Source organism: Caloenas nicobarica, chromosome 31, assembly GCF_036013445.1.
Source record: "Caloenas nicobarica isolate bCalNic1 chromosome 31, bCalNic1.hap1, whole genome shotgun sequence".
NCBI classification, from domain to species: Eukaryota; Metazoa; Chordata; class Aves; order Columbiformes; family Columbidae; genus Caloenas; species Caloenas nicobarica.
Window position 1 is genome coordinate 241,389 of NC_088275.1, and position 67,596 is coordinate 308,984.

Below are 67,596 nucleotides of genomic sequence, written 5' to 3' on the forward strand. Positions count from 1 at the left end.
GGCAAAAGGCAAGGCAAAAGGCAAGGCAAAACGCAAAAGGCAAAAGGCAAGGCAAAAGGTAAAAGGCAAAAGGCAAGGCAAAAGGCAAGGCAAAAGGCAAAAGGCAAGGCAAAAGGCAAAATTCAAAAGACAAGGCAAAAGGCAAGGCAAGGCAATGCAAGGCAAAAGGCAAGGCAAGGCAAGGCAAGGCAAAAGGCAAGGCAAGGCAAGGCAAGGCAAAAGGCAAGGCAAAAGGCAAGGCAAAAGGCAAGGCAAGGCAGAAGGAAAGGAAAGTCAAGGCAGGGCAAAAGGCAAGGCAAGGCAAATGGCAAGGTAAAAGGCAAAAGGCACGGCAAAAGGCAAGGCAAAAGGCAAGGCAAAAGGCAAGGCAAAAGGCAAGGCAAAAGGCAAAAGGCAAAAGGCAAAAGGCAAGGCAAAAGGCAAAAGGCAAAAGGCAAGGCAAAATGCAAAAGGCAAGGCAAAAGGCAAGGCAAAAGGCAAGGCAAGGCAAAAGGCAAGGAAAGGCAAAAGGCAAGGCAAGGAGGCAAGTCAAGGCAAGGCAAAAGGCAAGGCAAGGCAAGGCAAAAGGCAAGGGAAAAGGCAAGGCAAAAGGCAAGGCAAGGCAAGGCAAAAGGAATGGCAAGGTAATGCAAGGCAAGGCAAGGCAAGGCAAGGCAATGCAAGGCAAGGCAAAAGGCAAGGCAAAGCGAGGCAAGGCAAAAGGAAAGGCAAGGCAATGCAAGGCAAAAGGCAAGGGAAAAGGCAAGGAAAAAGGCAAGGCAAGGCAAAAGGCAATGCAAGGCAAGGCAAAAGGCAAGGCAAGGCAAGACAAGGCAAAACGCAAGGCAAGGCAAAACGCAAGGCAAGGCAAGGCAAAAAGCAAGGCAAGGCACGGCAAGGCAAAAGGCAAGGCAAGGCAACACAAAAGGCGAGGCAAGCAAGGCAAGAAAAAAAGCAAGGCAAGGCAAAAGGCAAGGCAAGGCAAGGCAAGGCAAGGCAAAAGGCAAGGCAAGGCAAGGCAAGGCAAAAGGCAAGGCAAGGGAAAATGCAAGGAAAGGCAAAAAGCAAGGTAAGGCAAAGCAAGGCAAGGCAAAAGGCAAGGCACGGCAAGGCAAGCCAAAAGGCAAGGCAAGGCAAGGCAAAGCAAAAACCAAGGCAAGGCAAGGCAAAAGGCAAGGCAAAAGGCAAGGCAAAAGGCAGGGCAATGCAAAAGGCAAGGCAAGGCAAGGCAAGGCAAAAGGCAAGGCAAAAGCCAAGGCAAAAGGCAAAAGGCAAAAGGCAAGGCAAAATGCAAAAGGCAAAAGGCAAAAGGCAAGGCAAAAAGCAAAGGGCAAAAGGCAAGGCAAATGCAAAAGGCAAGGCAAAAGGCAAAATGCAAGGCAAAAGGCAAGGCAAGGCAGGGCAAGGCAAAAGGCAAGGCAAGGCAAGGCAAGGCAAAAGGCAAGGCAAGGCAAGGCAAAAGGCAAGGCAAGGCAAAAGGCAAGGCAAGGCAAGGCAAAAAGCAAGGCAAGGCACGGCAAGGCAAAAGGCAAGGCAAGGCAAGTCAAGGCAAAAGGCAAGGCTAGGCAAGGCAAGGAAAAAGGTAAGGCAAGGCAAGGCAAAATGCAAGGCAAGGCGAGGCAAGGGAAAAGGAAAGGCAAGACAATCCAATGCAAAAGGCAAGGGAAAAGGCAAGGCAAGAGGCAAGGCAAAACTCAAAAGTCAAAAGGCAAGGCAAAAGGGAAAAGGAAAGGCAAAAGGCAAAAGGCAAAAGACAAGGCAAAAGGCAAGGCAAGGGAACGGAAGGCAAAAGGCAAGGCAAGGCAAAGCAAGGCAAAAGGCAAGGCAAGGCAAGGCAAAGCAAAAGGCAAGGCAAAAGGCAAGGCAAAAGGCAAGGCAAGGCAGAAGGCAAGGAAAGGCAAGGCAGGGCAAAAGGCAAGACAAGGCAAATGGCAAGGCAAAAGGAAATGCGAGGCAAAAGGCAGGGCAAAAGGCAAGGCAAAAGGCAAGGCAAAAGGCAAAAGGCAAAAGGCAAGGCAAAAGGCAAAAGGCAAAAGGCAAGGCAAAAGGCAAAAGGCAAGGCAAAAGACAAGGCAAAAGGCAAGGCAAGGCAAGGCAAAAGGCAAGGCAAGGCAGGCAAGGCAAAAGGCAAGCAAAAAGGAAAGGCAAGGCAAAAGGCAAAAGACAAGGCAAAGGCAAGGCAAAAGGCAAGGCAAGGCAAAAGGAAAGGCAATGCAAGGCAAAAGGCAAGGCAAGGCAAGGCAAGGCAAAAGGCAAGGGAAAAGGCAAGGAAAAAGGCAAGGCAAGGCAAGGCAAAAGAAAAGGCAAGGCAAGGCAAGGCAAGGCAAGGCAAGCCAAGGCAAGGCAAGGCAAAAGGCAAGGCAAAGCGAGGCAAGGCAAAAGGAAAGGCAAGGCAATGCAAGGCAAAAGGCAAGGGAAAAGGCAAGGAAAAAGGCAAGGCAAGGCTAAAGGCAATGCAAGGCAAGGCAAAAGGCAAGGCAAGACAAGACAAGGCAGAACGCAAGGCAAGGCAAGGCAAAAAGAAAGGCAAGGCACGGCAAGGCAAAAGGCAAGGCAAGGCAAGGCAAAAGGCAAGGCAAAAGGCAAGGCAAGACAAGGCAAAGGGCAAGGCAAGGCAAGACAAAAGGCAAGGCAAGGCAAGACAAAAGGCAAGGCAAGGCAAGGCAAGAAAAAAAGCAAGGCGAGGCAAGAGAAAAGGCAAGGCCAGGCAAGGCACGGGAAAAGGCAAGGCAAGGCAAGGCAAGGCAAAAGGCAAGGCAAGGCAAGGCAAGGCAAAAGGCAAGGCAAGGGAAAATGCAAGGCAAGGCAAAAAGCAAGGCAAGGCAAAGCAAGGCAAGGCAAAAGGCAAGGCACGGCAAGGCAAGCCAAAAGGCAAGGCAAAGCAAGGCAAAGCAAATAGCAAGGCAAGGCAAGGCAAAAGGCAAGGCAAAAGGCAAGGCAAAAGGCAAGGCAAAAGGCAAGGCAAAAGGCAAGGCAAGGCAAAAGGCAAGGCAAGGCAAGGTAAGGTAAAAGGCAAGGCAAGGCAAATGTCAAGGCAACGCAAATGGCAAAGTAAAAGGCACGGCAAGGCCAAAGGCAAGGCAAAAGCCAAGGCAAAAGGCAAAAGGCAAAAGGCAAGGCAAAAGGCAAAAGATAAAAGGCAAAAGGCAAGGCAAAAAGCAAAAGGCAAAAGGCAAGGCAAACGCAAAAGGCAAGGCAAAAGGAAAAATGCAAGGCAAAAGGCAAGGCAAGACAGGGCAAGGCAAAAGGCAAGGCAAGGCAAAAGGCAAGGCAAAAGGCAAGGAAAAAGGCAAGGAAAAAGGCAAGGAAAAAGGCAAGGCAAAAGGCAAGGCAAAAGTCAAAAGGCAAAAGGCAAGGCAAAAGGCAAAAGGCAAAAGGCAAGGCAAAAGGCAAAAGGCAAGGCAAAAGGCAAAAGGCAAGGCAAAAGGCAAAAGGCAAGGCAAGGCGAGGCAAAAGGTAAGGCAAGGCAAGGCAACGCAAAAGGCAAGGCAAGGAATAAGGCAAGGCAAGACAAGGCAAGGCAAGAAGCAAGGAAAGGCAAGGCAAGGCAAAAGGCAAGGCAAGGCGAGGCAAGGCAAAAGCCAAGGCAAAAGGCAAAAGGCAAAAGCCAAGGCAAAAGGCAAAAGGCAAAAGGCAAGGCAAAAAGCAAAAGGCAAAAGGCAAGGCAAACGCAAAAGGCAAGGCAAAAGGCAAAATGCAAGGCAAAAGGCAAGGCAAGGCAGGGCAAGGCAAAAGGCAAGGCAAGGCAAAAGGCAAGGCAAAAGGCAAGGAAAAAGACAAGGAAAAAGGCAAGGCAAAAGGCAAGGCAAAAGTCAAAAGGCAAAAGGCAAGGCAAAAGCAAAAGGCAAAAGGCAAGGCAAAAGGCAAAAGGCAAGGCAAAAGGCAAAAGGCAAGGCGAAAGGCAAAAGGCAAGGCAAAAGGCAAAAGGCAAGGCAAGGCGAGGCAAAAGGTAAGGCAAGGCAAGGCAACGCAAAAGGCAAGGCAAGGAATAAGGCAAGGCAAGGCAAGGCAAGGCAAGAAGCAAGGAAAGGAAAGGCAAGGCACAAGGCAAGGCAAGGCGAGGCAAGGCAAAAGCCAAGGCAAAAGGCAAAAGGCAAAAGGCAAGGCAAAAGGCAAAAGGCAAAAGGCAAAAGGCAAGGCAAAAAGCAAAAGGCAAAAGGCAAGGCAAATGCAAAAGGCAAGGCAAAAGGCAAAAGGCAAAATGCAAGGCAAAAGGCAAGGCAAGGCAGGGCAAGGCAAAAGGCAAGGCAAGGCAACGCAAGGCAAAAGGCAAGGCAAGGCAAGGCAAAAGGCAAGGCAAGGCAAAAGGCAAGGCAAGGCAAGGCAAAAAGCAAGGCAAGGCACGGCAAGGCAAAGGGCAAGGCAAGGCAAGGCAAGGCAAAAGGCAAGGCTAGGCAAGGCAAGGAAAAAGGCAAGGCAAGGCAAGGCAAAATGCAAGGCAAGGCGAGGCAAAGGAAAAGGAAAGGCAAGACAATGCAATGCAAAAGGCAAGGGAAAAGGCAAGGCAAAAGGCAAGGCAAAACTCAAAAGTCAAAAGGCAAGGCAAAAGGGAAAAGGAAAGGCAAAAGGCAAAAGGCAAAAGACAAGGCAAAAGGCAAGGCAAGGGAACGCAAGGCAAAAGGCAAGGCAAGGCAAAGCAAGGCAAAAGGCAAGGCAAGGCAAGGCAAGGCAAAAGGCAAGGCAAAAGGCAAGGCAAAAGGCAAGGCAAGGCAGAAGGCAAGGAAAGGCAAGGCAGGGCAAAAGGCAAGACAAGGCAAATGGCAAGGCAAAAGGCAATGCAAGGCAAAAGGCAGGGCAAAAGGCAAGGCAAAAGGCAAGGCAAAAGGCAAGGCAAAAGGCAAAAGGCAAGGCAAAAGGCAAAAGGCAAAAGGCAAGGCAAAAGGCAAAAGGCAAGGCAAAAGGCAAGGCAAAAGGCAAGGCAAGGCAAGGCAAAGCAAAAGGCAAGGCAAGGCAAGGCAAAAGGCAAGGCAAGGCAGGCAAGGCAAAAGGCAAGCAAAAAGGAAAGGCAAGGCAAAAGGCAAAAGACAAGGCAAAGGCAAGGCAAAAGGCAAGGCAAGGCAAAAGGCAAGGCAAGGCAAGGCAAAAGGCAAGGCAAGACAAGGCAAGGCAAAAGGCAAGGGAAAAGGCAAGGAAAAAGGCAAGGCAAGGCAAGGCAAAAGGAAAGGCAAGGCAATGCAAGGCAAAAGGCAAGGGAAAAGGCAAGGAAAAAGGCAAGGCAAGGCTAAAGGCAATGCAAGGCAAGGCAAAAGGCAAGGCAAGGCAAGACAAGGCAAAACGCAAGGCAAGGCAAGGCAAAAAGAAAGGCAAGGCACGGCAAGGCAAAAGGCAAGGCAAGGCAAGGCAAAAGGCAAGGCAAAAGGCAAGGCAAGACAAGGCAAAGGGCAAGGCAAGGCAAGACAAAAGGCAAGGCAAGGCAAGACAAAAGGCAAGGCAAGGCAAGGCAAGAAAAAAAGCAAGGCGAGGCAAGAGAAAAGGCAAGGCAAGGCAAGGCACGGGAAAAGGCAAGGCAAGGCAAGGCAAGGCAAAAGGCAAGGCAAGGCAAGGCAAGGCAAAAGGCAAGGCAAGGGAAAATGCAAGGCAAGGCAAAAAGCAAGGCAAGGCAAAGCAAGGCAAGGCAAAAGGCAAGGCACGGCAAGGCAAGCCGAAAGGCAAGGCAAGGCAAGGCAAAGCAAATAGCAAGGCAAGGCAAGGCAAAAGGCAAGGCAAAAGGCAAGGCAAAAGGCAAGGCAAAAGGCAAGGCAAAAGGCAAGGCAAAAGGCAAGGCAAGGCAAAAGGCAAGGCAAGGCAAGGTAAGGTAAAAGGCAAGGCAAGGCAAATGGCAAGGCAACGCAAATGGCAAAGTAAAAGGCACGGCAAGGCCAAAGGCAAGGCAAAAGCCAAGGCAAAAGGCAAAAGGCAAAAGGCAAGGCAAAAGGCAAAAGGCAAGGCAAAAAGCAAAAGGCAAAAGGCAAGGCAAACGCAAAAGGCAAGGCAAAAGGCAAAATGCAAGGCAAAAGGCAAGGCAAGGCAGGGCAAGGCAAAAGGCAAGGCAAGGCAAAAGGCAAGGCAAAAGGCAAGGAAAAAGGCAAGGCAAAAGGCAAGGAAAAAGGCAAGGAAAAAGGCAAGGCAAAAGGCAAGGCAAAAGTCAAAAGGCAAAAGGCAAGGCAAAAGGCAAAAGGCAAAAGGCAAGGCAAAAGGCAAAAGGCAAGGCAAAAGGCAAGGCAAAAGGCAAAAGGCAAGGCAAAAGGCAAAAGGCAAGGCAAAAGGCAAAAGGCAAGGCAAGGCGAGGCAAAAGGTAAGGCAAGGCAAGGCAACGCAAAAGGCAAGGCAAGGAATAAGGCAAGGCAAGACAAGGCAAGGCAAGAAGCAAGGAAAGGCAAGGCAAGGCAAAAGGCAAGGCAAGGCGAGGCAAGGCAAAAGCCAAGGCAAAAGGCAAAAGGCAAAAGGCAAGGCAAAAGGCAAAAGGCAAAAGGCAAAAGGCAAGGCAAAAAGCAAAAGGCAAAAGGCAAGGCAAACGCAAAAGGCAAGGCAAAAGGCAAAATGCAAGGCAAAAGGCAAGGCAAGGCAGGGCAAGGCAAAAGGCAAGGCAAGGCAAAAGGCAAGGCAAAAGGCAAGGAAAAAGGCAAGGAAAAAGGCAAGGCAAAAGGCAAGGCAAAAGTCAAAAGGCAAAAGGCAAGGCAAAAGGCAAAAGGCAAAAGGCAAGGCAAAAGGCAAAAGGCAAGGCAAAAGGCAAAAGGCAAGGCAAAAGGCAAAAGGCAAGGCAAAAGGCAAAAGGCAAGGCAAGGCGAGGCAAAAGGTAAGGCAAGGCAAGGCAACGCAAAATGCAAGGCAAGGAATAAGGCAAGGCAAGGCAAGGCAAGGCAAGAAGCAAGGAAAGGCAAGGCAAGGCACAAGGCAAGGCAAGGCGAGGCAAGGCAAAAGCCAAGGCAAAAGGCAAAAGGCAAAAGGCAAGGCAAAAGGCAAAAGGCAAAAGGCAAAAGGCAAGGCAAAAAGCAAAAGGCAAGGCAAATGCAAAAGGCAAGGCAAAAGGCAAAAGGCAAAATGCAAGGCAAAAGGCAAGGCAAGGCAGGGCAAGGCAAAAGGCAAGGCAAGGCAAGGCAAGGCAAAAGGCAAGGCAAGGCAAGGCAAAAGGCAAGGCAAGGCAAAAGGCAAGGCAAGGCAAGGCAAAAAGCAACGCAAGGCACGGCAAGGCAAAGGGCAAGGCAAGGCAAGGCAAGGCAAAAGGCAAGGCTAGGCAAGGCAAGGAAAAAGGCAAGGAAAGGCAAGGCAAAATGCAAGGCAAGGCGAGGCAAAGGAAAAGGAAAGGCAAGACAATGCAATGCAAAAGGCAAGGGAAAAGGCAAGGCAAAAGGCAAGGCAAAACTCAAAAGTCAAAAGGCAAGGCAAAAGGGAAAAGGAAAGGCAAAAGGCAAAAGGCAAAAGACAAGGCAAAAGGCAAGGCAAGGGAACGCAAGGCAAAAGGCAAGGCAAGGCAAAGCAAGGCAAAAGGCAAGGCAAGGCAAGGCAAGGCAAAAGGCAAGGCAAAAGGCAAGGCAAAAGGCAAGGCAAGGCAGAAGGCAAGGAAAGGCAAGGCAGGGCAAAAGGCAAGACAAGGCAAATGGCAAGGCAAAAGGCAATGCAAGGCAAAAGGCAGGGCAAAAGGCAAGGCAAAAGGCAAGGCAAAAGGCAAGGCAAAAGGCAAAAGGCAAAAGGCAAGGCAAAAGGCAAAAGGCAAAAGGCAAGGCAAAAGGCAAAAGGCAAGGCAAAAGGCAAGGCAAAAGGCAAGGCAAGGCAAGGCAAAGCAAAAGGCAAGGCAAAGCAAGGCAAAAGGCAAGGCAAGGCAGGCAAGGCAAAAGGCAAGCAAAAAGGAAAGGCAAGGCAAAAGGCAAAAGACAAGGCAAAGGCAAGGCAAAAGGCAAGGCAAGGCAAAAGGCAAGGCAAGGCAAGGCAAAAGGCAAGGCAAGACAAGGCAAGTCAAAAGGCAAGGGAAAAGGCAAGGAAAAAGGCAAGGCTAGGCAAGGCAAAAGGAAAGGCAAGGCAAGGCAAGGCAAGGCAAGGCAAGGCAAGGCAAGGCAAAAGGCAAGGCAAAAGGCAAGGCAAAGCAAGGCAAGGCAAAAGGAAAGGCAAGGCAATGCAAGGCAAAAGGCAAGGGAAAAGGCAAGGAAAAAGGCAAGGCAAGGCTAAAGGCAATGCAAGGCAAGGCAAAAGGCAAGGCAAGGCAAGACAAGGCAAAACGTAAGGCAAGGCAAGGCAAAAAGAAAGGCAAGGCACGGCAAGGCAAAAGGCAAGGCAACGCAAGGCAAAAGGCAAGGCAAAAGGCAAGGCAAGACAAGGCAAAGGGCAAGGCAAGGCAAGACAAAAGGCAAGGCAAGGCAAGACAAAAGGCAAGGCAAGGCAAGGCAAGAAAAAAAACAAGGCGAGGCAATAGAAAAGGCAAGGCAAGGCAAGGCACGGGAAAAGGCAAGGCAAGGCAAGGCAAGGCAAAAGGCAAGGCAAGGCAAGGCAAGGCAAAAGGCAAGGCAAGGGAAAATGCAAGGCAAGGCAAAAAGCAAGGCAAGGCAAAGCAAGGCAAGGCAAAAGGCAAGGCACGACAAGGCAAGCCAAAAGGCAAGGTAAGGCAAGGCAAAGCAAAAAGCAAGGCAAGGCAAGGCAAAAGGCAAGGCAAAAGGCAAGGCAAAAGGCAAAGCAAAAGGCAGGGCAATGCAAAAGGCAAGGCAAGGCAAGGCAAGGCAAAAGGCAAGGCAAGGCAAAAGGCAAGGCAAGCCAAGGTAAGGTAAAAGGCAAGGCAAGGCAAAAGGCAAGGCAACGCAAATGGCAAAGTAAAAGGCACGGCAAGGCCAAAGGCAAGGCAAAAGCCAAGGCAAAAGGCAAAAGGCAAAAGGCAAAAGGCAAAAGGCAAGGCAAAAGGCAAAAGAGAAAAGGCAAAAGGCAAGGCAAAAAGCAAAAGGCAAAAGGCAAGGCAAACGCAAAAGGCAAGGCAAAAGGCAAAATGCAAGGCAAAAGGCAAGGCAAGGCAGGGCAAGGCAAAAGGCAAGGCAAGGCAAAAGGCAAGGCAAAAGGCAAGGAAAAAGGCAAGGCAAAAGGCAAGGGAAAAGGCAAGGCAAAAGTCAAAAGGCAAAAGGCAAGGCAAAAGGCAAAAGGCAAAAGGCAAGGCAAAAGGCAAAAGGCAAGGCAAAAGGCAAAAGGCAAGGCAAAAGGCAAAAGGCAAGGCAAGGCGAGGCAAAAGGTAAGGCAAGGCAAGGCAACGCAAAAGGCAAGGCAAGGAATAAGGCAAGGCAAGGCAAGGCAAGGCAAGAAGCAAGGAAAGGCAAGGCAAGGCAAAAGGCAAGGCAAGGCGAGGCAAGGCAAAAGGCAAGGCAAGGCAATGCAAGGCAAAAGGCAAGGCAAAATGCAAGGCAAAAGGCAAAGGCAAGGCAAAAGGCAAGGCAAGGCAAGGCAAGGCAAAAGGCTAGGCAAGGCAAGGCAAAAGGCAAAAGGCAAGGCAAGGCAAAACGCAAGGCAAAAGGCAAGGCAAAAGGGAAAAGCCAAAAGGCAAAAGGCAAAAGGCAAAACGCAAAAGACAAGGCAAAGGCAACGCAAAAGGCAAGGCAAGGTAAAAGGCAAAGCAAGGCAAGGCAAGGCAAAAGGCAAGGCAAAAGGCAAGGCAAGACAAAAGGCAAGGCAAGGAAAGGCAAAAGGCAAGGCAAAAGGCAACGCATAAGGAAAGGCAAGGCAAAAGCAAAGGCAAGGCAATGCAAGGCAAGGCAAGGCAAGGCAAAAGGCAAGGCAAAGCGAGGCAAGGCAAAAGGAAAGGCAAGGCAATGCAAGGCAAAAGGCAAGGGAAAAGGCAAGGAAAAAGGCAAGGCAAGGCTAAAGGCAATGCAAGGCAAGGCAAAAGTCAAGGCAAGGCAAGCCAAGGCAAAACGCAAGGCAAGGCAAAACGCAAGGCAAGGCAAGGCTTTAAAGCAAGGCAAGGCACGGCAAGGCAAAAGGTAAGGCAAGGCAAGGCAAAAGGCAAGGCAAAAGGCAAGGCAAGACAAGGCAAAGGGCAAGGCAAGGCAAGGCAAAAGGCAAGGCAAGGCAAGACAAAAGGCAAGGCAAGGCAAGGCAAGAAAAAAAGCAAGGCAAGGCAAGAGAAAAGGCAAGGCAAGGCAAGGCAAGGCAAAAGGCAAGGCAAGGCAAGGCAAGGCAAAAGGCAAGGCAAGGGAAATGCAAGGCAAGGCAAAAAGCAAGGCAAGGCAAAGCAAGTCAAGGCAAAAGGCAAGGCACGGCAAGTCAAGCCAAAAGGCAAGGCAAGGCAAGGCAAAGCAAAAAGCAAGGCAAGGCAATGCAAAAGGCAAGGCAAAAGGAAAGGCAAAAGGCAGGGCAATGCAAAAGGCAAGGCAAGGCAAGGCAAGGCAAAAGGCAAGGCAAGGCAAAAGGCAAGGCAAGGCAAGGCAAGGCAAAAGGCAAGGCAAGGCAAAAGGCAAGGCAACGCAAATGGCAAAGTAAAAGGCAAGGCAAGGCCAAAGGCAAGGCAAAAGCCAAGGCAAAAGGCAAAAGGCAAAAGGCAAGGCAAAAGGCAAAAGAGAAAAGGCAAAAGGCAAGGCAAAAAGCAAAAAGCAAAAGGCAAGGCAAACGCAAAAGGCAAGGCAAAATGCAAAAGGCAAAATGCAAGGCAAAAGGCAAGGCAAGGCAGGGCAAGGCAAAAGGCAAGGCAAGGCAATAAGGCAAGGCAAAAGGCAAGGAAAAAGGCAAGGAAAAAGGCAAGGCAAAGCAAAAAGCAAGGCAAGGCAAGGCAAAAGGCAAGGCAAAAGGCAAAAGGCAAAAGGCAAGGCAAAAGGCATAAGGCAAGGCAAAAGGCAAAAGGCAAGGCAAAAGGCAAAAGGCAAGGCAATAGGCAAAAGGCAAGGCAAGGCGAGGCAAAAGGTAAGGCAAGGCAAGGCAACGCAAAAGGCAAGGCAAGGAATAAGGCAAGGCAAGGCAGGGCAAGGCAAGAAGCAAGGAAAGGCAAGGCAAGGCAAAAGGCAAGGCAAGGCAATGCAAGGCAAAAGGCAAGGCAAGGCAATGCAAGGCAAAAGGCAAGGCAAAAGGCAAGGCAAAAGGCAAAGGCAAGGCAAAAGGTAAGGCAAGGCAAGGCAAGGCAAAAGGCTAGGCAAGGCAAGGCAAAAGGCAAAAGGCAAGGCAAGGCAAAACGCAAGGCAAAAAGCAAGGCAAAAGGAAAAAGCCAAAAGGCAAAAGGCAAAAGGCAAAACGCAAAAGACAAGGCAAAGGCAACGCAAAAGGCAAGGCAAGGTAAAAGGCAAAGCAAGGCAAGGCAAGGCAAAAGGCAAGGCAAAAGGCAAGGCAAGACAAAAGGCAAGGCAAGGAAAGGCAAAAGGCAAGGCAAAAGGCAACGCATAAGGAAAGGCAAGGCAAAAGGAAAGGCAAGGCAAAAGGCAAAAGGCAAGGCAAGGCAAAAGGCAAGGCAAAAGGCAAAAGGCAAGGCTAAAGGCAAAAGGCAAAAGGCAAAACGCAAAAGGCAAGGCAAAAGGCAAAAGGCAAAAGGCAAAAGGCAAGGCAAGGCAAGGCAAAAGGCAAGGCAAAAGGCAAGGCAAGGCAAGGCAAATGGCAAGGCAAGGCAAGGCAAGGCAAAAGGAAAGCAAAAAGGAAAGGCAAGGCAAAAGGCAAAAGGCAAAATGCAAAAGGCATAAGGCGCAAGGCAAGGAAAAAAGGCAAGGCAAAAGGCAAGGCAAAATGCAAAAGGCAAAAGGCAACGCAAAAGGCAAAAGGCAAAAGACAAGGCAAAGGCAAGGCAAAAGGCAAGGCAAGGCAAAAGGCAAGGCAAGGCAAGGCAAAAGGAAAGGCAAGGCAAGGCAAGGTAAAAGGCAAGGCAAGGCAAAAGGCAAGGCAAGGCAAGGCAAAAAGCAAGGCAAGGCACGGCAAGGCAAAAGGCAAGGCAAGGCAAGGCAAGGCAAAAGGCAAGGCTAGGCAAGGCAAGGAAAAAGGCAAGGCAAGGCAAGGCAAAATGCAAGGCAAGGCGAGGCAAGGCAAAAGGAAAGGCAAGACAATGCAATGCAAAACGCAAGGGAAAAGGCAAGGCAAAAGGCAAGGAAAGGCTAAAGGCAAGGCAAGGCTAGGCAAGGCAAAAGGCAAGGCAAGGCAAGGCAAGGCAAAAGGAAAGGCAAAAGGCAAGGCAAAAGGCAAAAGGCAAAAGTCAAAAGGAAAAAAGGCAAAGCAAAAGGCAAAAGGCAAAAGACAAGGCAAAGGCCATCCCAAAGGCAAGGCAAGGCAAAAAGCAAGGCAAAAGGCAAGGCAAGGCAAAAGGTAAAAGGCAAAAGGCAAAAGGCAAAAGGCAAAAGGCAAGGCAAAAGGCAAAAGGGAAAAGACAAGGCAAGAGAAAAGGCAAGGCAAGGCAAGGCAAGGCAAGGCAAAAGGCAAGGCAAGGCAAGGCAAGGCAAAAGGCAAGGCAAGGCAAAATGCAAGGCAAGGCAAAAAGCAATGCAAGGCAAAGCAAGGCAAGGCAAAAGGCAAGGCAAAGCAAGGCAAGGCAAAAGGCAAGGCATGGCAAGGCAAGGCAAAAGGCAAGTCAAGGTAAGGCAAAGCAAAAAGCAAGGCAAGACAAGGCAAAAGGCAAGGCAAGGCAAGGCAAGGCAAGGCAAAAGTCAAGGCAAAAGGCAAAAGGCAAAAGGCAAGGCAAGGCAATGCAAAAGGCAAGGCAAGGCAAGGCAAAAGGCAAGGAAAGGCAAAAGGCTATTCAAGGCAAATGGCAAGGCAAAAGGCAAGGTAAGGCAAAAGGCAAGGCAAAAAGCAAGGCAAAAGGCAATAGGCAAAAGGCAAGGCAAAAGGCAACAGGCAAAAGGCAAGGGAAATGGCAAAAGGCAAGGCAAAAGGCAAAAGGCAAAATGCAAGGCAAAAGGCAAGGCAAAAGGTAAGGAAAAAGGCAAGGAAAAAGGGAAGGCAAGGCAAAAGTCAAGGCAAAAGGCAAAAGGCAAAATGCAAGGCAAAAGGCAAAAGGCAAAAGGCAAAAGGCAAGGCAAGGCAAGGTGAGACAAAAGGCAAGGCAACGCAAGGCAACGCAAAAGGCAAGGCAAGGCAAAAGGCAAGGCAAGGCAAGGCAAGAAGCAAGGCAAGGCAAGGCAAGGCTAAAGGCAAGGCAAGGCGAGGCAAGGCAAAAGGCAAGGCAAGGCAATGCAAGGCAAAAAGCAAGGCAAAAGGCAAGGCAAAGGCAAAGGCAAGGCAAAAGGCAAGGCAAGGCAAGGGAAGGCAAAAGGCAAGGCAAGGCAAGGCAAGGCAAAAGGAAAGGCAAGGCAAAAGGCAAAAGGCAATGCAAGGCAAAAGGCAAGGCAAAAGTCAAGGCAAAAGGCAAAAGCCAAAAGCCAAAAGGCAAAAGGCAAAAGGCAAAAGGCAAAAGGCAAAAGGCAAGACAAAAGGCAATGCAAAAGGCAAGGCAAGGCAAGACAAAAGGCAAGGCAAGGCAAGGCAAAAGGCAAGGCAAGGCAAAGCAAAAGGCAAGGAAAGGCAAGGCAAAAGGCAAGGCAAAAGGCAAGGCAAAAGGCAAGGCAAGGCAAAAGGCAAGACAAGGCAAGGCAAGGCAAAAGGCAAGGCAAAAGGCAAGGCAAAAGGCAAGGCAAGGCAAAAGGCAAAAGGCGCAAGGCAAAAGGCAAAAGGCAAAAGAAAAAAGGCAAAATGCAAAAGGCAAAACGCTAAAGGCAAAAGGTAAAAGGCAAGGCAAGGCAAAAGGCAAGGCAAGGCAAGTGGAAAGGGAAGGCAATGCAAAAGGCAAGGCAAGGCAATGCAAAAAGCATGGCAAGGCACGGTAAGGTAAAAGGCAAGGCAAGGCAATGCAAGGCAAAAGGCAAGGCAAGGCAAGGCAAAGAAAAAGGCAAGGCAAGGCAAGGCAAAAGGAAAGGCAAGCAAAAAGGCAGAAGGCATAAGACAAAAGGCAAAAGGCAAAAAGCAAAAGGCTAAAGGCAAAAGGTAAAAAGCAAGGCAAGGCAAAAGGCAAGGCAAGGCAAGTGGAAAGGCAAGGCAAGTGGCAAGGCAAGGCAAGCGGCAAGGCAAAAGGCAAGGCAAGGAAAAGGAAAAAGGCAAAAGGCAAAAGTCGAAAGGCAAGGCAAGGCAACGCAAAAGGAAAGGCAAGGCAATAGGCAAAAGGCAAGGCAAGGAAAAGGAAAAAGGCAAAAGTCACAAGGCAAAAGGCAAGGCAAGGCAAAAGGCAAAAGGCAAGGCAAGGCAATAGGCAAGGCAAAAATCAAAAGACAAAAGGCAAAAGGCAAGGGAAAAGGCAAAAGGCAAAAGAGAAGGCAAAGGTAATGCAAAAGGCAAGGCAAGGCAAAAGGCAAGGCAAGGCAAAAGGCAAGGCAAAGCAAGGCAAGGCAAAAGGAAAGGCAAAAGGCAAGGCAAGGAAAAGGCAAAATGCAAAAGGCAAGGCAAGGCAAAAGGCAAGGCAAAAGGCAAGGCAAGGAAAAGGCAAAATGCAAAAGGCAAGGCAAAAGGCAAGGCAAGGCAAAAGGCAAGGCAAGGCAAGGCAAGGAAAAAGGCAAGGCAAGGCAAGGCAAAAGGCAAGGCAAGGCAAGGCAAAAGGCAAGGAAAGGCAAGGCAAGGCAAAAGGCAAGGAAAGGCAAGGCAAAAGGCAAGTCAAGGCAAGGCAAAAGGCAAGGCAAAAGGCAAGGCAAGGCAAAAGGCAAGGCAAAGTAAGGCAAGGCAAAAGGCAAGGCAAGGCAAGGCAAAATGCAAGGCAATGCAAGGCAAGGCAAAAGGCAAGTCAAGGCAAGGCAAAAGTCAAGGCAAGGCAAGGCAAAAGGCAAGGAAAGGCAAGGCAAGGCAAAAGGCAAGGCAAAAGGCAAGGCAAAAGGCAAGGCAAGGCAAAAGGCAAGGCTAGGCAAAAGGAAAGGCAAGGCAAGGCAAGGCAAAAGGCAAGGCAAAAGGCAAGGCAAGGCAAATGGCAAGGCAAAGACAAGGCAATGCAAAAGGCAAGGCAAAAGGCAAGGCAAAAGGCAAAAGGCAACGCAAAAGGCAAGGCAAAAGGCAAGGCAAAGCAAGGCAAGGCAAAAGGCAAAAGGCAAAAGGCGAGGCAAAAGGCAAAAGGCAAGACAAAAGGCAAGGCAAAAGGGAAAAGGCAAGGCAAAAGACAAAAGTCAAGGCAAAAGGGAAAAGGCAAGGCAAAAGACAAAAGGCAAAAGCAAAGCAAAAGGCAAGGCAAAATGCAAGGCAAGGCAAAACAAGGCAAGGCAAAAGGCAAGGCAAGGCAAAAGGCAAGGCAAAAGGCAAGGCAAAAGGCAAGGCAAAAGACAAAATGCAAAAGCAAGGCAAAAGGCAAGGCAAAAGCCAAAAGGCAAGGCAAAAGGCAAAAGGCAAAAGGAAATGCAAAAGGCAAAAGGCAAGGCAAGGCAAAAGGCAAGGCAAAAGGCAAGGCAAGGCAAGGCAAAAAGCAAGGCAAGGCAAGGCAAGATAAAAGGCAAGGCAAGGCAAGATAAAAGGCAAGGCAAGGCAAAAGGCAAGGCAAAAGGCAAGGCAAAAGGCAAGGCCAGGCAAAAGGCAAAAGGCAAAAGACAAAAGGCAAAAGGCAAAAGACAAAAGCCAAAAGGCAAAAGGCAAGGCAAGGCAAAAGGCAAAAGGCAAGGCAAGGCAAAAGGCAAGGCAAAAGGCAAGGCAAGGCAAAAGGCAAGGCAAGGCAAGGCAAGGCAAAAGGCAAGGCAAGGCAAATGGCAAGGCAAAAGGCAAGGCAAGAAAAGGCAATGCAAAAGGCAAGGCAAGGCAAGGCAAAAGGCAAGGCAAGGCAAAGCAAAAGGCAAGGCAAGGCAAGGCAAAAGGCAAGGCAAAAGGCAAGGCAAGGCAAAAGGCAAGACAAGGCAAGGCAAGGCAAAAGGCAAGGCAAAAGGCAAGGCAAGGCAAAAGGCAAAAGGCGCAAGGCAAAAGGCAAAAGGCAAGGGAAAAAAGGCAAAATGCAAAAGGCAAAAGGCTAAAGGCAAAAGGTAAAAAGCAAGGCAAGGCAAAAGGCAAGGCAAGGCAAGTGGAAAGGCAAGGCAATGCAAAAGGCATGGCAAGGCACGGTAAGGCAAAAGGCAAGGCAAGGCAAGGCAAGGCAAAAGGCAAGGCAAGGCAAGGCAAAGAAAAAGGCAAGACAAGGCAAGGCAGAAGGAAAGGCAAGCAAAAAGGCAGAAGGCATAAGACAAAAGGCAAAAGGCAAAAGGCAAAAGGCTAAAGGCAAAAGGTAAAAAGCAAGGCAAGGCAAGCGGCAAGGCAAAAGGCAAGGCAAGGAAAAGGAAAAAGGCAAAAGGCAAAAGGCGAAAGGAAAGGCAAGGCAAAAGGCAAGGCAAAAGGCAAGGCAGAAGGCAAGGCAAAAGTCAAGGCAGAAGGCAAGGCGAAAGGCAAAAGGCAAAAGGCAAGAGGCAAAAGGCAAGGCAAAATCCAAAAAGCAAAAGACAAGGCAAAGGCAAGGCAAAAGGCAAGGCAAGGCAAAAGGCAAGGCAAAGCAAAGCAACGCAAAAGGCAAGGCAAAAGGCAACGCAAGGCAAGGCAAAAGGCAAAAGGCAAAGCAAAGCAAGGCAAAAGGCAAGGCAAGGCAAGGCAAGGCAAAAGGCAAGGCAAAATACAAGGCAAAAGGCAAGGCAAGGTAAAAGGCAAGGCAAGGCAAGGCAAGGCAAAAGGCAAGGCAAGGCACGGCAAGGCAAAAGGCAAGGCAAGGCAAGGCAAGGCAAAAGGCAAGGCAAGGCAAGGCAAGGCAAAAGGAAAGGCAAGGCAATAGGCAAAAGGCAAAAGACGAAAGGCAAATGGCAAAAGGCAAAAGGCAAAAAGCAAGGCAAGGCTAAAGGCAAGGCAAAATGCAAGGCAAAAGGCAAGGCAAGTGGCAAGGCAAGGCAAAAGGCAAGGCAAGGCAAGGCAAGGCAAGAGGCAAGGCAAGGCACGGCAAGGCAAAAGGCAAGGCAAGGCAAGGCAAGGCAAAAGGCAAGGCAAGGCAAGGCAACGCAAAAGGAAAGGCAAGGCAATAGGCAAAAGGCAAGGCAAGGAAAAGGAAAAAGGCAAAAGGCAAAAGGCAAAAAGCAAGGCAAGGCAAAAGGCAAAAGGCAAGGCAAGCAAAAGGCAAGGCAAAAATCAAAAGGCAAAAGGCAAAAGGCAAGGGAAAAGGCAAAAGGCAAAAGACAAGGCAAAGGCAATGCAAAAGGCAAGGCAAGGCAAAACGCAAGGCAAAAGGCAAGGTAAAAGGCAAGGCAAGGAAAAGGCAAAATGCAAAAGGCAAGGCAAAAGGCAAGGCAAGGCAAAAGGCAAGGCAAAAGGCAAGGCAAAAGGCAAGGCAAAAGGCAAGGCAAGGCAAAAGGCAAGGCTAGGCAAAAGGAAAGGCAAGGCAAGGCAAGGCAAAAGGCAAGGCAAAAGGCAAGGCAAGGCAAATGGCAAGGCAAAGACAAGGCAAGGCAAAAGGCAAGGAAAAAGGCAAGGCAAAAGGCAAAAGGCAAAAGGCAAAAGGCAACGCAAAAGGCAAGGCAAAAGGCAAGGCAAGGCAAATGGCAAGGCAAAGACAAGGCAATGCAAAAGGCAAGGCAAAAGGCAAGGCAAAAGGCAAAAGGCAACGCAAAAGGCAAGGCAAAAGGCAAGGCAAAGCAAGGCAAGGCAAAAGGCAAGGCAAAGCAAGGCAAGGCAAAAGGCAAAAGGCGAAAGGCGAGGCAAAAGGCAAAAGGCAAGACAAAAGGCAAGGCAAAAGGGAAAAGGCAAGGCAAAAGACAAAAGTCAAGGCAAAAGGGAAAAGGCAAGGCAAAAGACAAAAGGCAAAAGCAAAGCAAAAGGCAAGGCAAAATGCAAGGCAAGGCAAAACAAGGCAAGGCAAAAGGCAAGGCAAGGCAAAAGGCAAGGCAAAAGGCAAGGCAAAAGGCAAGGCAAAAGACAAAATGCAAAAGCAAGGCAAAAGGCAAGGCAAAAGCCAAAAGGCAAGGCAAAAGGCAAAAGGCAAAAGGAAATGCAAAAGGCAAAAGGCAAGGCAAGGCAAAAGGCAAGGCAAAAGGCAAGGCAAGGCAAGGCAAAAAGCAAGGCAAGGCAAGGCAAGATAAAAGGCAAGGCAAGGCAAGATAAAAGGCAAGGCAAGGCAAAAGGCAAGGCAAAAGGCAAGGCAAAAGGCAAGGCCAGGCAAAAGGCAAAAGGCAAAAGACAAAAGGCAAAAGGCAAAAGACAAAAGCCAAAAGGCAAAAGGCAAGGCAAGGCAAAAGGCAAAAGGCAAGGCAAGGCAAAAGGCAAGGCAAAAGGCAAGGCAAGGCAAAAGGCAAGGCAAGGCAAGGCAAGGCAAAAGGCAAGGCAAGGCAAATGGCAAGGCAAAAGGCAAGGCAAGAAAAGGCAATGCAAAAGGCAAGGCAAGGCAAGGCAAAAGGCAAGGCAAGGCAAAGCAAAAGGCAAGGCAAGGCAAGGCAAAAGGCAAGGCAAAAGGCAAGGCAAGGCAAAAGGCAAGACAAGGCAAGGCAAGGCAAAAGGCAAGGCAAAAGGCAAGGCAAGGCAAAAGGCAAAAGGCGCAAGGCAAAAGGCAAAAGGCAAAAGAAAAAAGGCAAAATGCAAAAGGCAAAAGGCTAAAGGCAAAAGGTAAAAAGCAAGGCAAGGCAAAAGGCAAGGCAAGGCAAGTGGAAAGGCAAGGCAATGCAAAAGGCATGGCAAGGCACGGTAAGGCAAAAGGCAAGGCAAGGCAAGGCAAGGCAAAAGGCAAGGCAAGGCAAGGCAAAGAAAAAGGCAAGACAAGGCAAGGCAGAAGGAAAGGCAAGCAAAAAGGCAGAAGGCATAAGACAAAAGGCAAAAGGCAGAAGGCATAAGACAAAAGGCAAAAGGCAAAAGGCAAAAGGCTAAAGGCAAAAGGTAAAAAGCAAGGCAAGGCAAGCGGCAAGGCAAAAGGCAAGGCAAGGAAAAGGAAAAAGGCAAAAGGCAAAAGGCGAAAGGAAAGGCAAGGCAAAAGGCAAGGCAAAAGGCAAGGCAGAAGGCAAGGCAAAAGTCAAGGCAGAAGGCAAGGCGAAAGGCAAAAGGCAAAAGGCAAGAGGCAAAAGGCAAGGCAAAATCCAAAAAGCAAAAGACAAGGCAAAGGCAAGGCAAAAGGCAAGGCAAGGCAAAAGGCAAGGCAAAGCAAAGCAACGCAAAAGGCAAGGCAAAAGGCAACGCAAGGCAAGGCAAAAGGCAAAAGGCAAAGCAAAGCAAGGCAAAAGGCAAGGCAAGGCAAGGCAAGGCAAAAGGCAAGGCAAAATGCAAGGCAAAAGGCAAGGCAAGGCAAAAGGCAAGGCAAGGCAAGGCAAGGCAAAAGGCAAGGCAAGGCACGGCAAGGCAAAAGGCAAGGCAAGGCAAGGCAAGGCAAAAGGCAAGGCAAGGCAAGGCAAAAGGAAAGGCAAGGCAATAGGCAAAAGGCAAAAGACGAAAGGCAAATGGCAAAAGGCAAAAGGCAAAAAGCAAGGCAAGGCTAAAGGCAAGGCAAAATGCAAGGCAAAAGGCAAGGCAAGTGGCAAGGCAAGGCAAAAGGCAAGGCAAGGCAAGGCAAGGCAAGAGGCAAGGCAAGGCACGGCAAGGCAAAAGGCAAGGCAAGGCAAGGCAAGGCGCAAGGCAAGGCAAGGCAACGCAAAAGGAAAGGCAAGGCAATAGGCAAAAGGCAAGGCAAGGAAAAGGAAAAAGGCAAAAGGCAAAAGGCAAAAAGCAAGGCAAGGCAAAAGGCAAAAGGCAAGGCAAGCAAAAGGCAAGGCAAAAATCAAAAGGCAAAAGGCAAAAGGCAAGGGAAAAGGCAAAAGGCAAAAGACAAGGCAAAGGCAATGCAAAAGGCAAGGCAAGGCAAAACGCAAGGCAAGGCAAAAGGCAAGGCAAAGCAAGGCAAGGCAAAAGGCAAGGCAAAAGGCAAGGCAAGGAAAAGGCAAAATGCAAAAGGCAAGGCAAAAGGCAAGGCAAGGCAAAAGGCAAGGCAAAAGGCAAGGCAAAAGGCAAGGCAAAAGGCAAGGCAAGGCAAAAGGCAAGGCTAGGCAAAAGGAAAGGCAAGGCAAGGCAAGGCAAAAGGCAAGGCAAAAGGCAAGGCAAGGCAAATGGCAAGGCAAAGACAAGGCAAGGCAAAAGGCAAGGAAAAAGGCAAGGCAAAAGGCAAAAGGCAAAAGGCAAAAGGCAACGCAAAAGGCAAGGCAAAAGGCAAGGCAAAGCAAGGCAAGGCAAAAGGCAAGGCAAAGCAAGGCAAGGCAAAAGGCAAAAGGCAAAAGGCGAGGCAAAAGGCAAAAGGCAAGACAAAAGGCAAGGCAAAAGACAAAAGTCAAGGCAAAAGGGAAAAGGCAAGGCAAAAGACAAAAGGCAAGGCAAAAGACAAAAGGCAAAAGCAAAGCAAAAGGCAAGGCAAAATGCAAGGCAAGGCAAAACAAGGCAAGGCAAAAGGCAAGGCAAGGCAAAAGGCAAGGCAAAAGGCAAGGCAAGGCAAAAGGCAAGACAAGGCAAGGCAAGGCAAAAGGCAAGGCAAAAGGCAAGGCAAGGCAAAAGGCAAAAGGCGCAAGGCAAAAGGCAAAAGGCAAAAGAAAAAAGGCAAAATGCAAAAGGCAAAAGGCTAAAGGCAAAAGGTAAAAAGCAAGGCAAGGCAAAAGGCAAGGCAAGGCAAGTGGAAAGGCAAGGCAATGCAAAAGGCATGGCAAGGCACGGTAAGGCAAAAGGCAAGGCAAGGCAAGGCAAGGCAAAAGGCAAGGCAAGGCAAGGCAAAGAAAAAGGCAAGACAAGGCAAGGCAAAAGGAAAGGCAAGCAAAAAGGCAGAAGGCATAAGACAAAAGGCAAAAGGCAAAAGGCAAAAGGCTAAAGGCAAAAGGTAAAAAGCAAGGCAAGGCAAGCGGCAAGGCAAAAGGCAAGGCAAGGAAAAGGAAAAAGGCAAAAGGCAAAAGGCGAAAGGAAAGGCAAGGCAAAAGGCAAGGCAAAAGGCAAGGCAGAAGGCAAGGCAAAAGTCAAGGCAGAAGGCAAGGCGAAAGGCAAAAGGCAAAAGGCAAGAGGCAAAAGGCAAGGCAAAATCCAAAAAGCAAAAGACAAGGCAAAGGCAAGGCAAAAGACAAGGCAAGGCAAAAGGCAAGGCAAAGCAAAGCAACGCAAAAGGCAAGGCAAAAGGCAACGCAAGGCAAGGCAAAAGGCAAAAGGCAAAGCAAGGCAAGGCAAAAGGCAAGGCAAAATGCAAGGCAAAAGGCAAGGCAAGGCAAAAGGCAAGGCAAGGCAAGGCAAGGCAAAAGGCAAGGCAAGGCACGGCAAGGCAAAAGGCAAGGCAAGGCAAGGCAAGGCAAAAGGAAAGGCAAGGCAATAGGCAAAAGGCAAAAGACGAAAGGCAAATGGCAAAAGGCAAAAGGCAAAAAGCAAGGCAAGGCTAAAGGCAAGGCAAAATGCAAGGCAAAAGGCAAGGCAAGTGGCAAGGCAGGGCAAAAGGCAAGGCAAGGCAAGGCAAGGCAAGAGGCAAGGCAAGGCACGGCAAGGCAAAAGGCAAGGCAAGGCAAGGCAAGGCAAAAGGCAAGGCAAGGCAAGGCAACGCAAAAGGAAAGGCAAGGCAATAGGCAAAAGGCAAGGCAAGGAAAAGGAAAAAGGCAAAAGGCAAAAGGCAAAAAGCAAGGCAAGGCAAAAGGCAAAAGGCAAGGCAAGCAAAAGGCAAGGCAAAAATCAAAAGGCAAAAGGCAAAAGGCAAGGGAAAAGGCAAAAGGCAAAAGGCAAGGCAAAAGGCAAGGCAAGGCACGGCAAGGCAAAAGGCAAGGCAAGGCAAGGCAAGGCAAAAGGCAAGGCAAGGCAAGGCCACGCAAAAGGAAAGGCAAGGCAATAGGCAAAAGGCAAGGCAAGGAAAAGGAAAAAGGAAAAAGGCAAAAGGCAAAAAGCAAGGCAAGGCAAAAGGCAAAAAGCAAGGCAAGGCAAAAGGCAAAAAGCAAGGCAAGGCAAAAGGCAAAAGGCAAGGCAAGGCAAAAGGCAAGGCAAAAATCAAAAGGCAAAAGGCAAAAGGCAAGGGAAAAGGCAAAACTCAAAAGACAAGGCAAAGGCAATGCAAAAGGCAAGGCAAGGCAAAAGGCAAGGCAAGGCAAAAGGCAAGGCAAGGCAAAAGGCAAGGCAAAGCAAGGCAAGGCAAAAGGCAAGGCAAAAGGCAAGGCAAGGAAAAGGCAAAATGCAAAAGGCAAGGCAAAAGGCAAGGCAAGGCAAGTGGAAAGGCAAGGCAAGTGGCAAGGCAAGGCAAGCGGCAAGGCAAAAGGCAAGGCAAGGAAAAGGAAAAAGGCAAAAGGCAAAAGTCGAAAGGCAAGGCAAGGCAACGCAAAAGGAAAGGCAAGGCAATAGGCAAAAGGCAAGGCAAGGAAAAGGAAAAAGGCAAAAGGCACAAGGCAAAAGGCAAGGCAAGGCAAAAGGCAAAAGGCAAGGCAAGGCAATAGGCAAGGCAAAAATCAAAAGACAAAAGGCAAAAGGCAAGGGAAAAGGCAAAAGGCAAAAGAGAAGGCAAAGGTAATGCAAAAGGCAAGGCAAGGCAAAAGGCAAGGCAAGGCAAAAGGCAAGGCAAAGCAAGGCAAGGCAAAAGGAAAGGCAAAAGGCAAGGCAAGGAAAAGGCAAAATGCAAAAGGCAAGGCAAGGCAAAAGGCAAGGCAAAAGGCAAGGCAAGGAAAAGGCAAAATGCAAAAGGCAAGGCAAAAGGCAAGGCAAGGCAAAAGGCAAGGCAAGGCAAGGCAAGGAAAAAGGCAAGGCAAGGCAAGGCAAAAGGCAAGGCAAGGCAAGGCAAAAGGCAAGGAAAGGCAAGGCAAGGCAATAGGCAAGGAAAGGCAAGGCAAAAGGCAAGTCAAGGCAAGGCAAAAGGCAAGGCAAAAGGCAAGGCAAGGCAAAAGGCAAGGCAAAGTAAGGCAAGGCAAAAGGCAAGGCAAGGCAAGGCAAAATGCAAGGCAATGCAAGGCAAGGCAAAAGGCAAGTCAAGGCAAGGCAAAAGTCAAGGCAAGGCAAGGCAAAAGGCAAGGAAAGGCAAGGCAAGGCAAAAGGCAAGGCAAAAGGCAAGGCAAAAGGCAAGGCAAGGCAAAAGGCAAGGCTAGGCAAAAGGAAAGGCAAGGCAAGGCAAGGCAAAAGGCAAGGCAAAAGGCAAGGCAAGGCAAATGGCAAGGCAAAGACAAGGCAATGCAAAAGGCAAGGCAAAAGGCAAGGCAAAAGGCAAAAGGCAACGCAAAAGGCAAGGCAAAAGGCAAGGCAAAGCAAGGCAAGGCAAAAGGCAAAAGGCAAAAGGCGAGGCAAAAGGCAAAAGGCAAGACAAAAGGCAAGGCAAAAGGGAAAAGGCAAGGCAAAAGACAAAAGTCAAGGCAAAAGGGAAAAGGCAAGGCAAAAGACAAAAGGCAAAAGCAAAGCAAAAGGCAAGGCAAAATGCAAGGCAAGGCAAAACAAGGCAAGGCAAAAGGCAAGGCAAGGCAAAAGGCAAGGCAAAAGGCAAGGCAAAAGGCAAGGCAAAAGACAAAATGCAAAAGCAAGGCAAAAGGCAAGGCAAAAGCCAAAAGGCAAGGCAAAAGGCAAAAGGCAAAAGGAAATGCAAAAGGCAAAAGGCAAGGCAAGGCAAAAGGCAAGGCAAAAGGCAAGGCAAGGCAAGGCAAAAAGCAAGGCAAGGCAAGGCAAGATAAAAGGCAAGGCAAGGCAAGATAAAAGGCAAGGCAAGGCAAAAGGCAAGGCAAAAGGCAAGGCAAAAGGCAAGGCCAGGCAAAAGGCAAAAGGCAAAAGACAAAAGGCAAAAGGCAAAAGACAAAAGCCAAAAGGCAAAAGGCAAGGCAAGGCAAAAGGCAAAAGGCAAGGCAAGGCAAAAGGCAAGGCAAAAGGCAAGGCAAGGCAAAAGGCAAGGCAAGGCAAGGCAAGGCAAAAGGCAAGGCAAGGCAAATGGCAAGGCAAAAGGCAAGGCAAGAAAAGGCAATGCAAAAGGCAAGGCAAGGCAAGGCAAAAGGCAAGGCAAGGCAAAGCAAAAGGCAAGGCAAGGCAAGGCAAAAGGCAAGGCAAAAGGCAAGGCAAGGCAAAAGGCAAGACAAGGCAAGGCAAGGCAAAAGGCAAGGCAAAAGGCAAGGCAAGGCAAAAGGCAAAAGGCGCAAGGCAAAAGGCAAAAGGCAAGGGAAAAAAGGCAAAATGCAAAAGGCAAAAGGCTAAAGGCAAAAGGTAAAAAGCAAGGCAAGGCAAAAGGCAAGGCAAGGCAAGTGGAAAGGCAAGGCAATGCAAAAGGCATGGCAAGGCACGGTAAGGCAAAAGGCAAGGCAAGGCAAGGCAAGGCAAAAGGCAAGGCAAGGCAAGGCAAAGAAAAAGGCAAGACAAGGCAAGGCAGAAGGAAAGGCAAGCAAAAAGGCAGAAGGCATAAGACAAAAGGCAAAAGGCAAAAGGCAAAAGGCTAAAGGCAAAAGGTAAAAAGCAAGGCAAGGCAAGCGGCAAGGCAAAAGGCAAGGCAAGGAAAAGGAAAAAGGCAAAAGGCAAAAGGCGAAAGGAAAGGCAAGGCAAAAGGCAAGGCAAAAGGCAAGGCAGAAGGCAAGGCAAAAGTCAAGGCAGAAGGCAAGGCGAAAGGCAAAAGGCAAAAGGCAAGAGGCAAAAGGCAAGGCAAAATCCAAAAAGCAAAAGACAAGGCAAAGGCAAGGCAAAAGGCAAGGCAAGGCAAAAGGCAAGGCAAAGCAAAGCAACGCAAAAGGCAAGGCAAAAGGCAACGCAAGGCAAGGCAAAAGGCAAAAGGCAAAGCAAAGCAAGGCAAAAGGCAAGGCAAGGCAAGGCAAGGCAAAAGGCAAGGCAAAATGCAAGGCAAAAGGCAAGGCAAGGTAAAAGGCAAGGCAAGGCAAGGCAAGGCAAAAGGCAAGGCAAGGCACGGCAAGGCAAAAGGCAAGGCAAGGCAAGGCAAGGCAAAAGGCAAGGCAAGGCAAGGCAAGGCAAAAGGAAAGGCAAGGCAATAGGCAAAAGGCAAAAGACGAAAGGCAAATGGCAAAAGGCAAAAGGCAAAAAGCAAGGCAAGGCTAAAGGCAAGGCAAAATGCAAGGCAAAAGGCAAGGCAAGTGGCAAGGCAAGGCAAAAGGCAAGGCAAGGCAAGGCAAGGCAAGAGGCAAGGCAAGGCACGGCAAGGCAAAAGGCAAGGCAAGGCAAGGCAAGGCAAAAGGCAAGGCAAGGCAAGGCAACGCAAAAGGAAAGGCAAGGCAATAGGCAAAAGGCAAGGCAAGGAAAAGGAAAAAGGCAAAAGGCAAAAGGCAAAAAGCAAGGCAAGGCAAAAGGCAAAAGGCAAGGCAAGCAAAAGGCAAGGCAAAAATCAAAAGGCAAAAGGCAAAAGGCAAGGGAAAAGGCAAAAGGCAAAAGACAAGGCAAAGGCAATGCAAAAGGCAAGGCAAAGCAAGGCAAGGCAAAAGGCAAGGTAAAAGGCAAGGCAAGGAAAAGGCAAAATGCAAAAGGCAAGGCAAAAGGCAAGGCAAGGCAAAAGGCAAGGCAAAAGGCAAGGCAAAAGGCAAGGCAAAAGGCAAGGCAAGGCAAAAGGCAAGGCTAGGCAAAAGGAAAGGCAAGGCAAGGCAAGGCAAAAGGCAAGGCAAAAGGCAAGGCAAGGCAAATGGCAAGGCAAAGACAAGGCAAGGCAAAAGGCAAGGAAAAAGGCAAGGCAAAAGGCAAAAGGCAAAAGGCAAAAGGCAACGCAAAAGGCAAGGCAAAAGGCAAGGCAAGGCAAATGGCAAGGCAAAGACAAGGCAATGCAAAAGGCAAGGCAAAAGGCAAGGCAAAAGGCAAAAGGCAACGCAAAAGGCAAGGCAAAAGGCAAGGCAAAGCAAGGCAAGGCAAAAGGCAAGGCAAAGCAAGGCAAGGCAAAAGGCAAAAGGCGAAAGGCGAGGCAAAAGGCAAAAGGCAAGACAAAAGGCAAGGCAAAAGGGAAAAGGCAAGGCAAAAGACAAAAGTCAAGGCAAAAGGGAAAAGGCAAGGCAAAAGACAAAAGGCAAAAGCAAAGCAAAAGGCAAGGCAAAATGCAAGGCAAGGCAAAACAAGGCAAGGCAAAAGGCAAGGCAAGGCAAAAGGCAAGGCAAAAGGCAAGGCAAAAGGCAAGGCAAAAGACAAAATGCAAAAGCAAGGCAAAAGGCAAGGCAAAAGCCAAAAGGCAAGGCAAAAGGCAAAAGGCAAAAGGAAATGCAAAAGGCAAAAGGCAAGGCAAGGCAAAAGGCAAGGCAAAAGGCAAGGCAAGGCAAGGCAAAAAGCAAGGCAAGGCAAGGCAAGATAAAAGGCAAGGCAAGGCAAGATAAAAGGCAAGGCAAGGCAAAAGGCAAGGCAAAAGGCAAGGCAAAAGGCAAGGCCAGGCAAAAGGCAAAAGGCAAAAGACAAAAGGCAAAAGGCAAAAGACAAAAGCCAAAAGGCAAAAGGCAAGGCAAGGCAAAAGGCAAAAGGCAAGGCAAGGCAAAAGGCAAGGCAAAAGGCAAGGCAAGGCAAAAGGCAAGGCAAGGCAAGGCAAGGCAAAAGGCAAGGCAAGGCAAATGGCAAGGCAAAAGGCAAGGCAAGAAAAGGCAATGCAAAAGGCAAGGCAAGGCAAGGCAAAAGGCAAGGCAAGGCAAAGCAAAAGGCAAGGCAAGGCAAGGCAAAAGGCAAGGCAAAAGGCAAGGCAAGGCAAAAGGCAAGACAAGGCAAGGCAAGGCAAAAGGCAAGGCAAAAGGCAAGGCAAGGCAAAAGGCAAAAGGCGCAAGGCAAAAGGCAAAAGGCAAAAGAAAAAAGGCAAAATGCAAAAGGCAAAAGGCTAAAGGCAAAAGGTAAAAAGCAAGGCAAGGCAAAAGGCAAGGCAAGGCAAGTGGAAAGGCAAGGCAATGCAAAAGGCATGGCAAGGCACGGTAAGGCAAAAGGCAAGGCAAGGCAAGGCAAGGCAAAAGGCAAGGCAAGGCAAGGCAAAGAAAAAGGCAAGACAAGGCAAGGCAGAAGGAAAGGCAAGCAAAAAGGCAGAAGGCATAAGACAAAAGGCAAAAGGCAAAAGGCAAAAGGCTAAAGGCAAAAGGTAAAAAGCAAGGCAAGGCAAGCGGCAAGGCAAAAGGCAAGGCAAGGAAAAGGAAAAAGGCAAAAGGCAAAAGGCGAAAGGAAAGGCAAGGCAAAAGGCAAGGCAAAAGGCAAGGCAGAAGGCAAGGCAAAAGTCAAGGCAGAAGGCAAGGCGAAAGGCAAAAGGCAAAAGGCAAGAGGCAAAAGGCAAGGCAAAATCCAAAAAGCAAAAGACAAGGCAAAGGCAAGGCAAAAGGCAAGGCAAGGCAAAAGGCAAGGCAAAGCAAAGCAACGCAAAAGGCAAGGCAAAAGGCAACGCAAGGCAAGGCAAAAGGCAAAAGGCAAAGCAAAGCAAGGCAAAAGGCAAGGCAAGGCAAGGCAAGGCAAAAGGCAAGGCAAAATGCAAGGCAAAAGGCAAGGCAAGGCAAAAGGCAAGGCAAGGCAAGGCAAGGCAAAAGGCAAGGCAAGGCACGGCAAGGCAAAAGGCAAGGCAAGGCAAGGCAAGGCAAAAGGCAAGGCAAGGCAAGGCAAAAGGAAAGGCAAGGCAATAGGCAAAAGGCAAAAGACGAAAGGCAAATGGCAAAAGGCAAAAGGCAAAAAGCAAGGCAAGGCTAAAGGCAAGGCAAAATGCAAGGCAAAAGGCAAGGCAAGTGGCAAGGCAAGGCAAAAGGCAAGGCAAGGCAAGGCAAGGCAAGAGGCAAGGCAAGGCACGGCAAGGCAAAAGGCAAGGCAAGGCAAGGCAAGGCAAAAGGCAAGGCAAGGCAAGGCAACGCAAAAGGAAAGGCAAGGCAATAGGCAAAAGGCAAGGCAAGGAAAAGGAAAAAGGCAAAAGGCAAAAGGCAAAAAGCAAGGCAAGGCAAAAGGCAAAAGGCAAGGCAAGCAAAAGGCAAGGCAAAAATCAAAAGGCAAAAGGCAAAAGGCAAGGGAAAAGGCAAAAGGCAAAAGACAAGGCAAAGGCAATGCAAAAGGCAAGGCAAGGCAAAACGCAAGGCAAGGCAAAAGGCAAGGCAAAGCAAGGCAAGGCAAAAGGCAAGGCAAAAGGCAAGGCAAGGAAAAGGCAAAATGCAAAAGGCAAGGCAAAAGGCAAGGCAAGGCAAAAGGCAAGGCAAAAGGCAAGGCAAAAGGCAAGGCAAAAGGCAAGGCAAGGCAAAAGGCAAGGCTAGGCAAAAGGAAAGGCAAGGCAAGGCAAGGCAAAAGGCAAGGCAAAAGGCAAGGCAAGGCAAATGGCAAGGCAAAGACAAGGCAAGGCAAAAGGCAAGGAAAAAGGCAAGGCAAAAGGCAAAAGGCAAAAGGCAAAAGGCAACGCAAAAGGCAAGGCAAAAGGCAAGGCAAAGCAAGGCAAGGCAAAAGGCAAGGCAAAGCAAGGCAAGGCAAAAGGCAAAAGGCAAAAGGCGAGGCAAAAGGCAAAAGGCAAGACAAAAGGCAAGGCAAAAGACAAAAGTCAAGGCAAAAGGGAAAAGGCAAGGCAAAAGACAAAAGGCAAGGCAAAAGACAAAAGGCAAAAGCAAAGCAAAAGGCAAGGCAAAATGCAAGGCAAGGCAAAACAAGGCAAGGCAAAAGGCAAGGCAAGGCAAAAGGCAAGGCAAAAGGCAAGGCAAGGCAAAAGGCAAGACAAGGCAAGGCAAGGCAAAAGGCAAGGCAAAAGGCAAGGCAAGGCAAAAGGCAAAAGGCGCAAGGCAAAAGGCAAAAGGCAAAAGAAAAAAGGCAAAATGCAAAAGGCAAAAGGCTAAAGGCAAAAGGTAAAAAGCAAGGCAAGGCAAAAGGCAAGGCAAGGCAAGTGGAAAGGCAAGGCAATGCAAAAGGCATGGCAAGGCACGGTAAGGCAAAAGGCAAGGCAAGGCAAGGCAAGGCAAAAGGCAAGGCAAGGCAAGGCAAAGAAAAAGGCAAGACAAGGCAAGGCAAAAGGAAAGGCAAGCAAAAAGGCAGAAGGCATAAGACAAAAGGCAAAAGGCAAAAGGCAAAAGGCTAAAGGCAAAAGGTAAAAAGCAAGGCAAGGCAAGCGGCAAGGCAAAAGGCAAGGCAAGGAAAAGGAAAAAGGCAAAAGGCAAAAGGCGAAAGGAAAGGCAAGGCAAAAGGCAAGGCAAAAGGCAAGGCAGAAGGCAAGGCAAAAGTCAAGGCAGAAGGCAAGGCGAAAGGCAAAAGGCAAAAGGCAAGAGGCAAAAGGCAAGGCAAAATCCAAAAAGCAAAAGACAAGGCAAAGGCAAGGCAAAAGACAAGGCAAGGCAAAAGGCAAGGCAAAGCAAAGCAACGCAAAAGGCAAGGCAAAAGGCAACGCAAGGCAAGGCAAAAGGCAAAAGGCAAAGCAAGGCAAGGCAAAAGGCAAGGCAAAATGCAAGGCAAAAGGCAAGGCAAGGCAAAAGGCAAGGCAAGGCAAGGCAAGGCAAAAGGCAAGGCAAGGCACGGCAAGGCAAAAGGCAAGGCAAGGCAAGGCAAGGCAAAAGGAAAGGCAAGGCAATAGGCAAAAGGCAAAAGACGAAAGGCAAATGGCAAAAGGCAAAAGGCAAAAAGCAAGGCAAGGCTAAAGGCAAGGCAAAATGCAAGGCAAAAGGCAAGGCAAGTGGCAAGGCAGGGCAAAAGGCAAGGCAAGGCAAGGCAAGGCAAGAGGCAAGGCAAGGCACGGCAAGGCAAAAGGCAAGGCAAGGCAAGGCAAGGCAAAAGGCAAGGCAAGGCAAGGCAACGCAAAAGGAAAGGCAAGGCAATAGGCAAAAGGCAAGGCAAGGAAAAGGAAAAAGGCAAAAGGCAAAAGGCAAAAAGCAAGGCAAGGCAAAAGGCAAAAGGCAAGGCAAGCAAAAGGCAAGGCAAAAATCAAAAGGCAAAAGGCAAAAGGCAAGGGAAAAGGCAAAAGGCAAAAGGCAAGGCAAAAGGCAAGGCAAGGCACGGCAAGGCAAAAGGCAAGGCAAGGCAAGGCAAGGCAAAAGGCAAGGCAAGGCAAGGCCACGCAAAAGGAAAGGCAAGGCAATAGGCAAAAGGCAAGGCAAGGAAAAGGAAAAAGGAAAAAGGCAAAAGGCAAAAAGCAAGGCAAGGCAAAAGGCAAAAAGCAAGGCAAGGCAAAAGGCAAAAAGCAAGGCAAGGCAAAAGGCAAAAGGCAAGGCAAGGCAAAAGGCAAGGCAAAAATCAAAAGGCAAAAGGCAAAAGGCAAGGGAAAAGGCAAAACTCAAAAGACAAGGCAAAGGCAATGCAAAAGGCAAGGCAAGGCAAAAGGCAAGGCAAGGCAAAAGGCAAGGCAAGGCAAAAGGCAAGGCAAAGCAAGGCAAGGCAAAAGGCAAGGCAAAAGGCAAGGCAAGGAAAAGGCAAAATGCAAAAGGCAAGGCAAAAGGCAAGGCAAGGCAAAAGGCAAGGCAAAAGGCAAGGCAAAAGGCAAGGCAAGGAAAAGGCAAAATGCAAAAGGCAAGGCAAAAGGCAAAAGTCAAGGCAAAAGGGAAAAGGCAAGGCAAAAGGCAAAAGGCAAAAGACAAGGCAAAAGGCAAGGCAAGGCAAGCCAAGGCAAAAGGCAAGGCAAGGCAAGCCAAGGTAAAAGGCAAGGCAAGGCAAGGCAAGGTAAAAGGCAAGGCAAGGCAAGGCAAGGCAAAAGGCAAGGCAAAAGGCAAGGCAAAAGGCAAGGCAAGGCAAAAGGCAAGGTAAGGCAAGGCAAGGCAAGGCAAGGCAAGGCAATGCAAGGCAAGGCAAGGCAAGGCAAGGCAAAAGGCAAGGCAAGGCAAGGCAAGGCAAGGCAAGGCAAGGCAAGGCAAAAGGCAAGGCAAGGCAAGGCAAGGCAAGGCAAGGCAAAAGGCAAGGCAAGGCAAGGCAAGGCAAGGCAAGGCAAGGCAAGGCAAAAGGCAAGGCAAAAGGCAAGGCAAAAGGCAAGGCAAGGCAAAAGGGAAGGCAAGGCAAGGCAAGGCAAGGCAAGGCAAGGCAAGGCAAGGCAAAAGGCAAGGCAAGGCAAGGCAAGGCAAGGCAAGGGAAGGAAAGGCAAGGAAATGCAAGGCAAGGCAAGGAAAGGCAGGGCAAGGCAAGGCAAGGCAAGGCAAGGCAAGGCAAGGCAAGGCAAGGCAAGGCAAGGCAAGGAAAGGCAAGGAAAGGCAAGGAAAGGCAAGGAAAGGCAAGGCAAGGCAAGGCAAGGCAAGGCAAGGCAAGGCAAGGAAAGGCAAGGCAAGGCAAGGAAAGGCAAGGAAAGGCAAGGAAAGGCAAGGAAAGGCAAGGAAAGGCAAGGAAAGGCAAGGAAAGGCAAGGAAAGGAAAGGAAAGGAAAGGAAAGGATGACCCTGGCCAGAATACTTTTGGTCTCACCCTACCTGGTGTAATCTCTTCTGCACTCCTATTTCTATGCTCCCGTATGAAGCACAACATTTTAATCGTATTCTTAATTACACCGAACCTAAAAAGTGAGGGGAAGCCACTTCGCCTCTAGTATGCCCAAAGCAGATTTCTAGAGAAATGCTGCCATCTAGTGACCATTCAGAAGATTTTCCACCCCTACCCAGATCTACACCCAGATCCCCACCCAGATCTCCAGAAGAGCAAGGAGAACCGCCAGGAGAGGAATAAAACGTGGGAAAACCTGTGTAAAGCAGCTTCTATTCTGGAACAGAGATCAAGTGTTCTTGATTGATGAAGAAACTGCATTGGAATTATGCACTTGGGAAGCTATGGGAGAAGCCCTATGGGACAGTCTTAGCGATGGCTGGGAAGAAGTTAAAGGTTTTGCTACAGCAAGGCAAGGCAAGAAGGCAAGGCGAGGGGAGGCAAGGGGAGGCGAGGGGAGGCAAGGCGAGGCGATGGGAGGCGACGGGAGGCGAGGCGTGCGGAGGCGAGGCAATGCGAAGCTAGGGGAGGCGAGGAGACGCAAGGTGAGGCGATGCGAGGCGAGGCGAGGCGAGGCAAGGCAAGGCAACGCGAGGCAGGGAAATACAGAGAAAGGCGGGGAAAGGCAGGGAAAGCGAGGCGAGGTGAGGCGAGGCGAGGTGAGGCAGGGAAATAGGGGGAAAGGTAGGGAAAGGCGGGGAAAGGTAGGGAAAGTCAGGGAAAGGCGAGGCGAGGCAAGGCGAGGTGAGGCAAGGTAAGGTAAGGTAAGGCAAAGCAGGGCAAGGAAATACGGGGAAAGGCAGGGGAAGGCAGGGAAAGTCAAGTGAAAGCAAGGCAACGTCAGGAGAGGCAGGTAAATACGGGGTAAGGCAGTGAAAGGCACTGAAAGGCAAGGCAAGGCAAGGAAACTTGAGGCGAGGCAGGGAAATACGGGGAAAGGAAGGGAAAGGCAGGGAAAGGCAGGGAAACGCGAGGTAACGCGATGCAAGTCAGGGAAATACAGGGAAAGGCAGGGAAAGGGGAGGCGAGGCGAGGTGAGGTGGGGTGAGGCAAGGCAAGGAAATACGGGGAAAGGCAGGGAAAGGCAGGGAAAGTGAAGGCAAGGCAAGGCAACGTGAGGCGAGGCAGGGAAATACAGGGAAAGGCAGGGAAAGGAAGGGAAAGGCGAGGCGAGGCAGGGAAATACGGGGAAAGGCAGGGAATGATGAGGGGAGGCAAGGTGAGGCTATACGGGGAAAGGCAGGAAAAGGCAGGGAAAAGCTGTTAAAGTCAAGGCAAGGCAAGGCAAGGCAACATGAGGTGAGGCAGGGAAATACGGGGAACGGCAGGGAAAGGCAGGGAAAGTCAAGGCAAGGCAAGGCAAGGCAAGGCAAGGCAAGGCAAGGCAAGGTGAGGCTGGGATATACGGGGAAAGGTAGGGAAAGGCAGGGAAAGGCAGGGAAAGGCGAGGCGAGGCAAGGTGAGGCAAGGCAAGGTAAGGTAAGGCAAAGCAGGGCAAGGCAAGGCAAGGAAATATGGGGAAAGGCAGGGAAAGGCACTTAAAGTCAAGCCAAGGCAAGGCAACACGAGGCGAGTCAGGGAAATACGGGGAAAGGCAGGGAAAGGCAGGGAATGATGAGATGAGGCGAGGCGAGGCAATACGAGGAAAGGCAGGGAAACGCAGGGAAAAGCAGGGAAAGGCAGGGAATGATGAGGCGAGGCGAGGTAATATGGGGAAAGGCAGAGAAACGCAGGGAAAAGTAGGGAAAGTCAAGAAAAGGCAAGGCAAACCGAGGCGAGGCAGGGAAATACGGGGAAAGGCAGGGAAAGTCAAGGCAAGGCAAGGCGAGGTGAGTCAAGGAAAGGCAAGGTGAGGCAAGGCAAGGCAAGGCAAGGTAATACAGGGAAAGGCAGGGAAAGTCAAGGCAAGGCAAGGCAACGCGAGGCGAGGCAGGGAAATATGGGGAAAGGCGGGGAAAGGCAGGGAAAGTCAGGGAAAGGCAGGGAAAGACGATGCGAGGCGAGGCCAGGCCAGGCCAGGCCAGGTGAGGCGAGGCAAGGCGAGGTGAGGAAATATTGGGAAAGCCAGGGAAAGGCAGGGAAAGTCAAGGCAAGTTAAGTCAATGTGAGGCGATCTGGGAAACATGGGTAAAGGCAGGGAAAGGCAGGGAAAGGCGAGGCGAGGCGAGGGGAGGAAAGATAAGGCGAGTCAAGGGAAGGGAAGGCAAGGTAATACAGGGAAGGGCAGGGAAAGGCAGGGAAAGTCAAGGCAAGGAAAGGCAAGATGAGGCGAGGCGAAGAAAGGCAAGGAAAAGCAAGGCAAGGTAATACAGGGAAAGGCAGGGAAAGTCAAGGCAAGGCAAGGCAACGCGAGGCGAGGCAGGGAAATACGGGGAAAGGCAGGGAAAGGCAAGGCGAGGAGAGGCGCGGCGAGGTGATGTGAGGCAGGGAAATACGGGGAAAGGCAGGGAAAGGCAGGGAAAGATGATGCGAGGCGAGGCGAGGCCAGGTGAGGCGAGGCAAGTTGAGGCGAGGAGAGGCAGGGCAAGGCAAGGCAAGGCAGGGCAAGGCAAGGCAATACGGGGAAAGCCAGGGAAAGGCAGGGAAAGTCTAGGCAAGGCCAGGCGAGGCGAGGCGAGGCGAGGCAGGGCGAGGCAAAGCAAGGCAAGGCAAGGCAAGGCAATACGGGGAAAGGCAGGGAAAGTCAGGGAAAGTCAAGGCAAGGTAAGTCGATGTGAGGAGAGGCAGGGAAAGGCAGGGAAAGGCAGGGAAAGGCAGGGAAAGGTGTGGTGAGGCGAGGCGAGGAAAGGCAAGGCGAGTCAAGGGAAGGGAAGGCAAGGTAATACAGGGAAAGGCAGCGAAAGTCAAGGCAAGGCAAGGCAACACGAGGCGAGGCAGGGAAAAGCGGGGAAAGGCAGGGAAAAGCGGGGAAAGGCAGGGAAAAGCAGGGAAAGGCAGGGAAAGGCGAGGCAAGGTGAGGCGAGACGAGGAAATACGAGGAAAGGCAGGGAAAGGCAGAGAAAGGCAGGGACAGTCAAGGTAAGGCAAGGCAAGCCGAGGCGAGGCAGGGAAATACGGGGAAGGCGCGGAAAGGCAGGGAAAGCGAGGCGAGGTGAGGCGAGGTGAGACGCGGCGAGGCGAGGCGAGGCAGGGATATATGGGGAAAGGTAGGGAAAGGGGGGAAAGGCAGGGAAAGGCGAGGCAAGGCGAGGTGACGAAAGACAAGGTAAGGTAAGGCAAAGCAGGGCAAGGCAATGCAAGGAAATACAGGGAAAGGCAGGGAAACGCAGGTAAAGTCAAGGCAAGGCAAGGCAAGGCAACTTGAGGTGAGGAGGGAAATAGGGGGAAAGGCAGGGAAAGACAGGGAAAGTCAAGTCAAGGCAAGGTAACGCGATGCGAGTCAGGGAAATACGGGGAAAGGCAGGAAAAGGCAGGGAAAGGGGAGGCGAGGCGAGGCGAGGCAAGGCAAGGCAAGGAAATACAGGGAAAGGCAGGGAAAGCCAGGGAGAGGCAGGGAAATCCAGGGAAAGGCAAGGAAAGTCAAGGCAAGGCAAGGGAACGTGAGGCGAGGCAGAGAAATATGGGGAAAGGCAGGGAAAGGAAGGGAAAGGCGAGGCGAGGCTAGGCAGGGAAATACGGGGAAAGGCAGGGAAAGGCAGGGAAAAGCTGTTAAAGTCAAGTCAAGGCAAGGCAAGGCAACGCGAGGCGGGACAGGGAAATACGGGGAAAAGCGGGGAAAGGCAGGGATAGGAAAGGCAAGGCGAGGGAAGGTGAGGCGCGACGAGGCGATGCGAGGCAGGGAAATACGGGGAAGGGCACGGAAAGGCAGGGAAAGGGGAGGCGAGGTGAGGTGAGGCGAGGCGAGGCAAGGCAGGCAAGGAAGTACGGGGAAAGGCACGGAAAGGCAGTGAAAGGCAGGGAAACTCAAGGCAAGGCAACGTGAGGCGAGGCAGGGAAATACGGGGAAAGGCAGGGAAAGGCAAGGCTAGGCGAGGCGGGGCACGGCAAGGCAAGGCAAGGCAAGGCAAGGCAAGGAAATATGGTAAAAGGCAGGAAAAGGAAGGGAAAGGCAGGAAACGTCAAGGCAAGGCAAGGTAACGTGAGGCTAGGCAGGGAAATACGGGGAAAGGCAGGGAAAGGCAGTGAAAGGCGGGGCGAGGCAAGGCGAGGCAAGGAAATACAGGGAAAGGCAGGGAAAGGCAGGGGAAGTCAAGAAAAGGCAAGGCAACGTGAGGCACGGCGAGGCGAGGCAGGGAAATACGGGGAAAGGCGGGGAAAGTCGGGGAAGGCAGGGAAAGGCAGGGAAAGGCAGGGAAAGTCAAGGCAAGGCAAGGTAACGCGAGGCGAGGCAGGGAAATAGGGGGAAAGGCAGGGAAAGGCAGGGAAAGGGGAGGCGAGTTGAGGAAATATGGGGAAAGGCAGGGAGAGGCGAGGCGAGGCAGGGAAATGTGTGGAAAGGCGGGGAAAGACAGAAAAAGGAAAGGCGAGGCGTGGCGAGGCAAGGAAAAATGGGAAACTGCAGGAAAAGGCAGGGAAAGGCAGGGAAAATCAAGGGAATGCAAGGTAATGCGACGCGAGGCAGGGAAATACGGTGAAAGGCAGGGAAAGACCGAGAAAGGCAATGCGAGGCGAGGCGAGGCGAGGAAAGGCAGGGCGATGCAAGGCAAGGCAAGGCAAGGCAAGGTGAGCAAATATGGAGAAAGGCAGGGAAAGGCAGGGAAAGGCAGGGAAAGTCAAGGCAAGGCAAGGTAACGCAAGGCAAGGCAGGGTAATAGGGAGAAAGGCAGGGCAAGGCAGAGAAAGGTAGGAAAAGGTGAGACGAGGCGAGTCGGTGCGAGGAAATACGGGGAAAGGCAGGAAAAGGCAGGGAAAGTCAAGGGAAGGCAAGGTAATGTGAGGCGAGCTAAGGCAGGGCGAGGCAAGGCAAGGCAAGGCGAGGAAATATGGGGAAAGGCAGGGAAAGTCAAGGCAAGACAAGGCAACACACGGCGAGGCAGGGAAATACGGGGAAAGGCAGGAAAAGGCAGAGAAACGCAAGGCGAGGCGAGGAGAGGCAAGGAAATTATGGGAAAGTCAGGGAAAGGCAGTGAAAGGCATGGAAAGTCAAGGCAAGGCAAGGCAACGTGAGGGGAGGCAGGGAAACAAGGGGAAAGGCAGGGAAAGGCGGGGAAAGGCGAGGCGAGGTGACGCGAGGGAAGGAAATACGGGGAAAGGCAGGGAAAGTCAAGGCAAGGCAACGTGAGGCGAGGCCAGGAAATACGGGGAAAGGCAGGGAAAGGCAGGGAAACGCGAGGTGAGGCGAGGGGAGGCAAGGCAAGACGAGGCGAGGCGCGGCTAGGCGAGGCGCGGCTAGGCGAGGCGAGTCAGGGAAATACGGGGAAAGGCAGGGAAAGGCAGGGAAACGGGAGGCAAGGCCAGGCGGGGCGAGCCGAGTCGAGGCAAGGCAAGGCAAGGAAATACGGGGAAAGGCAGGTAAAGGCAGGGAAAGGAAAGGCTAGGCGAGGCGAGGCAAAAGGCAAGGCAAGGCAACGCGAGGGGAGGCGAGGCGAGGAAAGGTAAGGAAAGGCAAGGCAAGGCAAGGCAAGGGAAGGAAATATGGGGAAAGGCAGGGAAAGGCAGGGAAAAGCAGGGAAAGTCAAGGGAAGGCAAGGCAAACCAAGGCAAGGCAAGGCAAGGCAAGGCAAGGCAAGGTAAGGTGAGGCAGGGCGAGGCGAGGCGAGGCAGGGCGAGGCGAGGAAATAAAGGGAAAGGCAGGGAAAAGCACGGAAATCAGGGAAAGTCAAGGCAAGGCAAGGTGAGGCAACGCGAGGCGACGTGACGTGAGGAGAGGCAAGGCAAGGCAAGGCAAGGCAAGGAAATACAGGGAAAGGCAAGGAAAGGCAGGGAAAGGCGAGGTGAGGCGAGGCAAGGCAAAGGAAGGAAAGGCAAAGAAACACGGGGAAAGGCAGGGAAAGGCGGGGAAAGGCAGGGAAAGACAGTGAAAGTCAAGGCAAGGGAAGGCAACGCGAGGTGAGGCAGGGAAATACGGGGAAAGGCAGGGAATGGCGAGGCCAGGCGAGGAGAAGGGAGGTGAGGCGAGGCGAGGCAAGCAAGACAAGGTAAGGCAAGGCAATACGGGGAAAGGCAGGGAAAGGCAAGAAATGGCAGGGAAAGTCAAGGCTAGGCAAGGTAATGCGAGGTGAGGCAGGGAAATACAGGGAAAGGCAAGGAAAGGCAGGGAAAGGCAGGGAAAGTCAAGGCAAGGCAAGGCAAACCAAGGCAACACGAGGAAAGCAAGGCAAGGCAAGGTGAGGCAAGGCGAGGCGAGGTGAGGCTAGGCGATGCAAAGCGACGTGACGCGATGCGAGGAGAGGCAAGACAAGGCAACGCAAGGCAAGGCAAGGCAAGGAAATACAGGGAAAGGCAAGGAAAGGCAGGGAAAGGTGAGGTGAGGCGAGGCAAGGCAAGGGAAGGCAAGGCAAGGCAACACGGGGAAAGGCAGGGAAAGGCAGTGAAAGTCAAGGCAAGGGAAGGCAACGCGAGGCGAGGCAGGGAAATACGGGGAAAGGCAGGGAAAGGCGGGGAAAGGCAGGGAAAGTCAGGGAAAGTCAAGGGGAGGCGAGGCGAGGCGATGCTAGGCGAAGCAAGGCAAGGAAATACGGGTTAAGGAAGGGAAAGGCAGGGAATGGCGAGGCGAGGCGAGGCAAAGCGAGGCGAGGCGAGGCAAGGCAAGGTGAGGCAAGGCAAGTTAAGGCAAGGCAATACGGGGAAAGGCAGGGAAAGGCAAGAAACGGCAGGGAAAGTCAAGGCAAGGCAAGATAACGCGAGGCGAGGCAAGGCAAGGAAAAACGGGGAAAGGCAGGAAAAGGCAGGGAAAGGCAGGGAAAGTCAAGGCAAGGAAAGGTAATGCGAGGTGAGGCAGGGAAATACGGGGAAAGGCAGGGAAAGACAGGGAAAGGCAAGGTGAGGCGAGGCGAGGCAGGGAAATACGGGGAAAGGCAGGGAAAGGGGAGGCGAGGCGAGGGGAGGCGAGGCGAGGTGAGGCCAGGCGAGGAAAGGAAGGCAAGGAAATATGGGGAAAGGCACGGAAAGGCAGTGAAAGGCAGGGAAACTCAAGGCAAGGCAAGGCAACGTGAGGCGAGGCAGGGAAATACAGGGAAAGGCAGGGAAAGGCAGGGAACGGCAAGGCAAGGCAAGGCGAGGCTAGGCGCGGCTGGGGTAGACGACGCAGGGAAATTCGGGGAAAGGCAGGGAAAGGGGAGGCGAGGCCAGGCAAGGCGAGCCGAGGTGAGGCAAGGCAAGGCAAGGAAATAGGGGGAAAGGCAGGAAAAGGCAGTGAAAGGCAGGGAAAGTCAAGGAAAGGCAAGGCAATGTGAGGCGAAGCAGGGAAATACGGGGAAAGGCAGGTAAAGTGAGGGAAAGGAAAGGCTAGGCCAGGCGAGGCAAAAGGCAAGACAAGGCAAGGCAAGGCAACGCGAGGTGAGGCGAGGTGAGGAAAGGCAAGGCAAGGCAAGGCAAGGCAAGGGAAGGAAATATGGGGAAAGGCAGGGAAATTCAAGGCAAGGCGAGACGAGGCGAGGCAAGGTGATGCGAGGAAAGGCAAGGCAAGGCAAGGCAAGGAAATACGGGGAAAGGCAGGGAAAGGCAGGGAAAGTCAGGGAAAGTCAAGGCAAGGCAAGGCAACGGGAGGCGAGGCAGGGAAATACGGGGAAAGGCAGGGAAAGGCAGGAAAAGTCAAGGCAAGGCAAGGTAATGAGAGGCGAGGCAGGGAAATACGGGGAAAGGCAGAGAAAGACAGGGAAAGGCAGGGATAGTCAAGGCAAGGCAGGGCAACGCGAGGCGAGGCAGGGAAATACGGGGAAAGGCAGGGGAAGGAAAGGCAAGGCAAGGAGAGGTGAGGCGAGGCAAGGCGAGACAAGGAAATATGGGGAAAGACAGGGAAAGGCAGGGAAAGGCGAGGCGAGGCGAGGCAAGGCGAGGCGAGGTGAGTCGAGGCGAGGAAATACGGTGAAAGGCAGGGAAAAGCAGGGAAAGGCACGGAAAGTCAAGACAAGGCAAGGCAACACGAGACGAGGCAGGGAAATATGGGGAAAGGCAGAGAAAGGCAGAGAAACGCGAAGCGAGGCGAGGCATGGCAAGTCGAGGCAGGTAATAAGGGGAAAGGCAGGGAAAGCGAGGGAAAGGCGGGAAAAGGCAGGGAAAGGCAAGGGAAGGCGAGGTGAGGCGAGGAAGGGTGAGGTGAGGCAAGGCAAGGCGCGGCAAGGCGAGGAAAGGCAGGGAAATACGGGGAAAGGCAGGGAAAGGCAGGGAAAGGCGAGGTTAGGCGAAGCGAGGCGAGGCAAGGAAACACGGGAAAAGGCAGGGAAAGGCAGGGAACGGCAAGGCAAGGCAAGGCGAGGCGAGGCGCGGCTGGGGTAGACGAGGCAGGGAAATTCGGGGAAAGGCAGGGAAAGGGGAGGCGAGGCCAGGCAAGGCGAGCCGAGGTGAGGCAAGGCAAGGCAAGGAAATAGGGGGAAAGGCAGGAAAAGGCAGTGAAAGGCAGGGAAAGTCAAGGAAAGGCAAGGCAATGTGAGGCGAAGCAGGGAAATACGGGGAAAGGCAGGTAAAGTGAGGGAAAGGAAAGGCTAGGCCAGGCGAGGCAAAAGGCAAGACAAGGCAAGGCAAGGCAACGCGAGGTGAGGCGAGGTGAGGAAAGGCAAGGCAAGGCAAGGCAAGGCAAGGGAAGGAAATATGGGGAAAGGCAGGGAAATTCAAGGCAAGGCGAGACGAGGCGAGGCAAGGTGATGCGAGGAAAGGCAAGGCAAGGCAAGGCAAGGAAATACGGGGAAAGGCAGGGAAAGGCAGGGAAAGTCAGGGAAAGTCAAGGCAAGGCAAGGCAACGGGAGGCGAGGCGAGGCGAGGCAACGCACGGCAAGGCAAGGCAAGGTAAGGCAAGCAAATACGGGGAAAGGCAGGGAAAGGCAGGGAAAGGCAAGGCGAGGCAGGGAAATACGGGGAAAGGCGGGGAAAGTCAAGGCAAGGCAAAGCAATGGGAGGCGAGGCGAGGCGAGGCGAGGCAACGCATGGCAAGGCAAGGCAAAGTAAGGCAAGGAAATACGGGGAAATGCAGGGAAAGGCAGAAAAAGGCAGGGAAAGTAAAAGCAAGGCAAGGCAACGGGAGGCGAGGCGAGGCGAGGCAACGCACGGCAAGGCAAGGCAAGGTAAGACAAGGAAATACGGGGAAAGGCAGGTAAAGGCAGGGAAAGGCGAGGCGAGGCAGGGAAATACGGGGAAAGGCAGGGAAAGGCGGGGAAAGGCGAGGCGAGGCAAGGCGAGGTGAGGAAATACGGGGAAAGGTAGGGAAAGTCAAGGCAAGGCAAACCAATGCAACACGAGGCAAGGCGAGGCAAGGCGAGGCAAGGCAAGGCAAGGCAAGGCAAGGTGAGGCAAGGCGAGGCGAGGCAAGGCGAAGCGAGGAAATAAAGGGAAAGGCAGGGAAAAGCAGGGAAATCATGGAAAGTCAAGGCGAAGCGAGGCGAGGCGTGGCGAGGCGAGGCTAGGTGAGGTGAGGCGACGCGACGCGAGGAGAGGCAAGGCAAGGCAAGGCAAGGCAAGGAAATACAGAGAAAGGCAAGGAAAGGCAGGGATAGGCGAGGCGAGGCAAGGCAAGGGAAGGCAAGGCAAGTAAACACGGGGAAAGGCAGGGAAAGGCAGTGAAAGTCAAGGCAAGGGAAGGCAACACGAGGCGAGGCAGGAAAATACGGGGAAAGGCAGGGAAACTCAAGGCGAGGCGACGCGAGGCGATGCGAGGCGAAGGAAGGCAAGGAAATATGGGGAAAGTCAGGGTAAGGCGGGGAAAGTCAGGGTAATGCAGGGAAAGGCAGGAAACTCAAGGCATGGAAAGGCAGGGAAAGGCAAGGCGAGGCGAGGCACGGCGAGGCAAGGCGAGGCAGGAAAATACAGGGAAAGGCAGGGAATGGCGAGGCGAGGCGAGGCAAGGTGAGGCAAGACGATGCGTGGCGACGCGAGGCCAGGTGATGTAAGGCAAGGTAAGGCGAGGCGAGGCAAGGCAAGGAAATACGGGGAAATGAAGGAAAAGGCAGGAAAAGGCAAGGATAGGCAAGGCAAGGCAGGGCAACGCAAGGCGAGGCAGGGAAATACGGGGAAAGGCAGGGAAAGACAAGGAAAGGCAAGGATAGGCGAGGCGAGGTGAGGCGAGGCAAGGAAATATGGGGAAAGGCAGGGAAAGGCAGAGAAAGTCGAAGCAAGGCAAGGCAATGCGAGGCGAGGCAGGGAAATACGGAGAAAGGCAGGGAAAGGCAGGGAAAGGCGAGGTGAGGCGAAGCGAGGCGAGGTGAGGCGAAGCGAGGCGAGCCAAGGAATTGCGGGGAAAGGCAGACAAAGGCAGTGAAAGGCAGGGAAAGTCAAGGCAAGGCAAGGCAACGTGAGGCAAGACCGGGAAATACAGGGAAAGGCAGGGAAAGGCAGGGAAAGGGGAGGCGAGGCCAGGTGAGGCAAGCCGAGGTGAGGCAAGGCAAGGCAAGAAAATACGGGGAAAGGCAGGGAAAGTCATTGAAAGCCAGGGAAAGTCAAGGAAAGGCAAGGAAATGTGAGGGGAGGCAGGGAAATACGGGGAAAGACAGGTAAAGGCAGGGAAAGGAAAGGCTAGGCCAGGCGAGGCAAAAGGCAAGGCAAGGCGAGGAAAAAGGCAAGGCAAGGCAAGGCCAGGCAAGGCAACGCAAGGTGAGGCGAGGCGAGGAAAGGCAAGGCAAGGCAAGGCAAGGCAAGGAAATATGGGGAAAGGCAGGGAAAGGCAGGGAAATTCAAGACAAGGCGAGACGAGGTGAGGCAAGGTGATGCGAGGAAAGGCAAGGCAAGGCAAGGCAAGGAAATACAGGCAAAGGAAGGGAAAGGCGAGGCGAGGCGGGGAAATACGGAGAAAGGCAGGGAAAGGCGTAGAAAGGCGAGGTGAGGCAAGATGAGGCGAGGCAGAGAAATATGGGGAAAGGCAGGGAATGGCGGGGAAAGGCAAGGCGAGGCAATGCGAGGCGACGAAATACAGGGAAAGGCAGGGAAAGGCAGGAGAAGTCAAGGCAAGGCCAGTCAACGCGAGGCGAGGCAGGGAAGTACAGGAAAAGCAGGAAATGTCAAGGCGAGGCGAGGCAAGGGAAGCCAAGGCAAGGCAAGACAAGGAAACAAGGGGAAAGGCAGGGAAAGGAAGGGAAAAGCAGGGAAAGGCACGGCGAGGCGAGGCACGGCGAGGCGAGGCAAAGCAGGGAAATACCGGGAAAGGCAGGGAAAGGCAGGGAAAGGCGAGGCGAGGCAAGGCAAGGAAATACGGGGAAAGGCAGGGAAAGGCAGGGTAAGACAGGGGAAGTCAAGGAAAGGCAAGGCAACGTAAGGCGAGGCAGGGAAATACAGGTAAAGGCAGGGAAAGGCAGGGAAAGGCAGGGAAAGGCGAGGCGAGGCAAGGCGCAGCGAGGCGAGGCAAGGAAGGGAAATACGGGGAAAGGCAGGGAAAGCTAGGGAATGGCGAGGCGAGGTGAGGCGAAGTGACGCGAGGCAAGGAAATACGGGGAAAGGCAGGAAAAGGCAGGAAAAGGCAGGGAAAGTCAAGGGAAGGCAAGGTAATGCGAGGCGAGGCATGGAAATACGGGGAAAGGCAGGTAAAGACAGGGAACGGCAAGACAAAGCGAGGCGAGGAAAGGCAAGGCGAGGTGAGGCGAGTCGAGGCGAGGAAATACGGGGTAAGGCAGGGAAAGGCAAGGCAAGGCAAGGAGAGGCGAGGCGAGGTGAGGAGAGGCGAGGCAAGGAAATATGGAGAAAGGCACGGAAAGGCGAGGCGAGAAAAGGCAAGGCGAAGCGAGGCGAGTCGAGGCGATGAAATACGGGGAAAGGCAGGGAATGGCGAGGCGAGGTGAGGCGAGGTGAGGCGAGGCGAGGCGTGACGAAGCGAGGTGCGGTGATGCAAGGCAAGGCAAGGCAAGGCAAAGCAAGGCAAGGAAAGAAATACGGGCAAAGGCAGGAAAAGACAGGAAAAGGCAGGGAAAGTAAAGGGGAGGGAAGGTAATGCGAGGCGAGGCAGGGAAATACGGGGAAAGGCAGGTAAAGACAGGGAAAGGCAAGGCAAGGCAACGCGATGCGACGCGATGCGAGGAGAGGCAAGGCAAGGCAAGGCAAGGCAAGGCAATGAAATACAGGGAAAGGCAAGGAAAGGCAGGGAAAGGCGAGGCAAGGCGAGGTAAGGCAAGGGAAGGCAAAGCAAGGCGAGGCAAGGCGAGGCAAGGCCAGGCAAGGCTAGGGAAGGCAACGCACGGCAAGGCAAGGCCAGGCAAGGTAAAGAAATACAGGGAAAGGCAGGGAAAGGCAGTGAAAGGCAGGGAAAGGCAAGGCAAGGCAAGGTAACATGAGGCGAGGCAGGGAAATACGGGGAAAGGCAGTAAAAGGCGAGGTGAGGTGAGGCGAGGCGAGGCAAGGAAATATGGGGAAAGGCAGGGAAAGGCGAGGTGAGGTATGGCGAGGCGAGGCAGGTAAATACGCGGAAAGGCAGGGAAAGACAGGGCAAGGCAAGGTGAGGCGAGGCAAGGTAATGCAAGGCGAGGCAAGGTAACGTAAGGCGAGGCAAGAAAATATGGGGAAAGGCAGGGAAAGGGAGGGAAAGGCAGGGAAAGTAAAGGCAAGGCAAGGCGAGGCGAGCAAGGCAAAGCGAGGCGAGACGTGGCGAGGACGGGAAATACGGGGAGAGGCAGGGAAAGGCAGGGAACGTCGAGGGGAGGTGAGGCGAGGCGAGGGGAGGCGATGAGAGGAGAGGCGAGGCGAGGCGAGGTGAGGCGAGGAAATACTACTAAAGACAGGGAAAGGCAGGGAAAGTGACGGCAAGGAAAGGCAAGACAAGACAAGGCAAGGCGAGGTAAGGCGAGGCAAAGAAAGGCAAGGAAATACGGGGAAAGGCAGGTAAAGGCAGGGAAAGGCAGGGAAATGCAGGGAAAGGTGAGACAAGGCAAGGCAGGGCGAGGCGAAGCCATGAAGGGATATAGGGGAAAGACAGGGAAAGGCAGAGAAAGTCAAGGCAAGGCAAGGCAACGCGAGGCGAGGCAAGGAAATATGGGGAAAGGCAGGGAAAGGTGAGGTGAGGCGAGGCGAGGCAAGGAAATATGGGGAAAGGCAGGGAAAGTCAAGGCAAGGCAAGGCAACACGAGGCGAGGCAGGGAAATATGGGGAAAGGCAGGGAAAGGCAGGGAATGGCGAGGCGAGGCGATGCATAGCGAGTGATGCAAGGCAAGGAAAGGCAAAGCAAGGCAAGGAAAGGCAAAGCAAGGCAAGGCAAGGAAATACGGGGAAAGGCAGAAAAAGACAGGAAAAGGCAGGGAAAGTCAAGGCGAGGCGAGGCGAGGCAGGGAAATACGGGGAAAGGAAGGGAAAGACAGGGAAAGGCAAGGTGAGGCGAGGCGAGGCGAGGCAGGGAAATATGGGGAAAGGCAGGGAAAGGCAGGGAAAGGCAGGGATAGTCAATGCAAGGCAGGGCAACGCGAGGCGAGGCAGGGAAATACGGGGAAAGGCACGGAAAGGCAAGGCAAGGCAAAGAGAGGTGAGGCGAGGCGAGGCGAGGCGAGGCAAGGAAATATGGGGAAAGGCAGGGAAAGGCAGGGAAAGTCAAGGCAAGGCAACGCGAGGCAAGGCAGGGAAATACAGGGAAAGGCAGGGAAAGGCAGGGAAAGGCGAGGAGAGGCGAGGCGAGGTGAGGCGAGGCGAGGCGTGGCGAGGCGAGGCGCGGTGATGCAAGGCAAGGCAAGGCAAAGCAAGGCAAGGCAAGGAAATACAGGGAAAGGCAGCAAAAGGCAGGAAAGGTAAAGGGAAGGGAAGGTAATGAGAGGTGAGGCAGGGAAATACGGGGAAAGGGAGGTAAACACAGGGAAAGGCAAGGCGAGGAAAGGCAAGGATACGCGAGGCGAGTCGAGGTGAGGAAATATGGGGAAAGGCAGGGAAAGGCGAGGCGAGAAAAGGCAAGGCAAGGCGAGGCGAGGCGAGGAAATACGGGGAAAGGCAGGGAAAGGCAGGGTATGGCGAGGCGAGGAGAGGCGAGGTGAGGCGAGCCGAGGTGTGGAGAGGCGAGGCACGGTGATGCAAGGCAAGGCAAGGCAAGGCAAAGCAAGGCAAGGCAAGGAAATACGGGGAAAGGCAGGGAAACGCAGGGAAAGGCAGGGAAAGGTGAGGTGAGGCGAAGTGAGGCGAGCCAAGGAATTGCGGGGAAAGGCAGAGAAAGGCAGTGAAAGGCAGGGAAAGGGGAGGCAAGGCCGGGTGAGGCAAGCCAAGGTGAGGAAAGACAAGGCAAGGAAAAACGGGGAAAGGCAGGGAAAGGCAGTGAAAGGCAGGGAAAGTCAAGGAAAGGCAAGGCAATGTGAGGGGAGGCAGGGAAATACGGGGAAAGGCAAGTAAAGCCAGGGAAAGGAAAGGCTAGGCCAGGCGAGGCAAAACGCAAGGCAAGGCAAGGCAAGGCAACGCGAGGTGAGGCGAGGCGAGTAAAGGCAAGGCAAGGCAAGGCAAGGCAAGGCAAGGGAAGGAAATATGCGGAAAGGCAGGGAAAGCTAGGGAATGGCGAGGCGAGGTGAGGCGAGGTGAGGCGAGGCGTGGCGAGGCAAAGCAAGGCAAGGAAAGGAAATACGGGGAAAGGCAGGGAAAGGAAGGGAAATGCAGGGAAAGGCGAGGCGAGGCGAGGAGAGGGAGGGAAATACGGGGAAAGGCAGGGAAAGGCAGGGAAAGGCGAGGTGAGGCGAGGCGAGGCAAGGCTAGGCCATGCAGGGATATAGGGGAAAGACAGGGAAAGGCAGAGAAAGTCAAGGCAAGGCAAGGCAATGCGAGGCGAGGCAGGGAAATACGGGGAAAGGCAGGGAAAGGCAGGGTATGGCGAGGCGAGGTGAGGCGAGGTGAGGCGAGGCGAGATGTGGCGAGGCGAGGCGCGGTGATGCAAGGCAAGGCAAGGCAAGGCAAAGCAAGGCAAGGCAAGGAAATACGGGGAAAGGCAGGAAATGGCAGGAAAAGGCAGGGAAAGTAAAGGGAAGGGAAGGTAATGCGAGGCGAGGCAGGGAAATACGGGGAAAGGCAGGTAAAGACAGGGAAAGGCAAGGCAAGGCAAGGCAAGGCAATGAAATACAGGGAAAGGCAAGGAAAGGCAGGGAAAGTCAAGGCACGACAAGGCAAGGGAAGGCAACGCGAGGCGAGGCAACGCACGGCAAGGCAAGGCAAAGCAAGGCAAGGAAATACAGGGAAAGGCAGGGAAAGGCAGTGAAAGGCAGGGAAAGTCAAGGCAAGGCAAGGTAACGTGTGGCGAGGAAGGGAAATACGGGGAAAGGCGACGCGAGGCGAGGCATGGCGAGGCGAGGCAGGTAAATACGGGGAAAGGCAGGGAAAGGCAGGGAAAGACAGGGCAAGGCAAGGTGAGGCGAGGCAAGGTAACGCGAGGCGAGGCACGGTAACGTGAGGAGAGCCAAGGAAATACGGGGAAAGGCAGGGAAAGGCGAGACGAGGCGACGCGAGGAAATACGGGGAAAGGCAGAAAAAGGCAGGGAAAGGCAGGGAAAGTCAAGGCAAGGCGAGGCGAGGCGAGGCGTGGCGAGGCAGGGAAATATGGGGAAAGGCAGGGAAAGGCAAGGCGAGGCGAGGCAACGCGAGGCGAGGCAGGGAAATAGGGGGAAAGGCAGGGAAACGCTGGGAAAGGCGAGGCAATGCGAGGCGAGGCGAGGCAAGGAAATATGGGGAAAGGCAGGGAAAGTCAAGGCAAGGCAAGGCAACGCGAGGCGAGGCAGGGAAATACGTGGAAAGGCAGGGAAAGGCAGGGAATGGTGAGGCAATGCGAGGCGAGGCGATGCGTGGCGAGGCGAAGCGAGGTGATGCAAGGCAAGGCAAGGCAAGGTTAGGCAAGGCAAGGAAATACGGGGAAAGGCAGGAAAAGGCAGGAAAAGGCAGGGAAAGTTAAGGCGAGGCGAGGCGAGGCAGGGAAACACGGGGAAAGGCAGGGAAAGACAGGGAAAGGCAGGGATAGTCAAGGCAAGGCAGGGCAAGGAGAGGCGAGGCAGGGTAATACGGGGAAAGGCATGGAAAGGTGAGGCCAGGCGAGGCGAAGGGAGGCGAGGCGAGGCGAGGCAAGCAAGACAAGGTAAGGCAAGGCAATACGAGGAAAGGCAGGGAAAGGCAAGAAATGGCAGGGAAAGTCAAGGCAAGGCAAGATAATGCGAGGCGAGGCAGGGAAATACGGGGAAAGGCAGGTAAAGACAGGGAAAGGCAAGGCGAGGCGAGGTGAGGCAAGGGGAGGAAATATCAGGAAAGGCAGGGAAAGTCAAGGCAAGGCAAAGCGAGGCAAGGCAAGGAAATACGGGGAAAGGCAGGGAAAGGCGAGGCAAGGCGAGGCGAGGCGAGGCGAGGAAATATGGGGAAAGGCAGGGAAAGTCAAGGCAAGGCAACACGAGGCGAGGCAGGGAAATACGGGGAAAGGCAGGGAAAGGCAGGGAAAGGCGAGGCGAGGCGAGGCGAGGTGAGGCGAGGCGAGGCGTGGCGAGGCGAGGCGCGGTGATGCAAGGCAAAGCAAGGCAAAGCAAGGCAAGGCAAGGAAATACGGTGAAAGGCAGGAAAAGGCAGGAAAAGGCAGGAAAGGTAAAAGGAAGGGAAGGTAATGCGAGGCGAGGCAGGGAAATACGGGGAAAGGCAGGGAAAGGCAAGGCGAGAAAAGGTGAGGCGAGGCGAGTCGAGGCGAGGAAATACGGGGAAAGGCAGGGAAAGGCAGGGAATGGCGAGGCGAGGTGTGGCGAGGTGAGGCGAGGCGAGGCGTGGCGAGGCGAGGCGTGGTGATGCAATGCAAGGCAAGGCAAGGCAAGGGAAGGCAAGGCAAGGAAATACAGGGAAAGGCAGTGAAAGGCAGTGAAAGGCAGGGAAAGTCAAGGCAAGGCAAGGTAACGTGAGGCGAGGCAGGGAAATACGGGGAAAGGCAGGGAAAGACAGGGCAAGGCAAGGTGAGGCGATGCAAGGTAACGCGAGGCGAGGCAAGGTAACGTGAGGCGAGGCAAGGAAATACGGGGAAAGGCAGGGAAAGGCGAGGCGAGGCGAGGAAATACGGGGAAAGGCAGGAAAAGGCAGGGAAAGGCAGGGATAGTCAAGGCAAGGCAAGGCAAACCAAGGCACGGGGAGGCAAGGCGAGGTGAGCAAGGCAAGGCGAAGCGAGGTGAGGCGTGGCGAGGCAGGGAAATACGGGGAAAGGCAAGGAACGTCGAGGGGAGGTGAGGCGAGGCGAGGGGAGGCGATAAGAGGAGAGGCGAGGCGAGGCGAGGCGAGGTGAGGAACTATGGGGAAAGGCAGGGAAAGTCAGGGAAAGTCAGGGAAAGTCAAGGTAACATGAGACGTGGCAGGGAAATACGGGGAAAGGCAGGGAGTGTTGAGGGGAGGCGAGGCGAGGCGAGGCAGGGAAATACGTGGAAAGGCAGGGAAAGGCGGGGAATTGTGAGGCGAGGCGAGGCGAGGAAATACGACTAAAGACAGGGAAAGGCAGGGGAAGTGAAGGCAAGGAAAGGCAAGGCAAGACAAGGCAAGGCGAGGCAAGGCAAGGCAAGGAAATACAGGGAAAGGCAGGGAAAGGCAGGGAAATGCAGGGAAAGGCGAGGTGAGGCGAGGCAGGGAAATAGGGGGAAAGGCAGGGAAAGGCAAGGTGAGGCGAGGCGAGGCAAGGCAAGGAAATATGGGGAAAGGCAGGGAAAGGCAGAGAAAGTCAAGGCAAGGCAAGGCAACGCGAGGCGAGGCAGGGAAATACAGCGACAGGCAGGGAAACGCAGGGAAAGTCGAGGCGAGGTAAGGCGAGGCGAGGTGAGGCGAGGCAAGGCAAGGAAATACGGGGAAAGGCAGGGAAAGGCAGGGGAAGTCAAGGCAAGGCAAGGAAACGCGAGTCGAGGCAGGGAGATACGGGGAAAGGCAGGGAAACCAAGGCGAGGCAAGGACAGGCGAGGCAAGGCAAGGAAATATGGGGAAAGGCAGGAAAAGTGAAGGCAAGGCAAGGCAAAGTGAGGCGAGGCAGGCAAATAGGGGGAAATGCAGGGAAAGGTGAGGTGAGGCGAGGCAGGGAAATATGGGTAAAGGCAGGGAAATGCAGGGAAAGGCAAGGCGAGGGAAGGTGAGGAGAGGCAAGAAAATACGGGGAAAGGCAGGGAAAGGCAGGGAAATGCAGGGAAAGGCGAGGCGAGGCGAGGCGAGGCCATGCAGGGATATACGGGGAAAGGCAGGGAAACGCGAGGCGAGGCGAGGCAAGGCAAGGAAATATGGGGAAAGGCAGGGAAAGGCAGAGAATGTCAAGGCAAGGCAAGGCAACGCGAGGCGAGGCAGGGAAATACAGCGATAGGCAGGGAAACGCAGGGAAAGGCGAGGCGAGGCAAGGCGAGGCGAGGCGACATGAGATGAGGCAAGGCAAGGAAATACGGGGAAAGGCAGGGAAAGGCAGGGGAAGTCAAGGCAAGGCAAGGCAACACGAGTTGAGGCAGGGAGATACGGGGAAAGGCAGGGAAACCAAGGCGAGGCGAGGCCAGGCGAGGCAAGGCAAGGAAATACGGGGAAAGGCAGGGAAAGTGAAGGCAAGGCAAGGCAACGTGAGGCGAGGCAGGCAAATAGGGGGAAATGCAGGGAAAGGTGAGGCGAGGCGAGGCAGGGAAATATGGGTAAAGGCAGGGAAATGCAGGGAAAGGCAAGGCGAGGGAAGGTGAGGAGAGACAAGAAAATACGGGGAAAGGCAGGGTATGGTGAGACGAGGTGAGGCGAGGTGAGGTGAGGCGAGGTGTGGCGAGGCGAGGCACGGTGATGCAAGGCAAGGCAAGGCAAAGCAAGGCAAAGCAAGGAAATATGGGGAAAGGCAGGGAAACGCAGGGAAAGGCAGGGAAAGGCAAGGCAAAGTGAGGCGAGGCAGGGAAATAGGGGGAAATGCAGGGAAAGGCGAGGCGAGGCGAGGCAGGGAAATATGGGTAAAGGCAGGGAAATGCAGGGAAAGGCAAGGCGAGGGAAGGTGAGGAGAGACAAGAAAATACGGGGAAAGGCAGGGAAAGGCAGGGAAAGGCGAGGCGAGGCGAGGCAGGGAAATATGGGTAAAGGTAGGGAAATGCAGGGAAAGGCAAGGCGAGGCAAGGTGAGGAGAGGCAAGGAAATATGGGGAAAGGCAGGGAAAGGCAGGGAAAGGTGAGGCGAGGCGAGGCGAGGTGAGGCAGGGAAATACGGGTAAAGGCAGGGAAAGGCAGGAAAAAATCAAGGCAAGGCAAGGCAACAAGAGGCAAGGCAGGGAAATACGGAGAAAGGCAGGGAAAGGCAGGGAAAGGGAAGGCGCGGCGAGGCACGGTGAGGCGAGGCGCGGCAGTGAAATACGGGGAAAGCCAGGGAAAGGCAGGAAAAGGCAAGGAGAGGCGAGGAGAGGCGAGGCCAGGTGAGGCAAGGAAATACAGGGAAAGGCAGGGGAAGTCAAGGCAAGGCAAGGCAACGCGAGGCGAGGTAGGGAAGTACAGGGAAAAGCAGGAAAAGTCAAGGCGAGGCGAGGCAAGGGAAGCCAAGGCGAGGCGAGGCAAGGGAACCCAAGGCAAGGCAAGACAAGGAAATACAGGAAAAGGCAGGGAAAGGCAGGGAAAAGCAGGGAAAGGCAAGGCAAGGCAAGGCGAGGCAAGGCACGGCGAGGCGAGGCAAAGCAGGGAAATACCGGGAAAGGCAGGGAAAGGCAGGTAAAGGCGAGGTGAGGCGAGGCAAGGCAAGGCAAGGCGGGGCAAGGAAATACGAGGAAAGGCAGGGAAAGGCAGGGTAAGGCAGGGGAAGTCAAGGAAAGGCAAGGCAACGCGAGGCGAGGCAGGGAAATACAGGGAAAGGCAGGGAAAGGAAGGGAAAGGCAGGGAAAGTCAAGGCAAGGCAACGCAACGTGAGGCGAGGCATGGAAATCCGGGGAAAGGCAAGCCAAGGCGAGGCGAGGCGAGGTGTGGTGAGGCGAGGCGAGGCAGGGAAATATGGGGAAAGGCGGGGAAAGGCATGGAAAGGCAGGGAAGCACCCCTGGAGCACCCCTGGTCCTGGTCCTGAACCTGGTCCATCCTCAACGTTTGTTTGGGTTTTTTTTCTTAAAAATGAAGATAATTGAGGTAGAGGGAGAACCTGTCTGCAAGTTTTAGTAATTTGGGGACAGAGGCCAGTTGGGGGCTGGAGCACTCGGGGGTAGGGGCTGTTTCTAGCCCGTGCCCTTGGCCTGGCGCTCACAGCTGGGAAGGGACTTTCCAAAATCCTGCTGGAAGTAGCCAGATGTGGTCATCCCTGTCAAGGCCTCAGTCTCTGCTGTCAGCCTGCCTTCCAATCATCTCTTCATAGAATTATAGAATCGTTTTGGTTGGAAGAGATCCTCAGGTTCACCGAGTCCAATCATAACTCAACTCTAGCACCATATGTCTCTAAGAACTTCATCTAAATGCCCTTTAAATGCCTTCAGGGATGGTGAAAGCGCCGAGTACGGTGGCAACCATAATGTGTGGCAGATGCGCTCAACCACACTCCTCTCCCCACTAAGGAAAAGGAAAAAGGAGGAAAAGGGAGAGAGACTTACAAGCTGGAGAGTTTTAAAAAACAAAACAAAACAAAAATTAAACATTTACTCATAATACTGAGCCAAATAAGGCAAAATACACAAAACCAGTATTGAGTTTCCCGGAGTAGCCAAAATGCTGCCACAGAGACTCCTGTTGCACCAGAGGCTGCAGGGAAGACATCAGGAAGTCCTGGACTGGACTCGGCAGTAGACAGGAACTGGATTCAGGAATGCAAGGACTGGAACCAGGATAAGGGTTCCAGGCAGGACAACAGGCAGGCTCCTCTTGAGACGCCAGCCATGGGCAAAGAGCCCGATACCCTTGTTTTAAACTGTGCGTGACATGGGTGGCATGGAATAACTTCGTTTTCAATTGGCGTCACTTGTTCTGTCCACCCCTCCCTGCAAGTACAACCCCCTCGCTTACGGGACATAAGAGATTCACTAGCGACGTTGGCTGCTATAACAATAAAATACAGTCCTAGGCCTTTTCTGCATACTAGCCCTACCGTTAGCTCAGTAAAACTGTCAATATTGGCTGTTGTCAGCTCTGGACTATGTTTGAAAAACATGCACTCAACTTCAGAAAAACGCAGTTAGAAGAACTTAAGCTGAAAGGAAAATTCACTAAAAGAGAGTTAGTCTTGTTTTAATCAAAAGCAGGACAGACCTCATCACAGTCTGCACCTTCCTCAGAGAGGCCGCAGAGGTGAGAGGCCAATGTTCTCTCTCTGGTGACCAGTGAGAACAGGACAGGTGGAAATGGCATGAGGCTGCGTCGGGGGAAGTTCAGACTGGACATTAGGAAAAGGCTTTTCACTGGGAGGGTGGTCGGTCACTGGAACAGGCTCCTCAGGGAAGTGGTTGCGGCTCCCAGCCTGTCAGAGTTCAAGGAGTGTCTGGACGATGCCCTTTGTCTTATGGTTTAGTGTAACGTAGTAATGTGACCAGCAGAGAGCTGGACTCATTGATCCTGATGGGGATCTTCTAACTCAAGATATTCTATGAATCTGTGATCTTCAAGCTCAAGAATAGTCCATCCCAGACCCATTTGTGTGTGTGTATTTGTCTCTTTCTGGGCTAACTGGGGAGATGAGGAGATCTCTGGGAGGGACCTAAACCTTATGTGTGTCACATGGATATATATTTTCCACTAACACAGCGAAGTGTACAGAGAGGTGGTGGGGTTGGGGAGGTGAGGAGCAGGTTCTCCATACAGTGATGTACCTCAAGCAAACTGCTTCACCTTCCTGTCCACACCTCCTTAGGGGACACTTTGCATCAGTATCAATGGGAGAATTCTCCTATCACTTCTTCTAAGCGCTCTTTCTGTACCTTTCTCTTTTACTACACCCTTGAAACTTGCCTAATTAAGTGTACAAGTGTTGAAGACCAGATGTAAATGATGGAAGTGACACAGCTCCATCAGTCTTCTCTGATAACGGCCAGTCCCAGGCAGATACCTCATGTACACTGGGGCCTCTGGAGGTTTGCAATGGGGGCTTATGGTCAGACCATGGAGCTCTGCCTGAAAACATGAGAACTGCTCTCAATTCTTACTAAGTTTTGTTGGGGGTTTGTTTGTTTGTTTCTTTTTTCTTTCCCTCAGGAGAAAAAAAGACCTCCACAACTTCTTCATCAGCTGATTCGATGATTCGATGCTTTTAGTAAAATGTCTCTGGAATTTCTACCCTGCCAAAATATGCATTTTCACAGTATGTATGAGTTGTGGGAGAAGAAATATTGATGTTATCCTGTGCTTGCATTGCCAGAACACTGTCTCTCATGCTGTGTATTTATCTCCCTGACCCTCCAGGTGTTTCTACCTGTCCCTATTCAATCCACCATGTCCGAAGTCATCTCTTCAGAATCCGGTCTGGACATTTGCACTTTCCATTGTTCTCCGGAGGCTCTTCCTCCTCCTCTTACTCTTTGCTCATTCAGAGCCTCTCACCTCTCACTCTGCTTTGAGCTTCAGGCAGGTAAAGCTGAATTTTCTCTCTCATACTCCCTGTAGGCAACTCTTCGGTTCTGGTGATGCACCTCACTGAAAGTTGCTTAAACTAACAGTAGAGCTGAGAAGAGTATTTTATGGTTAAGTTCTATTGTATTTTCTTTTTTCTTTGCTTCTTCTTTCTCCCAATTAAAGAGCTCCTCTGTGCCTGTTTACATCCAGTTCTCTAAGGAAACATGAAGTAATTCCTGCAAAGAAACTGTAAAAATCAGGTGCAAACTTCAGTGGTGGAGCCTGATGTAAAGAAAAGTGTTGTAACTCCCAGGGGGCAATAAGCAGAATAGGGAGGTTGGGGAGGTGAGGAGCAAGGTTGGCCATCCCGTGTCTGGCCTCAAGGGACTGCTCTTCCTACCTGTCCAACCTCCTTAGGAGACACTGTGCACCAGTATCCATGGGAGAATTCTTCTGTCACTTCTTCCAAGTGCTCATTGAAAATGTCCTCTTTACCTACCCCATTGAAACCTATCTAATTAGCTCTACAAGCCTTCAATACTAGAAGACATTGACGGAAGAGACATGGCTTATGAGGTCTTGGGGCATTTCGATGAGCCCCTGGTGTATTTGAGGCTGAGTCCATGAACCTCAGGTACTGAGAAGAAACTCAACAAAGCTCAAGGAGCAAAAGGCAAAAGCAAAAACCCAAAGTTCCTCAAAGCACTAATGGGCCCCACTGAGGGCTGTTCCTGACAAAGCCTCCCCAGAGACTCGTTAAAGCAGATAATTGGAGGCTGTGATGACAGGTAGGCCAAGGCCCTGTGCAGGTGACTCTGATGCTCAGAAACCCCTTGCTTTCCTTTCTGAAGCAGAAAGGAGAAGCCATGACCTCCAGGCAAGGAGAAGGGGGATCCTGCCCCTCACACACAGCTCAGGGCTCTTCCTGGGACCGTGGCACGTGGGTGCACAAGGCCGAGGGAAGGACAGCACTGGTACAACAACTTCCAGCTTCCCCATGGGCCTGTAAGGAGGCAACGAGGCCCCAGTGCCATGAGGACAACATGCCTTCTCCCAGGCCTCCGTGGCAGAGACAACTGCCATGGCCAAGGGGACAAAGACCTGGGTTCTGTTGGTCCCTTCCAGCCTTGCCAGCGCCCTTTGCCATCTTCACCACAGGCTGCTCTACACGGTCCTACACCTGCTCCTCTTTCCCTGCAGGCTGTAGACACCCATCTCGCTTCCCCACCTGCTCTCACCCCAGCATTTCTGCACCCTCACTGATGTGTCTGCACCCTCACTGGCTGTTCTTTGGAACACAAAGCCATGGGCTGATCCAGCTCCCTATGGGTGACTGGTAACTGGCTGCATGGAGGACTTTATGCCACTGGTGACATTTGGCTTGACTGTCCAGCCAGCTTCCCACCCAGCTTCCAATTCTCCAGCCCAGAGATCAGCAGTCTGGCTACAAAGAAACCATGGAACACCATGTCCGAGATGCTCCAAGGCATGAGGAATGGGCACAAGGACCTTGGTTGAAGGAAGGCACATCCCAGTTCTGTATTCAGGCAGTTAACAATGGGATGTTACTTCAAACGTGAAGTGACCTTGAGACACTGTCTGTCCCACAGGCCTTATTGGAACCTCCAGGCATCGCTGATGGCATTTGTGCTCACTCGGGTTCATCTCACCTCATGTACACGCTGTGCATGTTCACATCTCATCTGTACAATGCGAACATGGATTTCTGACCTACTCGTTCAGTGTCCCTCCATGGAGGGAAGAACAACCTCTGTGATCTGCGGTGAGAGGCCAGGGCTGGAAACGGTGTCTGTGAGGGGCCAGTCCATGATGATGCCCTGAGGCAGCTTTTGTGGGTGTCCAGTGCACAGGGGCACAGCCCAGACACTGCTCTGCTGGTCCTGCAGGTCTCTGGCAGGAGGCCTGGCTGTGAGAGGACACTGCTGTGTGCCCAGCCCTGCACACACACACGCTGTTTAGCTGTACAATGGTGTTTGCATCTGTGGGCCACTTTCTTGGGCATATTGTTGAGAGAAGCTTTGGAAGAAGAGCTAAACCTTCAGGCCCTGCCCTGAGGAGATCAGCTTTCTTTATGAAAGGCTGTTCTGAGGCCAGCTGTGTCACAGAAGTGCCCATTGCCTGTCCCTGCCTGCGGTCACAGGACTCACACACAGCACAATGGTGACCAAGCTGCCAGAGCACTCAGGCCTTGCACCATCACAAGGGATCAGAAGGAGAGTGTGGGAGTGGAAAGGGAACAGCCCTGAAGACCAAGCGCTGGTGCTCCCTGGCAGTGCTGCCATGCTGGACTATTTTCCCCTCCTCCCACACACACACAGGAACTGTCCCTGCAGATCCAAACAGGCCTTGCAGGAAGGATACCATGAAAAGGAATCACTACAGGGCTCTTTATTTTGTTTTAATACACAAAGAACATGGCCAGTGGTTATAAAACAAAAGCAGACAGTGAATTAGAAAGGGGATGACAACATTAGCACAATAAGAACACCACCACCACCAAACAATAGAGATGATAGGCTGCACCTGTAATTAGTTACGTTAAAACTCCTATGTAGAAGCAGATGGGCAGTTTGTTGCTTCAGAAAAACATCCAGTCATCAGTTTCCTCAGGGCATCCTTGAGCTCCTGGTTCCTCATGCTGTAGATGAGGGGGTTCACTGTTGGGGGCACCACTGAGTACAGAACAGACACCACAAGATCCAGGGAAAGAGAGGAGATGGAGAGGGGCTTCAGATAGGCAAACATGGCAGTGCTGATCAGCAGGGAGACCACAGCCAGGTGAGGGAGACATGTGGAAAAGGCTTTGTGCCGTCCCTGCTCAGAGGGGATCCTCAACACGGCCCTGAAGATCTGCACATAGGACAGCATGATGAACACAAAACAGCCGAATCCTATTAAGAGACAAAACACAAGAACCCCAACTTCGCTGACGTAGGAGTGTGAGCAGCAGAGCTTGAGGATCTGGGGGATTTCACAGAAGAACTGGTTCACAGCATTGCCCTTGCACAGTGGCAGTGAAAATGTATTGGCCGTGTGCAGCAGAGCAGTGAGAAACCCACTGGCCCAGGCAGCTGCTGCCACGTGGACACAAGCTCTGCTGCCCAGGAGGGTCCCGTAGTGCAGGGGTTTGCAGATGGCAACATAGCGGTCGTAGGCCATGACAGTGAGGAGATACAACTCTGCTGAAATGAAAAAGACAAAGAGAAAGAGCTGGGCAGCACATCCCATATAAGAAATGGCCCTGGTGTCCCAGAGGAAATTGGCCATGGACTTTGGGATGATGGTGGAGATGCAGCCCAGGTCAAGCAGGGAGAGGTTGAGGAGGAAGAAGCAGATGGGGGTGTGGAGGTGCTGGTCACAGGCTATGGTGGTGATGATGAGGCCGTTGCCCAGGAGGGCAGCCAGGTAGATGCCCAGGAAGAGCCAGAAGTGCAAGAGCTGCAGCTCCCGTGTGTCTGTGATCTCCAGGAGGAGGAACTGGGTGATGGAGCTGCTGTTGGACATTTGCTGCCTCTGGGCATGAAGACCTGCCATAGGAGGAAAAGACAGTGGCAATTTAGGGGAGACCTCTCTGAGCAAAATAAACATGCTATTTCTCATGGAAAACCTCCCCCCTGAAGGAGGGATGTGTCAGCTCATTCTCCGTTTCTACCAACTGAGAAACATGTTTCATCACAGCTTAAAATGCAGCGTGGGTATCTAGTTTCCATGAACACACCTCTAGGGCAAGATCCCCTGTGTTGGTGTCAGAACAAGAATGGAATCACATTCCCACTCCGATCCCAGACAGCAACAGCACCAGGGACAGGTGGAGAAACAGGGAAGAACACTGCAGTGTTCCTGAAAATTAAAGCAAGGACAGAAAGGCAGATGGGCATGCTGTGAAACCTTCTCCATACCTGGCTGTGCTACTCCCACTCACATGATGACAGTGTAGAGCAAGCACTTCTAGCAACTTTTTCGCGTAACACGTTCCAGGAACTCTTCACCTGGAGGTCCAGCTGCCAAGGTGGAGACTCGTGACCTGGAACCCATGGCTTTGGGGCAGAGGAGGAGGAGAGGAGACCAGGGGTTTGCACTGGGAAATGCATCTGCACTGCAGGGGATGGCAGGGTGGTTCCTGAATCTCCTCCCCGGCATTTCTGGTTGCAGCTCCCTCTCCCTGCCCATGTCTCTGCTGCCTGGATCTGTCCCTCCTGGGAGCTTTCTCTGTCCCTGGATCTGCTCCCTGTCAGTGTCACAGACCCCGTCCCACCTGCTGTGTGCTCAGCTCTGCCCTGCTCACACCACCTGGCACTGCCCAGGGGCAGCTCTGTGTGTGCAGGGGCTCAGAAGCAGCTCAGACAAGTCCTAACGAGAACTGGGGTCTCAGTTGCCTTCTCCAGGGCAGAGAAATAAAGGCCCATTTTCTACTGCCTACCAGCCAACCAAGAGTGGAAAAACAAAGCACAGAATCTGGGAAAATGCTGCCTCAATGTCCCTCACAAGGACCCTCTGCAAGTGTCCCCAGAGCGAGCTGGAGCTGTGAGCAGTCCCCTGTCAACAGCAGAAGGACCCTGCACTGACGGGGGTCGCTCCTTCCACCCACAGCTTCTCCCCACAGTGCCGTGGGGAGCTCCCCGGGCAGGCTGAGTGCTGACCCTGGCAGGTGGCAGAGTCCCTGACCCGGCACACAGCCCTGGGGTGCAGGGACCCTGCTCTGCAGGACAACCCTGGGCACCCCTGGGTGCTCACCCGGCTTCACACACCTGCAACTGATCCAGGAGAAAGGAGCTGTCCTGTCCGGGCTCTCAGATGGTGTAGAAGGAAACTCTCCCTAGGAGGAGCCCATGCTCCTCCACAATGAAGAAACCCAGAGTGCCATCCTGCCAGATCCTACCTGCTGCAGGACCTGCCAGCTTCAGGAGATCCCTCCAGGAACTGCGGCTGCATTGCCCTACAGCCAGAGATTTGCTGTCTCAAGGGCTGTGAAGATTTTGCCTTCCTTGAGCTCTCAGCATCCTCCCACCCCAGACTGCATTTCCCCTGTCTCTGCCTGGCTCCTCTCCCCTCGGTGCTGCAGGCAGAGCCCTCAGCCCTGCTGCGCTTTGCAGAGGAGCTGCTGCTGGGCAGAGCTGTCTCTCTGCAGTGCTGCTGCTTGCCATGAGCTCCCTCTGTCCCAGGAGCCCAGCCCAGCTCAGCAGCACAGGAGCAGCCCAAGGCAATTTAATGACACCTCGGGTGGGTTTGGTGCTGAGTCCATGAACCTCAGGTCCTGAGAGGAAGTTGAAGAAACCTGTCAAGAAGTCCAAGTCAAATTCAAACTCCAAGACTCTTGTAACGTTAATGGGTCCCACTGAGAGACACTACTGAGAAAATGTGCCCAGGGTACCGTCAGAGCAGAAAACTGGAGGCAGAGATGGCAGGTCAGCAAAAGCAAAGTAAAGGTGGTTCTGGTGCTGCGTAAACCTTGATTTGTGTCATTAATGAAAGGACCAAGCCCTGAATCACTTAAACAAAGGACCAAACCCTCACCCCCAGCCCCTGGGAAGGCAGATCCTGTCCCTCACACGTTGCCCAGGGCTCTTCCTGGGACACTGTGATGTGTCGCTGTGCAAGGCCAAGGGCAGGACTTTGGTCCGACACCTCTCAAGTTCCTGGGTGGGGACAAGGAGGCCATGAGGCCCCTGTGCTGTAAGGACAACGTGTCTCCTCACAGGCATCAGTGATGGAGAAAACAGCCTTAGCTAAGGGGAGAAGGAGCTCATGTCAGTTGGGGCCTTTCAGCCTTTTTACACCCCTTGATCATCTCCACGACAGCCTGTCCTATGGTGTGGCGTCACCTGCACTTCTTTCCCTGCAGGCTGGAGACATCCATCCTGCTACCCCACCTTGCTCTTGTCTGAGCATCTTCCTTCCTTTACTGATATCTCTCTGTCCTCCCCAGCTGTTCCTTGAAGCACAAAGCCCTGGGCTGATGCAGACTCCCTCTGGGTGACTGGTCCCACCTCTACTGCCCTTCCAGTCACATTCTTTTCTCCTCATGTCCAGCCTGGACCTCCCCAGATGCACTGTTTGACATTATTTCTTTCTCATGCTGTTTCCCACCGTGAAGAAAATCTCTGCCATCTCTGAAACCCCCATTCTAGCACTTGCATGCTACTCCTGTACTGCTGGAGCCTCCTGTTGTGGATGAGTGATTCAGGGTCCTGCTTGCTGCAGAACAATGTTTAAATCACTTGAAGAAAAGTGCAACTTAACAGAGTTCCATGGCAAGACTCACTCCATCACTTACTGTGTGCAGGAAATATGCCAAGTAGAATTGGGTGAGAGTTTTTCAGAGCGATTTCTATAGGAACAGGAGATGCAAAAGGGTAGAGGGTGGCCTTTGCTTTAAGTCGCAAGATTCAGAATGGACCCCCTTGCTTTCCAAACTCCTTCTCAGAGAGGACTCTGAGTGTTGCTGGTTCCTATCTTCGCCCCAGACTTGGTCAAAGGTTTGTGTGTAAGAGACAGAGAGGGTAAGAGAAAGCAGGTCAGGGATTATGTGTGTTTATGGCCAAAGGATTATATGTGCACATCCAATTCTTTCTATCACTTGGCAAGGATTTCAAAGTTTCGTCATTCTGTATCTCAACCTGCTTACCTCCCGTCCAGGGGCCTGGTGTCAGGTCACTCCCAAGTCTGGATCCCAGGTCTCTCTTAGAGACGTCTGGGAGATCTACGGAGCATGCTCTTCAGGTAACTACTCTAGAAAAGTCTGGGGCTGCTACCCGGGACTTCATGTGCCTCGAGAGGAAACCAAAAAGCTCCTGGAGATGCCCGAGATGAGTTTTGTGGACCTACAGGGCATATATCTGCTTCCACCATGAAGAAAACTCTGCTGGTAACTGCCTAGGAGTTATATGTTTCTTCTACCCAAGACTTCAGCTGTTTCCAGGCAAGGCCAAAGCACTGCAAAGATGCCTGGGAAGAGTCTCAGCAAACTACAGAGCAAGGATGTGTCTTGAACATCAACAAAATATCTTGGCAAGCAACCTTGGAAGAGTCTGGGGCTGCTAACCTGGGAGTTCATCCATCTCCTGAAAAGGCCAAAACACTCCTGCAGCTGCCTTGGAGAAGTCCCAGGGCGCTACAAAGCATGGACCGGCATGGACATAACACCTTGGCTAGCAACACTAGAGGAGTCTGGGGCTGCTACCAGTGTGTGCCACGCTGGCCTTTCTTCTGCTTGAACTTCCAAACAGCGTATGCCTGGACTGCCACTGTTCTTCTCTTTCATTTTGGGGTTGAACTTCAGTGCTTAGAAGGCCCACAGTTGAAGCTGGAATCGGCTTGACTGTCTGGCCCCAAGCGCACGCAAGCAGCCACATCCCGTAGGATGCACGACTGCTGGTCTGCCAGTTACAAGACCAGAAATACTGGGCTTCCTGAGGATTCTCTTGTTGCTGGCAGTGAGTAGTGACAGGGAGGCCATTCTGTTACCGTGGCTTTCTAGAGAAGGCAACGAGACGTTATACTGACACCATCACTGGGTCTTCTGACTGTGGAATCCCATGCTGCAGAGCCAGCGAGAACTTTCCAGTGTATTTGCTGAGGCATCTGGTAGCTGCTTCTTCCTTTACTGTTCTCATGGCCCAATGAGGGAGAGCAGGATAAGAACGTCTTGACCATGACAGGTCAAAAGCCCTCGCAGGGCAGCTGGAAGGAAGCTGTTGAATGAGGCCATCGCTGCAGCACCTCTGTCAGTGGTCACGTGCCAGAAAGGAAAAGGCGACTCATTTCTTCTTGTCATTTCAGAACGAGCTCCTGGGTTCGTGAATTACATCAGGCTGCAAGTGCTGAGCAACTGGGGCCACCCGGACTACACCTGCCTGTATCGGTTCAGGGTGCACAGTGATCCGCCCAAAGATGGGGGAGAGGTGCCAGTTTCATCTGTCAATAAATTCCATTAATTTCCACCAAGTCAAGTTCCGGTCTGCTTTGTCTGTGATGCCGAATGGTCCTCCTTGAGCTAAATGGAGCTCCCTGTCCTTCTCTCGAGCCACCAGTTTATGGGAGACCTCAGAAGTACTTAGCATGATTTTCCTTCTTAAGAGAAACAGGAAAAATCAGTCACAAATCTGCTTCAGCTTCCATCTTTCAGTCTGTTGCCCATGAGAAAATGACTGGAGCTGGTGACCCTCGCTTGGGGCAGCAGCAGGAACCGCTCTGACCCTGGTTGTGGGGCTGTCCCTGGGCCGAGCCCTTGGGCCCAGGGCCGGTGAACTTGGCCATGGTGGGGCCCAGGGGTGGTGAGGTCGACAGGTCCCCCCAGCCTGTCCGTGCCGGGAGACACCTGCTCCTGCAGCACCCCTGGTCCTGGTCCTGAACCTGGTCCATCCTCATCCAGAAGTACATGTTTGTTTGTTTGGGTTTCTTTTCTTAAAACTGAAGATAATTCAGGTAGAGGGAGAGCCTGTCTGCAAGTTTTAGTAATTTGGGGACAGAGACCAGTTGGGGGATAGGGCCCGTGGGGGTGGGGGCTGTTTCTACCCTGTGCCCTTGGCCTGGTGCTCACAGCTGGGAAGGGACTTTCCAAAATCCTGCTGGAAGGAGTCAGATGTGGCCGCCCCCGGCACAGCCTCAGGGTCTGCTGCCAACCTGCCCTCAAATAATCTCTTCCCATTGCCCAGGAGTCACTGCGAGTGTTGCTGTTCTCCTTCGGGCAGTGTGGTGCTCACCAGGCACAGCCAGAGCTGTTCCCGTGCCAGGAGGAGACTTCACACAGAGCCTTGGCAGATGGTGACAGTTCCCACCAGCCGTCCAGCTCTAGAAGGGCCAGGTGCCACAGAGGGGACACAGACTGGTTGTCACTTCTCTTGCAGGGACAGTGTAAGGAACATTTAATGAACGAATGTTATTTTTACAAAACTGAGGACCTGGTGCCTGACCCCAGTTGGAGGGAGGACTGAGAGACATCAGACTCTGAATCCCTAACGTAAAACAAAGTCTCTTCAAAATCCTCCCGGAATGCAAACTGATTACCATATTTTAAAAGTTAAGCTAGGGGGAAGGGTAACATAAGAGCCAGATATCCCTATTTTAAATAAATCACTAAGGGGACAGGGTTGTTGGAATTAGATGAATGAGACAGGTAAACTGAGGCAGTCTGTAAACCCCCCAGTACCCAACCACATGATCCAATATGTCCTTACCAGCCACCACTCCCCTTCCCACCCTTCGATGTCACACACAGACAGTTGCCCTCAGCCCATGGGCTGCCCCTGTAAAACGTCCATAAAATTTCACAAAACCCCATTGAGCTCATGGAGTCCGTGGCTTTGGGCTCCGTCTGTTCCGTGGCCACTCTGGACAGCAGAGGTGTCTGTTCAGTGGGGTCACAGGCACCAAACCCAGCTTGTGTGGGAACCAAGAGGGTCCCCTCGTGTTCAGGGCCCAAAGCGCCATCTGTAACATCTGCCCGTCCTTTTGAGTGCCCAGAGCCTCCTTCCTGGGGCCCAAATCCTCATGTTTAGGCTCCCAACGTGTCTTTTACCACTCACCGCCTCTGTCTGGAGCCCACAGCTTCATTTATAGGTGGAGCTCGTTGCCTGGCAACAACCACCCAGAAGTCGATGGGGAGTCAGTGGACCCAGGACAGCCAATCACATTTGAGAAGGTGGGGCAAATCATGTGATTGATATGTAACCAGCCAATCAAGCTTTGAGGTCTGCAGGAAAGGTGGCAAGAGTTGAACAAACTGGGCAGCATTCGGGGGCGGGCTGTGCTGGCTGCACCAATCATTCCTGGCAGGATGGTGGCACAGGGATGACTGATAAGTATTCTGTCCAATCATTTGATGGGAGGAGCCAGGGGGAAATCCCAGACAGCCAGTCAGAGCAAACAGCACCTCAGGGCAGGGTGGGCTCCAAATCAGGGCAGAGTGACAGCCCAGGCAGCCAATCCCAGGCAGCATCACCTCAGGGCGGGAGACTGACAGCCCTCCTGACCAATGGTGGCAAAGGGTGATGTGAGCAGAAGGCGGCTCCGCGGGCGGCCAGGCCGAGCTCTGACATGGCGCCCGTCAGGCCTGCTCGAGCTCGAGCAGCCCCCGGCCCAGACCCAGGGCCCCTTCCTCTCTGCTGCCCTCTGCATCCCTCCCGTCCCCCCGGCCACCCCCATGTTCCAGACCCCGCCCCTCCGTGGCACCACCCGCTCACAGTCAGTATCCCGGGCCGTGCCACTGGAACGCAGCCATGGGCCATTTGGCTTCTCGCCGCCACCGCCGACCGCGTCTGACCATTGTGGCCCCTGCTGTCCCCTGGGCCACAGCCCCCGCCGTGGGGCAGAGGCCCCACCAGACCCAGCACCCGCCATCCTGACAGGGGCTGAAGAGGCCCCAGCGTCTAAGAAGCTTCATCTCTGCTCTGCCTCGTGGATGGTGGGAAATGCCCCGTGGCGCTGGTTACAGCAATGGAAGCGAAGCCGCTGGCAGCACAGAGCCCAACCCATCTGGGCTGCTGAATCCTGGCGAGATATCGCTGCCCGGCTGGAGAAACTGCCTGTGAGAGTGCGCCACGTGGAAGCCCATGTGCCCAAGAGTCAGTCCACTGAAGAACCTGATCCGAACAACCAGCTGGGGGATTGAGCTGCCGAGATTAAAGTGGCTGAGGTAGATTTGGCAAAATGAACGTGAATTCTTTATGGCCCATTGGGCCCATGATGCCTCAGGTCATCGAGGAAGGGATGCAACAGATAGATGGGCTCGTGATCGAGGGGTGGACTCGACCATGGATGCTGTTGCACAGGTTATTCACCATTGTGAAACATGCGCTATGATCAAGCAAGCCAAGCGGTCAAACCCTGTGTGGTATGGGGGGCAATGACTAAAGTGTGAGGGCTGATAACCATATGCAGAGCAGACTTTCAGGAGACAAAATTCTTACCAAAAAAAAAAAAAGAGTAGAACAGCAGGAGGGCTGTCTCAAGCTGGGTTCCTGTGCAGAGGTCCAACCCGAACATAGGAAACCACAGACTTTTATATATCTACAGACCATTCATACCACGATTCAGTCCAATAGCAATGTTTCACATTTGAATCTTCTTGCTTTTCATTGGATCGTCTTCTCTGATTCCACAGGGGGCTTTGTCTTATTCAGCTGTAGACATTGTTTATTGTCCATAACCTTGCAGGTACTCTTTTGTCTGAATAAATCCTTTCTTCTCAGCGAAGTGCTAAACAGGCCTTATCTTGTAAGTCTTCGGTGTAGTTTGTAGTTGCTTTTGGTAAATATGAGCAGAACTTTACAGCTTAAAATTTTAGCAAATCCAGCTTACCAAGTAACATGAAGCAAAGAGTATATTAAAAATCATACAACCTAATGTCCCTAAATAATTCATTATATTTAATGCGCATCTACTCCAGCTAAATGATTAATATTAAACTTAAATTGAGCTCATCCACTGACCTCTGAGTAGTAAAACCATTGCCATACAGCTCACTTATTGTTGTGGTTTGATTGCGGGGTGACAGTAAAACCGTGGCAGATGTATTGTTAACCCCCTCTCCCACCCGTCTCTCCCTTTCGCCCCTCCCTCTCCCCCCTCCCCACTAAGGACAGGCGATTGGGAAGGAAAGAAGGACAGAGAGAAGAGAGTTGGAAAAATTAAAAATGTTTTACTAATGCTACCAGTAAAAATAGAGAAAATCATACAAACTATACAAAACCAATCTTGAAAGTCCCGGCAACTGCTCCGGCAGATGTAGGGCTGGCACCCAAAGTCCTGGACTAGACTCTTCAGCCAACCAGAACTGGATTCAGTCTGTCACTGGGCCTCAGTTTGCAGGGACAACTTGCAAGGTCCTCTCCCAATGTCGGCCATAAGGAAAAAGGGACGAGATCCTCGTGATCCCCCGCTTTTATATGAAGCATGACGTGAATGGGGTGGAATATTTAGTTGGTCAGGCTTTTGGCCACCTGTTTCAGTTCACTGCTCTCGCGAGATGTGCATCCATTCTTATCAATGACCTCGCATTCCCTTGCGATGTCTACCAAAACAGGTATCTAGCTTTCAGGAAAACTGCAGTTAGTAAGAAGGCTTTAGCTGACAGGGAAATTCACTAAAAGAGAAACTTGTTTTTTAACAAAACCAGGACACTCCACCCCTTATGACATGCCATTCATGGCACACTTAGACCTTATGAATATAATCTAATTAATTCCTACTACTATATATATATACACACACATATGTACATGTATACACAGGTGTAATTCATCATTCTCTTAGTCCATGGACCATCCTTTGAAAAGTTCATTAAGTTCATTTATCACAACAGTGTCCCAGGGCAGGAAAAATGGTACATCTAGTGCATCTCATGAGCACTGTTAGTGAGTTAAAGACATCAACTTCGAAGAAGCTGTCAGGCACCATTCAAAGAAGCTAGCTCTGGTTTCATCACCACTGTCTTGATCTGAAAGACATTTATTAAACACTGTTAGTATGGCAATTAATGCAGTTCAGTATTGAATATTTTCAGCTAAAATCAAATCCCCTCGAGGTACACACCAATCTTCTCCATCCTTAAGCATCACCCACCAGGTGCTGCCAGGTCCCTGGGCAAAAACAATCCCACGAATGGGCTTGCCTTTGCCTGAGGTAGGAGTGACCCAAACTGCCTTTCTTAACGTATTTTTCATGTGTGCTACAGGGACTTTAGCTGACAGGGAAATTCACCAAGAGAGAAACTTGTTTTCTGACAAAACCAGGACACCTATTTAGCAGGGAGAGCTCAAAGTGGGCTCATCCAGGCTGTCGTATTTCTAGGAGAAAGTGGTTGACTCGTAGACAAATTGCATAGAGTAGGAAAAGTCTGCATGAGACTCCCTGCGCCCACAAGTTACGGGGTTCAGATGCTGTTCTGCTTCCCTGTGGGTCTCCTGGAAGGAGTTCTTGGCTTGGCTACAGCTCAGGCCCTTCCCTCCTCTGGAGCCTGGACCAAACTACTGCAGGTTTCACTGGAGGGGACTTGAGTGCATCTGCCACACATGTCAGCCCAGATACAACTGAGCCAGACAACGGGACTCCTTTCCGGAACATCCTCATAGACGCCTGGCCCAAGGAGCGTGGCATTGCGTGAATCTGTCACATCCCCATCATGCACCAGCCACTGGGAAAATGGAGCGGTGCAACAGACTGTTAAAGACTGTGCTCAGAGCAATGGGTGGTGGAACTTGTAGAAACTGGGATTCAACTTTAGCACCCAGGTGCCCAGGGCTGAGCTGGCCTGTGCCTCCCAAAGGGACACCCTGCCCCTGCCTGCCCATGCGCAGAGTCACGGTGGGGGCCTTTGTGACCTCACATTGTGACACCCACTGCCTTGCATGTGCTCAGCGCAGCTGTGGCCCCAGCCCACACTGTCCGGCAGGACGGTGACGGAACAGGGTGTGAGCACGGAGCTGGCGAGAGCCCCCGAGCGTAGCCCACGTCTTTCAGAGAATTAGAGAATCTTTTTGGTTGGAAGCGACCCTTAAGATCATCGAGTCCAACCACAACCTAACTCTAGCTGCCCCCGGCAGACTCCCGACTGCCCCTGGCAGACTTGGATCCAGGAGCTCCTGAGCACAGCTCACGTCTTTCCCCGACGAGGAGCACACGGGCGCAGCCCACACCTTTCACCGCTGCCTCTGGCAGACCTGCAGCACCAAGGCGTTTTGCCAAAGCGTCCGCCTTCCCCATCCTTAGACCTTCCCTTTGTCTGCAAAATGGCGGAGAGACCCCCCACCCGACCTAGGCTGGCCTGGCAGGAGAGACCCCCCAGCCGCCCCAGGGTGGCCTGGCAGGAGGAGGTTGGGGCTCGCCAGGAGGTCAGAGCTCCACCACAGCCCAAGAGGGTGGATGTGGTCCAGCCACCACAGATCGGTGAGTGAGGGGCCCTGATTGTCTGGGGAGCGTGGGGGCTCAGCAAGTGCTCCCTGCTCAACACCAGGATCACGTTTCCCTGCATGCTGGCAGGGGGGGTCCCATGGGCGGTGGGCACGATGCTGCCTGAATGCTAGCGCTGCTCCGAGCTGGGAGCCGGCCCCAG